The sequence below is a fragment of the Triticum urartu genome, chromosome 2 (assembly GCF_003073215.2).
Source record: "Triticum urartu cultivar G1812 chromosome 2, Tu2.1, whole genome shotgun sequence".
NCBI lineage: Eukaryota > Viridiplantae > Streptophyta > Magnoliopsida > Poales > Poaceae > Triticum > Triticum urartu.
In genome coordinates, this window is record NC_053023.1 from 550,424,284 (window position 1) to 550,496,372 (window position 72,089).

Below are 72,089 nucleotides of genomic sequence, written 5' to 3' on the forward strand. Positions count from 1 at the left end.
GGACGCCTTGGAGGAGGAGCGCGATGTGGCAAAAGCCCGTTCTGCATTTTATCTGTTGGAAATATGCCCTAGAGGCAATAATAAATTGGTTATTATTATATTTCCTTGTTCATGATAATCGTTTATTATCCATGCTATAATTGTATTGATAGGAAACTCAGATACATGTGTGGATACATAGACAACACCATGTCCCTAGTAAGCCTCTAGTTGACTAGCTCGTTGATCAATAGATGGTCACGGTTTCCTGACCATGGACATTGGATGTCGTTGATAACGGGATCACATCATTAGGAGAATGATGTGATGGACAAAGACCCAATCCTAAGCCTAGCACAAGATCATGTAGTTCGTATGCTAAAGCTTTTCTAATGTCAAGTATCATTTCCTTAGACCATGAGATTGTGCAACTCCCAGATACCGTAGGAGTGCTTTGGGTGTGCCAAACGTCACAACGTAACTGGGTGGCTATAAAGGTACACTACGGGTATCTTCGAAAGTGTCTGTTGTTTTGGCACGAATCGAGACTGGGATTTGTCACTCCGTGTGACGGAGAGGTATCTCTGGGCCCACTCGGTAGGACATCATCATAATGTGCACAATGTGATCAAGGAGTTGATCACGGGATGATGTGTTACAGAACGAGTAAAGAGACTTGCCGGTAACGAGATTGAACAAGGTATCGGGATACCGATGATCGAATCTCGGGCAAGTGTCATACCGATAGACAAAGGGAATTGTATACGGGATTGATTAAGTCCTTGACATCGTGGTTCATCCGATGAGATCACCGTGGAACATGTGGGAGCCAACATGGGTATCCAGATCCCGCTGTTGGTTATTGACCAGAGAGTCATCTCGGTCATGTCTGCATGTCTCCCGAACCCGTAGGGTCTACACACTTAAGGTTCGGTGACGCTAGGGTTATAGAGATATTAGTATGCAGTAACCCGAAAGTCGTTCGGAGTCCCGGATGAGATCCCGGATGTCACGAGGAGTTCCGGAATGGTCCGGAGGTAAAGATTTATATATAGGAAGTGCTATTTCGGCCATCGGGACAAGTTTCGGGGTCACCTGTATTGTACCGGGACCACCGAAAGGGTCCCGGGGGTCCACCGGGTGGGGCCACCTGCCCCGGGGGTCCACCGGGTGGGGCCACCTTCCCCGGGGGGCCACATGGGCTGTAGGGGGTGCGCCTTGGACTATTTGGGCCAAGGGCACCAGCCCCTAGAGGCCCATGTGCCAAAGGGACAAGAGGAGGGGAGAGTCCTAAAGGGGGGAGGCACCTCCGAGGTGCCTTGGGGAGGATGGACTCCTCCCCCCCTTGGCCGCACCCTTACTTGGAGGAAGGGGAAAGGCTGCGCCCTCCCCCTCTCCCTTGGCCCTATATATAGTGGGGGGAAGGGAGGGCAACCATACCTAAGCCCTGGCGCCTCCCTCTCCCTCCCATGACACATCTCCCTCCTCCCGCAGCGCTTGGCGAAGCCCTGTTGGAATCCCGCTACTTCCACCACCATGCCGTCGTGCTGCTGGATCTCCATCAACCTCTCCTTCCCCCTTCCTGGATCAAGAAGGAGGAGACGTCGCTGCTCCGTACGTGTGTTGAACGCGGAGGTGCCGTCCGTTCGGTGCTAGGATCATCGGTGATTTGGATCACGACGAGTACGACTCCATCAACCCCGTTCTCTTGAACGCTTCCGTGCGCGATCTACAAGGGTATGTAGATCCACTCCTTCCTCGTTGCTAGATGACTCCATAGATAGATCTTGGTGACACGTAGGAAAATTTTGAATTTATGCTACGTTCCCCTACAGTGGCATCATGAGCTGGGTCTATGCGTAGTTTCTATGCACGAGTAGAACACAAAGTAGTTGTGGGCGTTGATTTTGTTCAATATGCTTGCCGTTACTAGTCTTATCTTGATTCAGCGGCATCGTGGGATGAAGCGGCCTGGACCAACCTTACACGTACGCTTACGTGAGACCGGTTCCACCGACTGACATGCACTAGTTGCATTAGGTGGCTGGCGGGTGTCTGTCTCTCCCACTTTAGTCGGATCAGATTCGATGAAAAGGGTCCTTATGAAGGGTAAATAGCAATTGGCATATCATGTTGTGGTTTTTGCGTAGGTAAGAAACGTTCTTGCTAGAAACCCATAGCAGCCACGTAAAACATGCAAACAACAATTAGAGGACGTCTAACTTGTTTTTGCAGGGTATGCTATGTGATGTGATATGGCCAAAGGATGTGATGAATGATATATGTGATGTATGAGATTGATCATGTTCTTGTAATAGGAATCACGACTTGCATGTCGATGAGTATGACAACCGGCAGGAGCCATAGGAGTTGTCTTAATTTATTTATGACCTGCGTGTCAACATAAACGTCATGTAATTACTTTACTTTGCTAACCGTTAGCTGTAGTAGTAGAAGTAATAGATGATGAGACAACTTCAAGAAGACACGATGATGGAGATCATGATGATGGAGATCATGGTGTCATGCCGGTGACGTTGATGATCATGGAGCCCCGAAGATGGAGATCAAAAGGAGCAATATGATATTGGCCATATCATGTCAATATTTGATTGCATGTGATGTTTATCATGTTTTTGCATCTTGTTTACTTAGAACGACGGTAGTAAATAAGATGATCCCTCATAAAATTTCAAGAAAGTGTTCCCCCTAACTGTGCACCGTTGCGACAGTTCATTGTTTCGAAGCACCACGTGATGATCGGGTGTGATAGATTATAACGTTCACATACAACGGGTGTAAGACAGATTTACACACGCGAAACACTTAGGTTGACTTGACGAGCCTAGCATGTGTACAGACATGGCCTTGGAACACAGAAGACCAAAAGGTCGAGCATGAGTCGTATGGTAGATACGATCAGCATGAAGATGTTCACCGATGTTGACTAGTCCGTCTCACGTGATGATCGGACACGGCCTAGTTGACTCAGATCATGTAATCACTTAGATGACTAGAGGGATGTCTATCTGAGTGGGAGTTCATAAGATGAACTTAATTATCCTGAACATAGTCAAAAGGTCTTCGCAAATTATGTCGTAGCTCGCGCTTCAGTTCTACTGTTTAGTTATGTTCCTAGAGAAAATTTAGTTGAAAGTTGATATTAGCAATTATGCGGACTAGGTCCGTAAACTGAGGATTGTCCTCATTGCTTCATAGAAGGCTTATGTCCTTAATGCACCGCTCAGTGTGCTGAACCTCGAACGTTGTCTGTGGATGTTGCGAACATCTGACATACACATTTTGATAACTACGTGATAGTTCAGTTAAACGGTTTAGAGTTGAGGCACCGAAGACGTTTTGAAACATCGCGAAACATATGAGATGTTTCGAGGGCTGAAATTGGGATTTCAGGCTCGTGCCCACATCAAGAGGTATAAGACCTCCGACGATTTTATTAGCCTACAAACTAAGGAGAAAAGCTCAATTGTTGTGCTTGTGCTCAGATTGTCTGAGTACAACAATCGCTTGAATCGAGCGGGAGTTGATCTTCCAGATGAAATAGTGATGGTTCTCCGAAGTCATTACCACCAAGCTGCTAGAGCTTCGTGATGAACTATAATGTATCGGGGACATATATGATGATCCTTGAGATATTCGCGATGTTTGACACCACAAAAGTAGAAATCAAGAAGGAGCATCAATTGTTGATGGTTTGTGAAACCACTAGTTTCAAGAAGGGCAAGGGCAAGAAGGGATACTTCATGAAACGGCAAATCAGCTGCTGCTCTCGTGAAGAAACCCAAGGTTGAACCCAAACCCGAGACTAAGTGCTTCTGTAATAAGGGGAACAGCCACTGGAGCAGAATTACCCTAGATACTTGGTAGATGAGAAGGCTGGCAAGGTCGATAGAAGTATATTGGATATACATTGTGTTTATGTGTACTTTACTAGTACTCCTAGTAGCACCAGGGTATTAGATACCGGTTCGGTTGCTAAGTGTTAGTAACTCGAAACAAAAGGCTACGGAATAAACGGAGACTAGCTAAAGGTGAGCTGACGATATGTGTTGGAAGTATTTCCAATGTTGATATGATCAAGCATCGCACGCTCCCTCTACCATCGAGATTGGTGTTTGCGTTGAGCATAGACATGATTGGATTATGTCTATCGCAATACGGTTATTCATTTAAGGAGAATAACGGTTACACTGTTTATTTGAATAATACCTTCAATGGTCTTGCACCTAAAATGAATAGTTCATTGAATCTCGATCGTAGTGATACACATGTTCATGCCAAAAGATATAAGATAGTAATGATAGTACCATCTACTTGTGGCACTTCCACGTAAGTCATATCGGTATAAAACGCATGAAGAAGCTCCATGTTGATGGATCTTTGGGCTCACTCGTTTTTTGAAAAGTTTGAGGCATGCGAACCATGTCTATTGGTGTATATGCATGAAGAAACTCCATGAAAATGGACCATTTGGACTCACTTGATTTTGAATCACTTGAGACATGCAAATCATACCACATGGGCAAGATGACTGAAAGCCTCGTTTTCAGTAAAATGGAACTAGAAAGCAACTTGTTGGAAGTAATACATTTTGATGTGTGCAGTCCAATGAGTGCTGAGGCATGTAGTGGATATCGTTATGTTCTTACTTCACAGATGATTTGAGTAGATGTTGAGTATATTTACTTGATGAATCACAAGTCTGAATTATTGAAAGGTTCAAGTAAATTCAGGGTGAAGTTGAAAGATCGTCGTGACAAGAGGATAAAATATCTATGATATGATCATAGAGATGAATATCTGAATTACGAGTTTGGCATAGAATTAAGACATTGTGGAAATTATTTTGTAACTAATACAGCCTGGAACACCATAGTGTGATGGTGTGTCCGAACATCATAACTGCACCCTATTGGATATGATGCATACCATGATGTCTCTTATCGAATTACCACAATAGTTTATGGGTTAGGCATTAAAGACAACCACATTCACTTTAAATAGGGTACCACGTAATTCTGATGAGATGACAGCATATGAACTATGGTTTAGAGAAACCTAAGCTGTCATTTCTTAAAAGTTTGGGGCTGCGATGCTTATGTGAAAAAGTTTCAGGCTGATAAGCTCGAACCCAAAGCGGATAAATGCATCTTCATAGGACACCCAAAACAGTTGGGTATACCTCCTGTCTCAGATTCGAAAGCAATAAGGGATTGTTTCTAGAATCGGGTCCTTTCTCGAGGAAAAGTTTCTCTCGAAAGAATTGAGTGGGAGGATGGTGGAGACTTGATGAGGTTATTGAACCGTCTCTTCAACTAGTGTGTGTCAGGGCACAGGAAGTTGTTCCTGTGGCACCTACACCAATTGAAGTGGAAGCTTATGATAGTGATCATGAAACTTCAGATCAAGTCACTATCAAACCTCGTAGGATGACAAGGATGCGTACTACTTCAAAGTGGTACGTAATCCTGTCTTGGAAGTCATGTTGCTAGACAACAATGAACCTACGAGCTATGGAGAAGCGATGGTGGGCCCGGATTCCGATAAATGGCTCGAGGCCATAAAATCCGAGAGAGGATCCATGTATGAAAACAAAGTGTAGACTTTGGGAGCACTACTTGATGGTCGTAAGGCTGTTAGGTACATATGGATTTTAAAAGGAAGACGGACAATGATGGTAAATGTCACCATTAAGAAAGCTTGACTTGTCGTTAAGAAGTTTCCGACAAGTTCAAGGAGTTGACTACGGTGAGACTTTCTCACTCGTAGCGATGCTAAAGAGTCTGTTGGAATTATATTAGCGATTACTGCATTATTTATGAAATCTTGTAGATAGGATGTCAAAACATTGTTTCCTCGACGATTTTCTTGAGAAAAGGTTGTATGTGATACAACCGGAAGGTTTTGTCAATCCTGAAAGATGCTAATAAGTATGCAAAGCTCCAGCAATCCTTCTGAGGACTGGAGTAAGCATCTCGGAGTTGGAATGTATGCTTTGATGAGATGATCAAAGATTTTGGGTGTATAAAAAGTTTATGAGAAACTTGTATTTCCAAAGAAGTGAGTGGGAGCACTATAGAATTTCTGATGAGTATATGTTGTTGACATATTAAGGATCAGAAATGATGTAGAATTTCTGGAAAGCATATAGGGTTATTTGGAAAGTGTTTTTCAATGGAAAGCCTGGATTAAGCTACTTGAACATTGAGCATCAAGATCTATAAGGATAGATCAAAACGCTTAATGGTACTTTCAAATGAGCACATACCTTGACATGATCTTGAAGGTGTTCAAGATGGATCAGTCAAAGAAGGAGTTCTTGCCTGAGTTGTAAGGTATGAAGTTAAGACTTAACGCTCGACCACGGTAGAATAGAGAGAAAGGACGAAGGTCGTCCCCTATGCTTAGACATAGGCTCTACAGTATGCTATGCTGTGTACCGCACCTGAAGTGTGCCTTGCCATGAGTTAGTCAAGGGGTACAAGAGTGATCCAAGAATGGATCACAGGACATCCTTAGTAACTAGTGGACTAAGGAATTTTCTCGATTATGGAGGTGGTAAAAGAGTTCGTCGTAAAGGGTTACGCCGATGCAAACTTTGACACTAATCCAGATTATTCTAAGTAGTAGACTGGATTCGTATAGTAGAACAGTTATTTGGAATAGCTCCAAATATAGCGTAGTAGCTTCATCTACAAGATGACATAGAGATTTGCAAAGTACATACGGATCTGATTGTTGCAGACCCGTTGACTAAAACCTCTCTCACAAGCAAAACATGATCAAACCCAGAACTCATTGAGTCTTAATCACATGATGATGTGAACTAGTTTAGTGACACTAGTAAACTCTTTGGATGTTGGTCACATGGCGATGTGACCTGTGAGTGTTAATCACATGACGATGTGAACTAGATTATTGACTCTAGTGCAAGTGGGAGACTGTTGGAAATATGCCCTAGAGGCAATAATAAATTGGTTATTATTATATTTCCTTTTTCATGATAATCGTTTATTATCCATGCTATAATTGTATTGATAGGAAACTCAGATACATGTGTGGATACATAGACAACACCATGTCCCTAGTAAGACACTAGTTGACTAGCTCGTTGATCAATAGATGGTCACGGTTTCCTGACCATGGACATTGGATGTCGTTGATAACGGGATCACATCATTAGGAGAATGATGTGATGGACAAAGACCCAATCCTAAGCCTAGCACAAGATCATGTAGTTCGTATGCCAAAGCTTTTCTAATGTCAAGTATCATTTCCTTAGACCATGAGATCGTGCAACTCCCGGATACCGTAGGAGTGCTTTGGGTGTGCCAAACGTCACAACGTAACTGGGTGGCTATAAAGGTACACTACGGGTATCTCCGAAAGTGTCTGTTGTTTTGGCACGAATCGAGACTGGGATTTGTCACTCCGTGTGACGGAGAGGTATCTCTGGGCCCACTCGGTAGGACATCATCATAATGTGCACAATGTGATCAAGGAGTTGATCACGGCATGATGTGTTACAGAACGAGTAAAGAGACTTGCCGGTAACGAGATTGAACAAGGTATCGGGATACCGATGATCAAATCTCGGGCAAGTGTCGTACCGATAGACAAAGGGAATTGTATACGGGATTGATTAAGTCCTTGACATCGTGGTTCATCCGATGAGATGATCGTGGAACATGTGGGAGCCAACATGGGTATCCAGATCCCGCTGTTGGTTATTGACCGGAGAGTCATCTCGGTCATGTCTGCATGTCTCCCGAACCCGTAGGGTCTACACACTTAAGGTTCGGTGACGCTAGGGTTATAGAGATATTAGTATGCGGTAACCTGAAAGTTGTTCGGAGTCCTGGATGAGATCCCGGACGTCACGAGGAGTTCCGGAATGGTCCGGAGGTAAAGATTTATATATAGGAAGTGCTATTTCCGCCATCGGGACAAGTTTCGGGGTCACCGGTATTGTACCGGGACCACCGGAAGGGTCCCGGGGGTCCACCGGGTGGGGCCACCTGCCCCGGGGGGCCACATGGGCTGTAGGGGGTGCGCCTTGGCCTATATGGGCCAAGGGCACCAGCCCCTAGAGGCCCATGCGCCAAAGGGACAAGAGGAGGGGAGAGTCCTAAAGGGGGAAGGCACCTCCGAGGTGCCTTGGGGAGGATGGACTCCTCCCCCCTTGGCCGCACCCTTCCTTGGAGGAAGGGGCAAGGCTGTGCCCTCCCCCTCTCCCTTGGCCTTATATATAGTGGGGGGAAGGGAGGGCAACCATACCTAAGCCCTGGCGCCTCCCTCTCCCTCCCATGACACATCTCCCTCCTCCCGCAGCGCTTGGCGAAGCCCGGTTGGAATCCCGCTACTTCCACCACCATGCCGTCGTGCTGCTGGATCTCCATCAACCTCTCCTTCCCCCTTGCTGGATCAAGAAGGAGGAGATGTCGCTGCTCCATACGTGTGTTGAACGCGGAGGTGCCGTCCGTTCGGCGCTAGGATCATCGGTGATTTGGATCACGACGAGTACGACTCCATCAACCCCGTTCTCTTGAACGCTTCCGCGCGTGATCTACAAGGGTATGTAGATCCACTCCTCCCTCGTTGCTAGACGACTCCATAGATAGATCTTTGTGACACGTAGGAAAATTTTGAATTTATGCTACGTTCCCCTACATTATCAACAGCAGGCCCGAAGATATCAAAGCAGAGAAGTACGGGCCAAAAATTACAATGTTGGCAAACTAGTTCTACGCCTGCCGGATAAGAAAAAGGACAAACTCAAGCCCAAGTGGGAAGGTCCATTCATAATCGACCAAGTCCTGACTGGTGGGGCGTACCGCCTGCGAGATGCGTCGAACAACCGACTCGAGCCGAACCCGTGGAACGCCACCCGTCTCCGAAGATTCTATGCCTAGCGCCGGACTCTGTGTTCGTCTCCTTCCTCTGTCCATCCCTTTTTGTATTTTTCTGTCTTACATTTCTCTCCTTCCCATTTTTTTCTTTCATAGCCCTTAAAGGTTCATCTAGTGACGCGCCACTCGCGCTCATTAAACATGGGGGCTTCTTTAACAGAAGCTTATTTATACGGGCTTCACGCCCAACACATGCGTCAAACTTCCGCATGTACCTTTTTTCTTCACCATTATATGCATCGATATGACTTAAGTTTTGGCCAAGCTGGGTTGCCTAGCTCCTGTGCTTACCCCTACGTTCCCAATTGTTCGGCTAGGCGGTAAAGGGAGCACCTCTGCGATTGTTACTGCCGGGTCAGCCGGATGTGTACCTCAGACTGGGTGAAGCCGAAAGCTAGCATTCTTAAGGGAATATTCGGTCGGTGAAATAAAAGATGATCTTTTTACTCATTTTATGTGCCCCCAGATGCTTTTTTTTTCTACGTCTCTTCACGCAGTCCGGACATGCACCTTAGGGCATGCCTCTCAGCGAAAGGAACCCTTAACGGAACTATTCTCTCTGGAAGATGTTTCTTACTAACCATGTAATATAACATAACTAGTTGGGCACTTGTCTGATAAAGCACTGATGACCCCTACGCCTGGTCTCCACGCATAACCCGGTTCTTATATAACCGCTAGGGTATTCGGACACACTCCGGACCGTCAGGTCCCGAGGTTGAAGCGAAAAGGTCGGCAACGACAAACGATCTACAATCCGGCTAGAAGGCATTACACATGTCAATTCAAAATTACACAGTCATTCTGACTGATTTTATTCCTCTTCTATATCATCTAACAGGCTGTCTAATTTATAGTCCTGCTGGGAATACTTCGCGGCCAACTCTACTTGGCTGTATACTAAGCTTACAGGGATCTCCTTCCCGTCAGGCCCCACTGGTCCGACCTCGGCCATGTGGTTTGGGTCAGACTTCGTAAAACGGGTCTTCACCATGGCCCAGGCCTCCCTAGCGCCTTGTCGGCAGGCCAATATCTTCCACAACCGGAAGCGCCGCCGAGCTCCCTTCAGCTTCTCCGCAAGCTCTCCAAGGCCCTCGGGCACGGAGTGGGCAGGCCATAAGGCTTGGGCAATACCCCGCATCGCCTGCCGAATTCGCTCGCGCAGTTGCAAGAGTTCGGGAAGAAGGTCACCCGTAGAACCGGGCATCTCCTCTGCAGGACAACCTGTGAGCATACCTACAGACATTACTCTGTTAGTCGACTTCCTCACCGAACTCTTTTTTCAAAGTTCGTTCAAGCACTTACTAAAAATGCCGCGTCGAAGCCGCTGATTCTCCTTCGTGGAGTCCGACAGCTGGCCACGAACATCTTTAAGTTCGACGTCCAGCTTGGTGTCGGCATCCTGAAGATCATTCTTCTCTCGCCTCACCTTTGTCAACGTACTCTCACCGGCCTTTAGCTGGCGTAAGAGTTGTTGCTTGTCCGGATCGAGTCCGACGCCATCTGCAATATGATTTGTCAAATTTGCACCCACACCACACAATACTAATCTTTCGAAGTGTATCTTACCTGAGGGGGTCTCTTTGGGCTCCCCTGCTGCGGCTAGTGCGGCCTCTAGTTGGGCCTTGCACTTTTCCAGCTCCTGGGATAGTATGGTATTCTTCTCTGTAAGAAGCTGCATATTAAATGATCCTTAAATCAGTTGCTCTAACTGCTTCAAGTCTCGGGGGCTACTGGCATATATATATATATATATATATTTAACCAAAATTTTCTTACCCGTATGTCTTTTACATACTGCTCCGTGGCTCTGTCTAAACCATTTTGAGCGGCACGGAGGTACGCATCTCCCAAATTAAAGGCATCTAAAGCCTCTTGGGAGAAACAAGCGTCGCGTAGAATTGTCCGGCGACGCCTGTGGTTCATGGCACTCTCCACTTCAGAATTTGTGGCAGACAGCCTGTCCGCATCCTCTGTCGGAGGAGCGTCCGGTGCGCGCCTTGTGCTCGCCTCCGCTTCCTGACCAGACGTTGGAGCCTGGCTGGTGGAGGCGCGATTGGCAACCTCTCCGGATGTAGTCCGGCGAGGTCTCTTCGTTCTGAAGATAGCACGAACGTTAATATGCCCTGACAGAATAACTCCAGGGAAATAGAGGGTGCACTATACCTTTGCGCCGGCATCTCAGTCCGAACTACATTCCTTTTTGCCCCACGGGGCCCTGCGGCCCCTCGTTGGCTAGCCGCCGCAGGTTCGGCCTCCTGCCTCGGAAATCTCCCCTGCAAAACACGGCTGTCGTCAGAAACACCGGGCTACGTGAGGGTGGAATCTCTTTCAAGGGAATAAAACCCCGGTTTCTGTCACCTGGGAGGCCGGGATTAACCCTGGGTAATCCGCCGTAATGGCTACCAAGGTATTGTCCTTGCTTAGCTGATGGAACACCCCGTCGATAAGCTCCACCGATATGTCCGGATCCTCTTCGGAGTCCGGATTGAGGGACCGTTCTGGGTCCTCGCGCTGTGGAGGGCGGTTGTTTATATCCTTTACCTCCTGTCGCAGTTCCTGCGTTGAAGTCGTTAGACTACCTATCTAACCATGGGAGTATAAAACAAACGGGCAAGCGCAATTGTTCACTTACCCAACTTGGAGGATCGTACATACTGAATCCGGCCCGCGGGTTGACGCGGAGGAATTCCTCTTTTTCTCCCTTGTACAAAGAGGATAAGATCTTTACTAAGGCGGTGGCTGAGGCCGGCCCCTTACGACCGTAACGTGTGGCGTCATCCTCCCCGTTGAAATCCCACATGGGGTGGCCTCTATATTGAAGCGGCTGCACCCCCCGCATAATGCATGCAGCCATGACTCCAATCATGGTTAGTCCGGAATGAGCCAACAGTCTTATCCGGCCCATCAGGTAAAGGACGTCTCTGTCGCTTTCTCTCTGAGAGCTCCGCGGACGCTAGCTCAAGCGTTTCTTCAATGGAGCACTGTTGAACTCAGGGAGACCGACACAGATAGGGTCCGGTAGCGGGACGTCATCTATGTAAAACCATTCCGAAGGCAAGTCCTCGGACGCCTTCTTTGGGGTTCCGGATAGGTATCCGGTCCCGGCGATGCGCCATACTTCGGCTCCGCCCACTTGGTATATAGACCCCTCTTGAGAATGGGCACCAGGCAGAATAACCACTTCCACAGCGCGAAATGAGCCTCAACGCCTAAAAATAGCTCACAAAGGGCGACGAAACCTACAATATGCAATACGGAGGCGGGCGTGAGATTGTGCAGCTGGAGGTCGTAGAACTCCAGAAGCCCGCGGAGAAATGGATGAATTGGAAATCCCAGTCCCCTTATTAGATAGGGGACGAGGCACACCCGCTCTCCTTTAGAAGGATTGGGGGTGCTCTCCGCTTGTTTTCCGCCATTGTAGGTGGCGAGACCGGCTCGGACCGGGACCATGTATGCCTGAGGGAGAAATCCCTTGGCCTGAAGCGACACTAACTCGCTATGCGGGATGGTGCAACTCTCCCAGTCCCCGGGTTTGGGACCGGAGGGGCGAGGGGAGGAGCTGCGACGGCTGGTCATGTTGGAATGGACCTTTGCTGGAAGCGCTCTGATGATAACTCGCGGAAAGGAGAAGATGTGGTTTGGACCTAAATCCCCATCCCGTTAAATAGGCGGCTCGTTTATATGGCTAGGGGTGTGGATGTAAAAACGCCCCGGCTTTTCGCATTCGTTTGACATGTGGAAGACGGCCATTATTGGGCGTGGAAGCCGAGGAGCACTACATTACAAAAATCGGACATTATTCCTACAGGTACACAAGATTTGGAGAAGAACCCGCCTTGCAATGCCGAACAATCTACGCGCCGGACTCGTCGTCATTGAAGCCTGGTTCGGGGGCTACTGAGGGAGTCCTGGATTAGGGGGTGTTCGGGTAGCCGGACTATATCTTCAGCCGGACTCCAGGACTATGAAGATACAAGATCGAAGACTTCGTCCCGTGTCCGGATGGGACTTTCCTTGGCGTGGAAGGCAAGGTTGGCGATGCGGATATTCAAGATCTCCTACCATTGTAACCAACTTTATGTAACCCTAACCCTATCCGGTGTCTATATAAACCGGAGGGTTGTAGTCCATAGGCAATCAACTCCATATACAACAATCATACCGTAGGCTAGCTTCTAGGGTTTAGCCTCCTTGATCTCGTGGTAGATCTACTCTTGTACTACCCATATCATCAATATTAATCAAGCAGGACGTAGGGTTTTACCTCCATCAAGAGGGCCCGAACCTGGGTAAAACATCGTGTTCCCTGCCTCCTGTTACCATCCGGCCTAGACGCACAGTTCGGGACCCCCTACCCGAGATCCGCCGGTTTTGACACCGACAAGGATTCAAACGCAATTGGAGACACGGATGTTTTTGTCGTGGTTCCGATAGGTGGTGCTATCGTACATCCACGTTGATGGAGACTTCAACCCACGGAGGGTAACGGTTGCGCGAGTCCACGGAGGGCTCCACCCATGAAGGGTCCATGAAGAAGCAACCTTGTCTATTCCATCATGGCCGTCGCCCACGAAGGACTTGCGTCACCAGCGGTAGATCTTCATGAAGTAGGCGATCTCCTTGCCCTTACAAACTCCTTGGTTCAACTCCACAATCTTGTCGGAGGCTCCCAAGTGACACCTAGCCAATCTAGGAGACACCACTCTCCAAGAAGTAACAAATGGTGTGTTGATGATGAACTCCTTGCTCTTGTGCTTCAAATGATAGTCTCCCCAACACTCAACTCTCTCTCACAGGATTTGGATTTGGTGGAAAGAAGATTTGAGTGGAAAGCAACTTGGGGAAGGCTAGAGATCAAGATTCATATGGTTGGAATGGAATATCTTGACCTCAACACAAGTGTAGGTGGTTCTCTCTCATAAAATGTGTATTGGAAGTGTAGGTATGTTCTGATGGCTCTCTCCATGAATGAAGAGTGGGTGGAGGGGGTATATATAGCCTCCACACAAAATCTAACCGTTACACACAATTTGCCAAACTCGGTGGGACCGAATGGTTAAACTCTGTCGGACCGATTCAGCAAACCTAGTGACCGTTAGGATTTTCGGTGGGACTGAGATGCAACTCGGTAGGACCGATATGGTTAGGGTTAGGGCATAACGTAATCTCAGTGTGACCGATTACACAAACTCAGGGGGACCGATTTTGGTAATAAGCTAACCAGAGAGTTGGTCAGGTAAACTCAGTGGGACCGATTCGCTCATCTCGGTGAGACCGAAATATTACAAAAGGGAAACAGAGAGTTTACATTGCAATCTCGGTGGGACCGATCGCTCATCTCGGTAAGACCGAAACATTATGAAGGGAAACAGAGAGATTACAATCCCATCTCGGTGAGACCGAGATCCCTATCAGTGAGACCGATTTGCCTAGGGTTTGTGGCAGTGGCTATGACATTTGAAACTCGGTGGCGTCGGATAGAAAGAATCGGTGGGGCCGAGTTTGACTTTGGTTTAGGTCATATGTGGATGTGGGAAGGTAGTTGAGGATTTTGGAGCATATCACTAAGAACTTTGAGCAAGCAAGCCATTAAGCAACACCTCATCCCTCCTTGATAGTATTGGCTTTTCCTATAGACTCAATGTGATCTTGGATCACTAAATATAAAATGTAGAGTCTTGATCTTGAAGCTTGAGCCAAACTTTTTATCCTTAGAATTTTGAGGGATCCACTTTCCTCATCCATGCCATGCCATTCATTGAGCTTTTCCTGAAATATTAATCTTGGAATAATGTTAGCTCAATGAGCTATATGTTGTTAGGAATTACCAAAACCACCCAGGGATAGTTGCACTTTCAGTGGGCTATGATGCGGTAGATACACCGTGGCACGGTGTACCGAGTCACCCGTTTGGTGTCTCGGGAACCCTGTTCACATCGTTCGGGGTCGTATGTGGAAACCTCGGCCGGACTCCCTGCGGATGGAACCTGGATAGGCGATAAACCTGGACTAGAGACTTGAGTGTTTAGGTAGGCCGTGGCTGACACCCTCGTTGGGCTTCCGCTTGAAGGTTGCCGAGTACATGTCGTGTAAACGACGGTAAGTGGTGAAAGCGTGTATGAAGAAGTACACCCCTGCAGGGTTAACATCATCTATTTGAATAGCCGCGTCCGCGGTAAAGGACTACTTGGTTGCCTATACAGTTCATAGACAAGTTAAGGGATACTACTAAAAGACTCAAGATAAGTGTGAGTACCGAGGATGGCCCTCTCGTAGGATGACGAGGGAGGATCCCCGGTGGAGTATTGTGTTGGTGATTAGAGGACTCGTGTGTGAAAACTATTTTACTAGTGGTGTCTCGTAGGATAGCTTAGCGAAGAGTCAAAGCTGGCTTGCTGCAATAACTCCACCACCTTCTTGAGAATGAGCATGTATAGTAGGTTCTGATGTAAGACTTGCTGAGTACCTTTGTACTCATGTTTGCTTAATTACTGTTTTCATACGACAACACCGCCCCCTCCGATGGGTTTTATGTAGACCTCGACGTCGGTGAGTGACTTGCCACCCAGGTGGTGATCCTGGCCATGGAGGGCCCTATGTAGATAGACAGGCTTCGAGAAGCCTTCTTTCTTTCTAGTGTCTGTACTCAGACTATTTGCTTCCGCATGTGCTTGTATGCTTGTATGACTTGAGTGTCGGGTCATGTGACCCCTACCTGTATGAACATGTTATGTATGGCTCTCTGGAGCCTTTAAATAAAGTACTTGAGTTGTAGAGTTTTGTTGTGATGCCATGTTGTATTTGCACATATCGAGCATATTGTGTGTATGATTAAAATGCTTGGTATGTGTGGGATCCGACAATCTAGTTGTTTATCCTTGGCAGCCTTTCTTATGGGGAAATGTAGTCTAGTGCTCCTCGAGCCATAGTAGTCCGCGACAACCCAGTTCACCGGAGTCCTGCTAGCCCAGCACTACTGCTCAGGACACTTGACTGGCCGGCATGTGTTTCACTTCGTTCCTATGTCTGTCCCTTCGGGGAAATGTCATGCGGTGATTTCCGGAGTCCTGCCTAGCCTGCTACAGCCCGGGTTCCCCGGAGTGCTATTAGCCCAGTGCTATAGCCCGGATTCACACGCTGATGACCGACATGCTCGATGTGATTCATGTATGCCTGTCTCCATAGGTCTGTGCCGCTTTGGGTTCACGACTAGCCATGTCGGCCCGGGTTCTCTGTCATATGGATGCTAGCGACACTATCATATACGTGAGCCAAAAGACGCAAACGGTCCCGGGCCATGGTAAGGCGACACCCGTGGGGATGCCGTGCATGAGGCCGCAATGTGATATGAGGTGTTACCGGCTACATAAATGTGACTTGGAATCGGGGTCCTGACAAAGTAGCACCATGATCTTCATGATAGAGAGTCTCCTATATTGTCACTAGTGGGAATTTTTCGTTATAAGAACCTGGCTTGTATATTCCAATGATGGGCTTCCTCAAATTGCCCTAGGTCTTCGTGAGCAAGCAAGTTGGATGCACACCCACTTAGTTTCTTTTTGAGCTTTCATAAACTTATAGCTCTAGTGCATCCGTTGCATGGCAATTCCTACTCACTCACATTGATATCTATTAATGGGCATCTCCATAGCCCGTTGATACACCTAGTTGATGTGAGACTATCTCCTTCTTCTTGTCTTCTCCACAACCACCGTCTATTCAACCTATAGTGTTATGTCCATGGCTCATGCTCATGTATTGCGTGAAAGTTGAAAAGGTTTGAGAACATCAAAAGTATGAAACAATTGCTTGGCTTGTCATCGGGGTTGTGCATGATTTAAATATTTTGTGTGATGAAGATGGAGAATAGCCAGACTGTATGATTTTGTAGGGATAAGCTTTCTTTGGCTGTGTTATTTTGCGAAGATATAATTACCTTGTTACTATGCTTGAAGTATTATTGTTTTTATGTCAATATTAAAATTTTGTTTTGAATCATACGGACCTGAACATTCATGCCACAATAAAGAAAATTACATGGATAAATATGTTAGGTAGCATTCCACATCAAAAATTCTGTTTTTATAATTTACCTACTCGAGGACGAGCAGGAATTAATCTTGGGGAAGCGTGATACGTCTCCCACATATCTATAATTTTTTTATTGTTCCATGCTATTATATTATCTGTTTTGGATGTTTTATATGCATTATTATGCTATTTTATATTATTTTTGGGACTAACTTATTAACCTAGAGCCCAGAGCCAGTTTCTGTTTTTTTCCTAGTTTTAGAGTTTCGCAAAAAAGGATACCAAACGGAGTCCAAACGGAATGAAACTTTCATGATGATTTTTTTACCAGAAGACATCCATAGGACTTGGAGTGCACGGCAGGGAAGCCACGAGGCAAGGACGGAGGGCGCGCCCAGGGCGGTAGGGCGCTCCGCCACCCATGTGGGCCCCTTGTGACTCCACCGACCTATTTCTTCTGCCTATATATTCTCAAATATTCCAAAACTTACCAGGGGAGCCACGAAAACACTTTTCCACCGCCGCAACCTTCTATACCTGTGAGATCCCATCTAGGGGCCTTTTCCGGCGTCCTGTCGAAGGGGGATTCAATCATGGAGGGCTTCTACATCAAGACCATTGCCTCTCCAATGAAGCGTGAGTAGTTTACCTCAGACCTACGGGTCCATAGCTAGTAGCTAGATGGCTTCTTCTCTCTCTTTGATTCTCAATACCATGTTCTCCTCGATGTTCTTGGAGATCTATTCAATGTAATACTCTTTTGCGATGTGTTTGCCGAGATCCGATGAATTGTGGATTTATGATCAACTTATCTATGAATATTATTTGAATCTCCTCTGAATTTTTATATGCATGATTTGATATCTTTGCAACTCTTTTCGAACTATCGATTTGGTTTGGCCAACTAGATTGGTGTTTCTTGCAATGGGAGAAGTGCTTAGCTTTGGGTTCAATCTTGCGGTGCTCGATCCTAGTGACAGAAGGGGAACCGACACATATTGTATTGTTGCCATCGAGGATAACAAGATGGGGTTTTCATCATATTGCTTGAGTATATCCCGCTACATCATGTCATCTTACTTAAAAGCCTTACTCTCTTCTCATGAACTTAATACTCTAGATGCATGCTAGATAGCGGTCGATGTGTGTTGTAATAGTAGTAGATGTAGGCAGGAGTCGGTCTACTTGACACGGACGTGATGTCTATATTCATAATCATTGCCTTAGATATCGTCATAATTATGCTCTTTTCTATCAATTGCTCGGCAGTAATTTGTTCACCCACCGTAATATTTTCTATCTTGAGAGAAGCCTCTAGTGAAACCTATGCCCCCGGGTCTATTTTCCATTATATAAGTTTCCGATCTACAATTCTAGTTTCCTATTTACTTCTTTTGCAATCTTTTTCTTTACATCCCATAAACCAAAAATACCAAAAATATTACTTTACCGTTTATCCATCTATATCAGATCTCACTTTGCAAATAACCGTGAAGGGATTGACAACCCCTTATTGCGTTGGGTGCAAGTTGGTACTTGTTTGTGCAGGTATTCGGTGACTTGAGCGTTGTCTCCTACTGGATTGATACCTTGGTTCTCAAAAGCTGAGGGAAATACTTACTCTACTTTGCTGCATCACCCTTTCCTCTTCAAGGGAAAAAACAACGCAAGCTCAAGAAGTAGCACACGTCAACTAGCATGCGCGAGCAGGGAACAAGGCGGCAGAGGCTATGGACTCTGGAGAGGCATAGCCGCTGCAGGACCGGGCAGCCAACAATGATCTGTTGCAACGACGTCTTCGAGATCTTCATGTCGTCTAGTGTCAAGCTATCCAGGTGATTCAGGGTCAAAGGCGCTCGAGGACGAGGGTCGACGAGGCGACACCTATGGAGAAACAGACACCGGAGACTCCACGTGGCCATTAGGTCGAGGGGAAGTAGCTGGCGCGCGCAATCGAAGGCGAAGCCCAAGAGGAGGCTACCGTCGATGTGCTTGTGCGCTAGTGTTTGTAGCCAGACGGTGGTCGGCTCGTTAACCCGGGAGCATGCGCTGAAGCTACGAATATGCACCCAGGACGGTGGGAGGAAAGGATGCGTGAGATGGACTAGCCAGTGGAGGGGATGTCTGACTTGTCGGTGTTGAGGTCAAGGTTGAGAGGCAGGGATGGCCAGATGGACTGCCGGCGACGGCAGAGTTGCATGGTGCGGCTGCTTCCTTGATTGGGAGAAGGGAGACGATGGTGCCCAACAATCAATCGAGGAGAAGGCTGATACGGTCCTGAGCGGCCACCTCCATTGATCCAACTCATTTTCGATGAACTCTTGTGATTTCTCATTATCTCTCAAGCTTACAAAAATAGCAAATATGTGATTCTATATTGAAAACACACATCACCCCTTCCCAACGCACATCATTTTGGGACGCATGCAAGAGGTGTTGGTTTTGTGGTCCCTCTCGTGCGATTTTTACGATGGTTCAATCTACCTAAGGATTGAGTAAGATCCTTCAAGTAAGTTGTCATCGATGCAATAAGGCAATAAAAATTGCTTGTAAAAGTGTTAGATCATTTAGTGTAAGAGAAAATTGAGCGTTTTACGAACTTCTGATGGCAAAGAATAAAAGGGACAAACTACATAATAAAGGTTGCTATCATAAGGGGCAATATAACGTGACATTCTTTTGCACTAAGGGATTGGGCATTCAAACAAAAAGCGCATGGCAACCTCTGCTTCCCTCTGCGAAGGGCCTACCTTTTACTTTTATGTATGTACTTTCATGCGAGAGTCAAAGTTCTTATCTCTATTCCTTTTTGTTTTTCTTTTTTGGCAAGCATCATGTGGTGAGGAAAGATCTAGGCACATATATCCAGTTGGATATGGGTAGCATGAGTTATTATTGTTGACATCACCCTTGAGGTGAATATGTTGGGAGGCGAAATTATAAGCCCCTATCTTTCTATGCGTCCGATTGAAACGTTTTGCTCATGTGTATGCGGTGAGTGTTAGCAATCATAGAAGACTATATGATCGTTGAGTATGTGGAGCTCTTACTTAAACTCCGTTGAATAAGTTGAATTGCAATTTCTTGGTGACTGAGAACATAGGTTGTTGAGTTTCAAGATAATTCATTGTTTGAACCTTAACATGTGAATTGGTTGCTACTTTAACATGAGAAGTTTTATAAGAAAGAGTTTCCGTTATGATGCTAGGAAAAGTGATTGAAATTATCATTGATCAAACTTATGAACTTTGCTAGCATTCACACTTCATAAATTATTTCTTTTATCATTTACCTACTCGAGGACGAGTAGGAATTAAGCTTGGGGATGTTGATACGTCTCCAATGTATCTATAATTTATGAAGTAATCATGCCATGTTTACAACAATTTTATATGGTTTTGGTATGATTTGCATGGAACTAACCTGCACTGGTGTTGTTTTCAGCAGAATTACCGTGGTGTTGTTTTTTGTGCAGAAATAAAAGTTCTCCAAATGAGCTGAAACTTTTTGACGATTTTTTTGGAACAAAAGAGACCCCCGAAGCTTCGTGGAAGGGCCAGAAGAGCCACGAGGAGGGCACAACGCACCAGGGCGCGTCTGGTGGGCCAGGCCCAGCCCGGTGGGTTATGCTCACCTCGAGGCCCATCTTCATGTGAAACCGACGCCAAAAAATCCTATAAATAGAGAAACCATCAGAAATAACCCTAGATCATATGTTTCGCTGCCACAGGCCTCTATAGCCACCTAAACCCAACCTAGACCCCTTTTCGGCACCCTGTCGGAGGGGGGAATCATCTCCGGTGGCCATCTTCATCATCCCGGCGGCCACCACGATGAGGAGGGAGTAGAACACCCTCGGGGATGAGGGTTTGTACCAGTAGCTATGTGTTTAATCTCTCTCTCATGTTCTTGAAATGTCAAGATCTTGATGTATCACGGGCTTTGTTAATATAGTCGGATCATATGATGTTTTCCCCTCTCTATCTTGTTGTGAATTGAGTTTCCCTTTGAGATTTTGTTTTATCGGATTGAATACTTTTATGGATTTGAGAGCACTTGATATATGTATTGCAAATGAATACTTGTGGTGACAATGGGGTAACATATTGATTCACTTGATGTATGTTTTGGCACTCAACTCGCGGATTCCTGAGGTGAAATTGGGGTAATCTATGCATAGGGGTTGATGCACGTTATCGTCTTTGTTTCTCTGGTAGAAATCTTGGGGCACTCTTTGAGGTTCTTTGTGTTGGATTGAGTATTATGAATCTGAATTTTCTATGGTGTTATTTTTAGTACGAACTCTTGATAGATTGATCAGAAAGAATAACTTAGTGTTATTTTAGTACGAACTCTTGATAGATCGATCGGAAGGAATCACTTGGTGTTATTTTAGTACGAAGTCTTGGATAGATCGATCGGAAAGAATAGCTACAAACAATTTTTTCTTATGTTCTCCGCTAGAAAAGAACTTTGGAGTGATTCTTCATTGCACTTTGAGGGATGGTGATATGATCCAATTATATTAGCATTGTTGAGAGATTGCACTAGCAAAAGTACGGACCCTAGGCCTCATTTTCAAGCATTGCAATACCGTTTGTGCTCCACTTTATCAATTGCTACCTTGATGTTTTTATTGTTCCTATTACAAAAATCAATATCTACTATCATTACTACGCTTTTATTACCATCTCTTCGCCGAACTAGTGCACCTATACAAATTACCATTGTATTTGGTGTGTTGGGGACACAAGAGACTTTTTATTATTTGGTTGCAGGGTTGTTTGAGAGAGACCATCTTCATCATACGCCTCCCATGGATTGATAAACGGTCATCCAGTTGAGGGAAATTTGCTACTGTCCTATAAAACTCTGCGCTTGGATGGCCAACACGAGTCTACAAGAACAAGTTGTGTAGTAGACACCACCCGCTGACACGAAGTGGGAGGTGGTGGGCCAAGCTTCCTAGCTAGCTACGGCATTATGTCATTATAGATATATCCAAGGGTGCTTTCGGGTTTGTGAGGCAGGTGCCACCAAAGTTGTGCATTGTGTATTTAAAGTTTTAAATATCACACCCAATATTCCAACATATATTTGGCCACTTCCAGGTGGTTCTTGACTTCTGGCCCCTCTCATCGATCTTCGACGACGCGCCCAACCATGGTCCCGCGCGGTCAAAGTTGTGCATTGGAATTTTGAGCATCACAGACCACCCTTTTCACTCATATATATTTGGGCCATATGCTGGTGTGGCTGTCTTCTGACCCTCTCCAACGTTTTTTTTGTTGCAAAGACTCTGATGACGCTCAACGGGCATGGGTATAATGTCTTAACCGTGTGCGATGCAAGTGCACTGTGAATCCGGACGACTGCGCAAGCGCGAGCAAAGGTGGAGGTACTGGCTCAACCATGTGCGATGCAAGTGCGCTGTAAAATCACCACGACTGCGCAAGCACGAGAAAAGGGTGGAGGTACTAGCTTAACCGGGTGCGATGCAAGTTCGCTATAAAATCACCAACTGTGCAAGCTAAAGGCGGGTAAGTTTACTTAGAAATTAGGACGGACCATGTGCAATAGACCAGCTAGCTAGAAATATAAAAACAAACTACCCGCCTTGAGCGTTGCAAAAATCGGCGGTTCCGCCACTTTTCCTTATTATCATACAAGCATATTCTTATTGGACCGTGCATGATCTTGGGCACTCCCGCCCCGCATCAATTCCTTTACCCAAATTTTAGTAGTTGTCGTACTTCAACCGTCGCCCACACTCCTCCAGCACCGACCTTATAGTAAAATTGCAGTAGCCAAGGCATTTGAACCGTCGCTCTCCCTACCCTACCTCCATCTCCACCCACCATTACTAAAATTTTCAGTAGCCACGGTGTATCCTCAAACACCACCACCCCCTCCACAGTCCCCCACCCAGCCCCTCCCCCCTCCCACCCCAGCTCCCGGCCGCCCCCGCCCACCCCTGCCGTTCTGCCCGTTCCTCCTGAAGGAAATATGCCCTAGAGGCAATAATAAAGTTGTTATTTTATATTTCCTTATATCATGATAAATGTTTATTATTCATGCTAGAATTGTATTAACTGGAAACTTGATACATGTGTGAATACATAGACAAAACACAGTGTCCCTAGTAAGCCTCTACTAGACTAGCTCATTAATTAAAGATGGTTAAGTTTCCTAACCATAGACATGTGTTGTCATTTGATGAATGAGATCACATCATTAGGAGAATGATGTGATGGACAAGACCCATCCGTTAGCTTAGCATGTTGATCATTTAGTTTTATTGATTTTGCTTTCTTCAAGTCAAATACATATTCCTTCGACTATGAGATTATGCAACTCCCGGATACCGGAGGAATACCTTGTGTGCTATCAAACGTCACAACATAACTGGGTGATTATAAAGATGCTCTACAGGTATCTCCAAAGGTGTTTTTTGGGTTGTGGCATAGATCGAGATTAGGATTTGTCACTCCAAGTATCGGAGAGGTATCTCTAGGCCCTCTCGGTAATGCACATCATAATAAGCCTTGCAAGCAATGTGACTAATGAGTTAGTTATGGGATGATGTATTACAGAATGAGTAAAGAGACTTGCTAGTAACGGGATTGAACTAGGTATGAATATATCGACGATCGAATCTCGGGCAAGTAACATACCGATGACAAAGGGAATAACGTATGTTGTCATTACGGTACGACCGATAAAGATGTTCGTAGAATATGTGGGAACCAATATGAGGATCCAGGTACCACTGTTGGTTATTGACCGGAGAGGTGTCTCCGTCATGTCTACATAGTTCTTGAACCCGTAGGGTCCGCATGCTTAACGTTTGATGACGATTTTGTATTATATGAGTTATGGGATTTGGTGACCGAATGTTGTTTGGAGTCCTGGATGAGATCACGGACATGACAGGGAGTCTCGAAATGGTTGAGAGGTAAATATTCATATACTGGACGATGGTATTCGGACACCGGAAGTGCTCCGGGGGTACCGTATACATATCGGGTCACCGGAAGGGGTTCCGGGCATCCCCCCGACAACTACATGGGCCTAATGGGCAAGAAGGGGACAGACCAGCCCCTAAGGGGCTGGTGCGCCCCGTGTAGGCTGAAATAAGGGGGGAAGGAAAGAGGAGAAGAGAGAAAGGAAGGGGAGGGATTCGGCCTCCCCCTTCCTTCCCTCCTCCCTCCTCCTTCCTTCCCCCTCTGGGAATTATGGTAAGGGCGGAATAGGATTAGGGCCCCAAGTAGGATTCCTCCTACTTGGGAGCCCCCTTGGATGCCCTCTTCCCTCTCACCTATATATATGAGGGGGAGGCGCCTAGAACACCCAACAACATCTGTTAGCCGTGTGTGGCGCCTCCCTCCATAGTTTACTCCTCCGGTCATATTGTTGTAGTGCTTAGGCGAACCCTGCGCGGATCACTTCCCCATCACCGTCACCACGCCGTCGTGCTAACGAAACTCTCCCTCGACACTTTGCTGGATCAAGAGTTCGAGGGACGTCATCAAGCTGAACGTGTGCAGAACTCGGAGGTGCCGTACGTTCAGTGCTTGATCGGTTGGAACGAGAAGAAGTTCGACTACATCAACCGCGTTGTCACACGCTTCCGCTTTCGGTCTACGAGGGTGCGTGGAAACACACTTGATACGTCCATTTTGCATCATGTTTTCCTACTGTTATTTATGATGTTTTTATGCATAATAATGCTTTTGGAGTAATTCTAATGCCTTTTCTCTTATAATTTGCAAGGTACACACAAAGAGGGAGAATTCCGGCAGCTGGAAATCTGCACTTGGAAAAGCTACATCAGGCTACCTATTCTGCACAACTCCAAACAAGCTGAAACATCACGAAGAATTTTTATGGAATATATGATGAATATTGTAGCAAATAAGTACCAGAGGAGGCCCACCAGGTGGGCACAACCCACCTGGGCGTGCCAGGGAACCCAAGCGCGCCCTGATGGGTTGTGCTCACCCAGGCCCACCTCCGATGCCCGTCTTCTGGTATATAAGTCATTTTGACCTAAAAAAATAAGGAGAGGACTTTCAGGATGGAGCGACACCGTCTTGAGGTGGAACCTGGGCAGGAGCACTTTTGCCCTCCGCTCGGGCGATTCCACCGGGGGAACTTCCCTCCCGAAGGGGGAAATCATCGTCATCATCATCACCAACAACTCTCCCATCTTGGGGAGGGCTATCTCCATCAACATCTTCAACCGCACCATCTCATCTCAAACCCTAGTTCATCTCTTGTGTTCAATCTTGTTACCGGAACTATAGATTGGTGCTTGTGGGTGACTAGTAGTGTTGATTACATCTTGTAGTTGATTACTATATGGTTTATTTGGTGGAATATTATATGTTCAGATCCAATATGCTATTTAATACCCCTCTGATCTTGAGCATGTTTATCACTTGTGAGTAGGTACTTTTGTTCTTGAGGTCACGGGAGAAATCATGTTGCAAGTAATCATGTGAACTTTATATGTGTTTGATATTTTGATAGCATGTATGTTGTGATTCCCTTAGTGGTGTCATGTGAACGTCGACTACATGACACTTCAACATATTCGGGCCTAAGGGAATGCATTGTGGAGTAGCAATTATATGATGGGTTGCGAGAGTGACAGAAGCTTAGACCCCGGTTTATGCGCTATTCCGTAAGGGACCGATTGGATCCAAAAGTTTAATGCTATGGGTAGAATTTATTCTTAATACTTTTCTCATAGTTGCAGATGCTTGCTGGAGGGTTAATCAAAGTAGGAGGTTTGTTCAAGTAAGAACAACACATAAGCACTGGTCCACCCACATATCAAATTATCAAAGTAGCGAACACAAATCAAACCAACATGATGAAAGTGACTAGATGAAATTCCTGCGTACCCTCAAGAACGCTTTGCTTATTATAAGGGACCATTTTGGCCTGTCCTTTGCCTCAAAAGGATTGGGCTACTGTTGGGGAACGCAATATTTCAAATAAAATTATGTACGATCATGCAAGATCTATCTAGGAGATGCATAGCAACGAGCGGGGAGAGTGTGTCCACGTACCCTCGTAGACCGAAAGTGGAAGCGTTTAGTAACGCGGTTGATGTAGTCGAACGTCTTCGCGATCCAACTGATCCAAGTACTGGACATACGGCACCTCCGCGATCAGCACACGTTTAGCTCGGCGACGTCCCTCGAACTCTTGATCCAGTTGAGGCTGAGGGAGAGTTTCATCAGCACAACGGCGTGGTGACGATGATCATGAAGTTTACCGGCGCAGGTCTTTGCCTAAGCACTACGACGATATGACCGAGGTGTGTAACTATGGAGGGGGGCACCGCACACGGCTAAGATAAACTTTGGTGTGCCTTTGGGCTGCCCCTCTCCCATGTATATAAAGGAGGGGGAGGAGGAGGCCGGCCAAGGTGTGGCGCGCCAGGGGGGAGTCCTACTTGGACTCCTGGTCCAAGTAGGATTCTCCCCCCTTTCCTATCCCAAGAAGGAGAAGGGGGAAAGAGAGGGAGGAGAAGAAGGAAACGGGGGCTGCCACCCCCCAACCCTAGTCCAATTCGGATTGGGCTTGGGGGGCGCCCGCGTCCACCTGGCCGCCGCCTCCTCTCTTCCACTTGGGGGGGGGCTCCTCCACATAATTTTCCAATATATCAATCTTTATGTCTCGACCATCTCGAGATTCCTCGTCATGTCCGTGATCTCATCTGAGACTCCGAACAAACTTTGGTTCATCAAAACACATAACTCATAATACAAATCGTCATCGAACGTTAAGCGTGCGGACCCTACGGGTTCGAGAACTATGTAGACATGACCGAGACACATCTCCGGTCAATAACCAATAGCGGAACCTAGATGCTCATATTGGCTCCTACATATTCTACGAAGATCTTTATCGGTCAAACCGCATAACGACATATGTTGTTCCCTTTGTCATCAGTATGTACTTGTCCGAGATTCTATCATCGGTATCATCATACCTAGTTCAATCTCGTTACCGGCAAGTCTCTTTACTCGTTCCTTAATGCATCATCCCGTAACTAACTCATTAGTCACATTGCTTGCAAGTCTTATAGTGATGTGCATTACCGAGATGGCCCAGAGATACTCTCCAAAACACGAAGTGACAAATCCTAATCTCGATCTATGCCAACGCAACAATCACCAACGGAGACACCTGTAGAGCATCTTTATAATCACCCAGTTATGTTGTGACGTTTGATAGCACACTAAGTGTTCCTCCGATATTCGGGAGTTGCATAATCTCATAGTCATAGGAACATGTATAAGTCATGAAGAAAGCAATAGCAATAAACTAAACGATCATAGTGCTAAGCAAACGGATGGGTCTTGTCCATCACATCATTCTCTAATGATGTGATCCCGTTCATCCAATGACAACACATGTCCATGGCTAGGAAACTTAACCATCTTTGATTAACGAGCTAGTCTAGTAGAGGCATGATGTCTACTACGCAACTTTATTCTTGTAGACACGTGTTGGGACTCCAAGCGCAGAGTTTTGTAGGACAGTAGCAATTTCCCCTCAAGTGGATGACCTAAGGTTTATCAATCCATGAGAGGTGTAGGATGAAGGTGGTCTCTCTCAAACGATCGTACAACCAAATACAAGAAATCTCTTGTGTCCCCAACACATCCAATGCAATGGCAAATTGTATAGGTGCACTAGTTCGGCGAAGAGATGGTGATAAAAGTGTAATACGGATGATGGAAATATATTTTTATAATCTGAATAAATAAAAACATCAAGGTAGAAAATAGTAAACGGGCACAAAAATGGTGTTGCAATGTTTAAAAACAAGGCCTAGGGTCCGTACTTTCGCTAGTGCAATCTCTCAACAGTGCTAACATAGTTGAATCATGCGATTATCCCTCAAAGTACAGCAAAGAATCACTCCCGAGTTCCTATTAGCGGAGAACAAAAGGTAGGAATTGTTTATAGGGTGTGAAGCCACCTCAAAGCTATTCTTTCCGATCGATCTATTCAAGAGTTCATACTAAAATAACACAAAGCTATTATATCCGTTCAATCTATCCTAGAGTTCGTACTAGAATAACACCAAAGCATATTCATATTCATAATACTCAATCCACACAAAGAACTATAAAGAGACCCCGAAGTTTCCGCCGAAGAAAAACGTGCATCAACCCCTATGTATAGTTTACCCCAATATCACCGCGGGAATCCGCGAGTTGAATGCCATAACATATATCAAGTGAATCAATAAGATACCCCAATTGTCACCTCAAGTATTCATACCGCAAGATATATATCATGTGTTCTCATCTCTGAATATTCAATCCGACATGACAAAACTTCAAAGGGTAAAGATTCAATTCATCACAACAATAGTATAGAGGGGAGAAACATCATATGATCCGACTACATTAACAAAGCCCATGATATAGATCACGAGAGAGAGAGAGATCAAACACATAGCTACTGGTACAAACCCTCAGCCCCGAGGGTGGACTACTCCCTCCTCATCGGGGTGGCCGCCGGGATGATGAAGATGGCCACCGGAGCTGATTCCCCCCCTCCGGCAGGGTGCCGGAACAGGTCTAGATTGGTTTTCAGTGGCTACAGAGCCCTGCGGCGGCGGAACTTCTGATCTAGTTTAACCCCGAAGGGTTTCGGAATATTTGGGAATTTATAGTTAAAAGAAGGGGTACGGGAGGCCACCGAGGTGGGCACAACCCACCTGGGCGTGCTAGGGGGCCTGGCGCGCCCTGGTGGGTTGTTCCCCCCTCGGGGCACCCCCAGGTGCAGCTCTGGCCCATTGGGTTCCTTCTGGTCCAAAAAAAATCTACAAAAAGTTTCGCAGTGTTTGGACTCCGTTTGATATTTATTTTCTGCAATGTAAAAAACAAGCAAAAAATATCAACTGATACTGGACACTAAGTCAATAGGTTAGTCCCAAAAAATGATATAAAGTTGCTATAAAATGATTGTAAAACATCCAAGAATGATAATATAACGTCATGAATACTTCATAAATTATAGATACGTAGGAGACGTATCAAGGCATACTAGGGACACTCTGTTTGTCCATGTATTCACACATGTACTAAGTTTCCGGTTAATACAATTCTAGCATGAAAAATAAACATTTATCATGGTATAAGGAAATATAAATAACAACTTTATTATTGCCTCTAGGGCATATTTCCTTCAGTCTCCCACTTGCACTAGAGTCAATAATCTAGATTACATAGTAATGATTCTAACACCCATGGAGTCTTGGTGCTGATCATGTTTTTTGCTCGTGAGAGAGGCTTAGTCGACGGGTCTGCAACATTTAGATCTGTATGTATCTTGAAAATCTCTATGTCTCCCTCCTTGACTTGATCACAGATGGAATTGAAGCGTCTCTTGATGTTCTTGGTTCTCTTGTGAAATCCGGATTCCTTTGCCAAGGCAATTGCACCAGTATTGTCACAAAAGATTTTCATTGGACCTGATGCACAAGGTATTACACCTAGATTGGATATGAACTCCTTTATCTAGACTCCTTCATTTGCTGCTTCCGAAGCAGCTATGTACTCCACTTCACATGTAGAACCCGCCACGACGCTCTGCTTGGAACTGCACCAACTGACAGCTCCACCATTCAATATAAAGACGTATCTGGTTTGTGACTTAGAGTCATCCGGATTGGTGTCAAAGCTTGCATCAACGTAACCGTTTATGACGAGCTCTTTGTCACCTCCATAAACGAGAAATATATCCTTAGTCCTTTTCAAGTATTTTAGGATGTTCTTGACTGCTATCCAGTGATCCACTCTTGGATTACTTTGGTACCTCCCTGCTAAACTAATAGCAAGGCACACCTGAGGTCTGGTACACAACATTGCATACATGATAAAACCTATGGCTGAGGCATAGGGTATGACTTTCATTTTCTCTCTATCTTCTACAGTGGTCGGGCATTGAGTCTGACTCAACTTCACACCTTGTAACACAGGCAAGAACCCTTTCTTTGACTGATCCATTTTGAACTTCTTCAAAACTTTTCAAGGTCTGTGCTTTGTGAAAGTCCAATTAAGTGTCTTGATCTATCTCTATAGATCTTGACGGCCAATACATAAGCAGCTTCACCGAGGTCTTTCATTGAAAAATTCTTATTCAAGTATCCTTTTATGCTATTCTTAAATTCAGTATCATTTCTGATCAACAATATTCCATCCACATATAATATCAGAAATGCTACAGTGCTCCCACTCACTTTCTTGTAAATACAGGCTTCTCCAAAAGTCTGTATAAAACCATATGCTTTGATCACACTATCAAAGCGTATATTCCATCTCCGAGAGGCTTGCACCAGTCCATAAATGGATCGCTGGAGCTTGCACACTTTGTTAGCACCCATTGGATCGACAAAACCTTCTGGTTGCATCATATACAACTCTTTTTAAGATATGCATTAAAAATGCAGTTTTGACATCCATTTGCCAAATTTCATAATCATAAAATGCGGCAATTGGTAACATCATTCGGACAGACTTAAGCATCGCTACGGGTGAGAAAGTCTCATCGTAATCAACTCCTTGAACTTGTCGAAAACCTTTTGCAACAAGTCGAGCTTTGTAGACAGTAACATTACCGTCAGCGTCAGTCTTCTTCTTGAAGATCCATTTATTCTCTATGGCTTGCCGATCATCGGGCAAGTCAACCAAAGTCCACACTTTGTTCTCATACATGGATCCCATCTCAGATTTCATGGCCTCACGCCATTTTGCAGAATTTGGGCTCATCATCGCTTCCTCATAGTTCGTAGGTTCGTCATGGTCAAGTAACATGACTTCCAGAATAGGATTACCATACCACTCTGGTGCGGATCTTACTCTGGTTGACCTACGAGGTTCCGTAGTAACTTGATCCAAAGTTTCATGATCATCATCAGTAGCTTCCTCACTAATTTATGTAGGAATCACAGGAACTAATTTCTGTGATGGACTACTTTCCAATTCGGGAGAAGGTACAATTACCTTATCAAGTTCTACTTTCCTCCCACTCACTTCTTTCGAGAGAAACTCCTTCACTAGAAAGGATCCATTCTTAGCAACGAATATCTTGCCTTCGGATCTGTGATAGAAGGTGTACCCAACAGTTTCCTTTGGGTATCCTATGAAGACACATTTCTCCAATTTGGGTTCGAGCTTATCAGGTTAAAGCTTTTTCACATAAGTATCGCAGCCCCAAACTTTAAGAAACGACAACTTGGGTTTCTTGCCAAACCACGGTTCATATGGTGTCGTCTCAACGGATTTAGATGGTGCCCTATTTAACGTGAATGAAGCCGTCTCTAAAGCATAACCCCAAAATGATAGCGGTAAATCAGTAAGAGACATCATAGATCGCACCATATCTAACAAAGTGCAGTTACGACGTTAGGACACGCCATTACGCTGTGGTGTTCTAGGTGGCGTGCGTTGCGAAACTATTCCTCATTGTTTTAAATGAAGACCAAACTCATAACTCAAATATTCACCTCCATGATCAGATCGTAGAAACTTTATTTTATTGTTACGATGATTTTCCACTTCACTATGAAATTCTTTGAACTTTTCAAATGTTTCAGACTTATGTTTCATCAAGTAGATATACCCATATTTGCTCAAATCATTTGCGAAGGTCAGAAAATAATGATACCCACCGCGAGCATCAACACTCATTGGACCATTGTTGCTCACCCCATTGTTCCGGAGAACAGAGTCTTAGTCATCTTGCCCATGAGGCATGGTTCGCAAGCATCAAGTGATTTTATAGTCAAAAAAAGCATCAAGTGATTCCAAAACCCATCAGCATGGAGTTTCTTCATGCGCTTTACACCAATATGACCTAAACGGAAGTGCCACAAATAAGTTGCACTTTAATTATTAAACTTGTATCTTTTGCTTCAATACTATGAATATGTGTATCACTACTATCGAGATTCAATAAAAATAGGCCACTCATCAAGGGTGCATGACCATAAAAGATATTACTCATATAAATAGAACAACCATTATACTCTGATTTAAATGAATAATCATCTCGCATCAAACAAGATCCAGATATAATGTTCATGCTTAACGCTGGCACAAAATAACAATTATTTGGGTCTAAAACTAATCCTGAAGGTAGATGTAGAGGTAGCGTGCCGACCGTGATCACATCGACTTTGGAACCATTTCCCACGCGCATCATCACCTCATCCTTAGACAATCTTCGCTTAATCTGTAGCCCCTGTTTCGAGTTGCAAATATGAGAAACAGAACCGGTATCAAATACCCAGGTGCTACTACGAGCATTAGTAAGGTACACATCAATAACATGTATAACAAATATACCTTTGACTTTGTCATCCTTCTTATCTGCCAAATACTTGGGGCAGTTCCGCTTCCAGTGACCAGTCCCTTTGTAGTAGAAGCACTCAGCCTCAGGCTTAGGTCCAGACTTGGGATTCTTCACTTGAGCAGCAACTTGCTTGCCATTCTTCTTGAAGTTCCCCTTCTTCCCTTTGCCATTCTTCTTGAAACTAGTGGTCTTGTTAACCATCAACACTTGATGCTCCTTCTTCATTTCTACCTCTGCAGCCTTTAGCATGGCGAAGAGCTCGGGAATTATCTTATCCATTCCTTGCATATTATAGTTCATCATGAAGCTTTTGTAGCTTGGTGGCAGTGATTGAAGAACTCTGTCAATGACACTATCATCAGGAAGATTAACTCCCAGTTGCGTCAAGTGGTTGTGGTACCCAGACATTCTGAGTATATGTTCACTGACAGAACTATATCTCTCAATCCGGGCATTTGCTTGAAATATTAAATTCAACTCCTGGAACATCTCATATGCTCCATGACGTTCAAAATGTCATTGAAGTCCCGATTCTAAGCCAAAATGCGTTCATAACATCTAGTGTTGCTCCTGCAGCGGGCTTTGCACTTAGCGGTGCTTCCAGGACGTAATTCTTCTGTGCAACATGAGGATAATCCTCAAGTTATGGACCCAGTCTATGTAGTTGCTACCATCATCTTTCAACTTAGCTTTCTCTAGGAACGCATTAAAATTCAAAGGAACAGTAGCACGGGCCATTTATCTACAACAACATAGACATGCAAAATACTATCAGGTACTAAGTTTATGATAAATTAACGTTCAAATAATCATATTACTTAAGAACTCCCACTTAGATAGACATCCCTCGAGTCATCTAAATGATCATGTGATCCAACTCAACTAAACCATGTCCGATCATCACGTGAGATGGAGTAGCTTTCAATGGTGAACATCACTATGTTGATCATATCTACTATATGATTCATGCTCGACCTTTCGGTCTCAGTGTTCCGAGGCCATATCTACATATGCTAGGCTCGTCAAGTTTAACCCGAGTATTCTACGTGTGCAAAACTGGCTTGCACCCATTGTATTTGAACTTAGAGCTTATCACACCCGATCATCACGTGGTGTCTCGGCACAACGAACTATAGCAACGGTGCATACTCAAGGAGAACACTTATACCTTGAAATTTAGTGAGAGATCATCTTATAATGCTACCGTCGTACTAAGCAAAAAAAGATGCATAAAGGATAAACATCACATGCAATTAATATAAGTGATATGATATGGTCATCATCATCTTGTGCCTTTGATCTCCATCTTCAAAGCACCGTCATGATCACCATCGTCACCGGCTTCACACCTTGATCTCCATCGTAGCATCATTGTCGTCTCACCAACTATTGCTTGTACGACTATCGCTACCGCTTAGTGATAAAGTAAAGCAATTACATGGTGATTGCATTTCATACAATAAAGATACAACCATAAGGCTCCTGCCAGTTGCCGATAAATTTTACAAAACATGATCATCTCATACAACAATTTATATATCATCACGTCTTGACCATATCACATCACAACAAGCCCTGCAAAAACAAGTTAGACGTCCTCTACTTTGTTGCTGCAAGTTTTACGTGGCTACTACGGGCTTCTATCAAGAACCGTTCTTACCTACGAATCAAAACCACAATGATTTTTCATCAAGTGTGATGTTTTAACCTTCAACAAGGACCGGGCGTAGTCAAACCCGATTCAACTAAAGTTGGAGAAACTGACACCTGCTAGCCACCAATGTGCGAAGCATGTCGGTAGAACCAGTCTCATGAACGCGGTCATGTAATGTTGGTCCGGGCCGCTTCATCCAAAAATACCGCCGAATCAAAGTAAGACGTTGCTGGTAAGTAGTATGACTATTATCACCCACAACTCTTTGTGTTCTACTCGTGCATATAATATCTACGCATAGACCTAGCTTGGATGCCATTGTTGGGGAACAAAGTATTTCTAAAAAAATTACCTACTATCACCTAAGATCTATCTACGAGATGCATAGCAACGAGCGGGGAGACTGTGTCTACGTACCCTTGTACACCAAAAGCGGAAGCGTTTAGTAACGCGGTTGATGTAGTCGAACGTCTTCGCGATCCAACCAATCCATGTACCGAACGTACGGCACCTCCGCGATCAGCACACGTTCAGCTCGGTGACGTCCCTCGAACTCTTGATCCAGTTGAGGCCGAGGGAGAGTTTCGTCAGCACGATGGCATGGCGACGGTGATGATGAAGTTTACCAGCACAGGGCTTCGCCTAAGCACTACGATGATATGATCGAGGTGTGTAACTGTGGAGGGGGGCACCGCACACGCCTAAGAGAAACTTTGGTGTGCCTTTGGGGTGCCCCTCTCCCACGTATATAAAGGAGGGGGAGGAGGAGGTCGGCCAAGGTGTAGCGTGCCAAGGGGGGAGTCCTACTTGGACTCCTAGTCCAAGTAGGATTCACCCCCCCCCTTTCCTATTCCAAGGAGAAGGGGGAAAGAGAGGAAGGAGAAGAAGGAAAGGGGGCCGCCGCCCCCGCCCCCCAACCCTAGTGCAATTTGGATTGGGCTTGGGGGGCACGCGCCTCCACCTGGCCGCTCCCTCCTCTCTTCCATTAGGGTCCATGAAGGCCCATTAACCCCCCGGGGGGTTCCGGTAACCCCCCCCCCCCCCGGTACTCTGGAAAATGCCTGAACCTATCCAAAACCATTCCGGTGTCCAAACATAAATTTCCAATATAGCAATCTTTATGTCTCGACCATTTTGAGACTCCTCGTCATGTCCGTGATCTCATCTGGGACTCCGAACAAACTTCAGTTCATCAAAACACATAACTTGTAATACAAATCGTCATCGAACATTAAGCGTGCGGACCCTACGGGTTCAAGACCTATGTAGACATGACCGAGACACATCTTCGATCAATAACCAATAGCGGAACCTGGATGCTCATATTGGCTCCTACATATTCTACGAAGATCTTTATCGGTCAAACCGCATAACAACATACGTTGTTCCCTTTGTCATCGGTATGTTACTTTCCCGAGATTCGATCGCCGGTATCATCATACCTAGTTCAATCTCATTACCGGCAAGTCGCTTTACTCGTTATGTAATGCATCATCCTGTAACTAACTCATTATTCACATTATTGCAAGGCTTATAGTGATGTGCATTACCGAGAGCCTTATGGTTGTCTCTTTATTGTATGAAATGCAATCACCATGTAATGCTTTACTTTATCACTAAGCGGTAGCGATAGTCGTACAAGCAATAGTTGGCGAGACGACAACGATGCTACGATGGAGATCAAGGTGTCAAGCCGGTGACGATAGAGATCATGATGGTGCTTTGGAGATGGAGATCAAAGGCACAAGATGATGATGGCCATATCATGTCACATATTTTGATTACATGTGATGTTTATCTTTTCTACATCTTATTTTGCTTAGTACGGTGGTACATTATAAGATGACCCCTTAACTAAAATTTCAAGGTATAAGTGTTCTCCCTGAGTATGCACCATTGCGACAGTTCGTCGTGCTGAGACACCACGTGATGATCATGTGTGATAGGCTCTACGTTCACATACAACGGGTGCAAGACAGTTTTGCACATGCGGAATACTCAAGTTAAACTTGACGAGCCTAGCATGTACAGACATGGCCTCGAAACACTGGAGACCGAAAGGTCAAACGTGAATCATATAGTAGATATGATCAACATAGAGATGTTCACCATTGATGACTACTCCATCTCACGTGATGATCGGACATGGTTTAGTTGATTTGGATCACATAATCATTTAAATGACTCGAGGGATGTCTATCTAAGTGGGAGTTCTTAAGTAATATGATTAATTGAACTTAATTTATCATGAACTTAGTCCTGATAGTATTTGCATATCTATGTTGTAGATCAATAGCTCACGATATAGCTCCTATATTTTTTTGATATGTTCCTATAGAAAAGTTGAAAGATGATAGTAGCAATGATGCGGACAGGGTCTGTGATCTGAGGATTATCCTCGTTGCTCAATAGAAGAATTATGTCCTTGATGCACCGCTAGGTGACAAACCTGTTGCAGGAGCAGATACAGGCGCTATGAACGTTTTGCAAGCTCGATATGATGACTACTTAATATTTTAGTGCGCCATGCTTTACGGCTTAGAACCGGGATTTCAAAAACATTTTGAATGCCATGGAGCATATGAGATGTTCCAAGAGTTGAAATTAGTATTCCAGACCCATGCCCGTGTCGAGAGGTATGAGACCTTTGACAAGTACTTTGCCTGAGCATATGAGATGTTCCAAGAGTTGAAATTTGCATATGAGATGGAGGAGAATAGCTCAACCAGTGACCATGTGCTCAGAATGTCTGGGTACTACAATCACTTGAATCAAGTGGGAGTTAATCTTCTAGATAAGATAGTGATTGACAGAGTTCTCTAGTCACTATCACCAAGCTACTAGAACTTCATGATGAACTATAATGTGCAAGGGATAACGAAAAAGATTCCCGAGCTCTTCGCGATGCTGAAATCGACGAAGGTAGAAATCAAGAAAGAGCATCAAGTGTTGATGGTTAACAAGACCACTAATTTCAAGAAAAAGGGCAAAGGAAAAGAAAGGGAACTTCAAGAAGAATGACAAGCAAGTTTCCACTCCCGTGAAGAAGCCCAAAGCTAGACCTAAGCTTGAAACTAAGTGCTTCTACTGCAAAGGAATTTGTCACTAAAAGCGGAACAACCCCAAATACTTGGCGGATAAGAAGGATGGCAAAGTGAACAAAGGTGTATTTGATATACATGTTATTGATGTGTACTTTACTAGTGTTCATAGTAACCCTAGGGTATTTGATACCGGTTCAGTTGCTAAGATTAGTAACTCAAAAAAGGAGTTGCAAAATGAACAGAGACTAGTTAAGGGCGAGGTGACGATGTGTGTTGGAAGTGTTTCCAAGGTTGATAAGATCACCATCGCACACTCCCTTTACCTTCGGGATTAGTGTTGAACCTAAAATAAATGTTATTTGGTGTTTGTGTTGAGCATGAATATGATTGGATCATGTTTATTGCAATACGGTTATTCATGTGAGTCAAAGAATAATTGTTGTTCTGTCTACATAAATAAAACCTTCTATGGCCATACACTCAATACAAATGGTTTGTTGAATCTCGATCGTAGTGATACACATATTCATAATGTTGATGCCAAAAGATGCAAAGTTGATAATGATAGTGAAACATATTTGTGGCACTGCCGTTAGTTCATATTCGTGTAAAGCGCATGAAGAAAATCCATGCATATGGGCTTTTGGGATCAATTTATTATGAATCATCTGATACTTGTGAACCATGCCTCATGGGCAAGATGACTAAAACTCCATTCTCCGGAAGAATAGAGCGAGCTAATGACTTATTGGAAATAATACATACCGATGTATGCAGTCCGATGAGTGTTGAGGCTCGTGGCGGGTATCGTTATTTTTTGACCTTCACAGATGATTTGAGCAGATATGGGTATCTCTACTTAATGAAACACAAGTCTGAAACATTTGAAAAGTTCAAACAATTTCACAGTGAAGTGGAGAATCATCGTAACAAGAAAATAAAGTTTCTATGATCTAATCGCGGAGGTGAATATATGAGTTACGAGTTTGGCCTTCATTTAAAACAATGTGGAATAGTTTCACAACTCACGCCACCTGGAACACCACAGCGTAATGGTGTGTCTGAACGTCGTAACCGTACTTTATTAGATATGTGATTTGTCTCCAACGTATCTATAATTTTTTATTGTTACATGCTATTATATTGTCTATTTTGGATGCTAATGGGCTTTATTTTACACTTTTATATTATTTTTGGGACTAACCTATTAATCGGAGGCCCATCCCAAATTGTTGTTTTTTTTGCCTATTTTAGTGTTTCGCCGAAAAGGAATATCAAACGGAGTCCAAACGGAATGAAACCTTCGGGAGCGTTATTTTTGGAACAAACGTGATCCAGGAGACTTGGAGTGGACGTCAAGAAACAATCAAGGAGGCCACGAGGCAGGGGGCGCGCCCTCCACCCTCGTGGGCCCCTCGTTGCTCCACCGACCTACTTCTTCCTCCTATATATATCCATATACCCCGCAAACATCCAGGAGCACCACGAAACCCTATTTCCACTGCCGCAACCTTCTGTACCCAAGAGATCCCATCTTGGGGCCTTTTCCGGAGCTCCGCCAGAGGGGGCATTGATCACGGAGGGCCTCTACATCAACTCCATGGCCCCTGCGGTGATGTGTGAGTAGTTTACTTCAGACCTTCGGGTCCAAAGCTAGTAGCTAGATGGCTTCTTCTATCTCTTTGGATCTCAGTACAAAGTTCTCCTCGATTCTCTTGGAGATCTATTCGATGTAATCTTCTTTTGCGGGGTGTTTGTCGAGATCCGATGAATTGTGGGTTTATGATCAAGTTTATCTATGAACAATATTTGAATCTCCTCTGAATTCTTTTATGTATGATTGGTTTATCTTTGCAAGTCTCTTCGAATTATCAATTTGGTTTGGCCTACTAGATTGATCTTTCTTGCAATGGGAGAAGTGCTTAGCTTTGGGTTCAATCTTGCTGTGCTCGATCCCAGTGACAGAAAGAGAAACGGCACGTATTGTATTGTTGCCATCGAGGATAAAAAGATGGGGTTTATATCATATTGCATGAGTTTATCCCTCTACATCATGTCATCTTGCTTAAGGCGTTACTCTGTTCTTATGAATTTAATACTCTAGATGCATGCTGGATAGCAGTCGATGTGTGGAGTAATAGTAGTAGATGCAGGCAGGAGTCGGTCTACTTGTCACGGACATGATGCCTATATACATGATCATACCTAGATATTCTCATAATTATTCGCTTTTCTATCAATTGCTCGACTGTAATTTGTTCACCCACTGTAATACTTATGCTATCTTGAGAGAAGCCACTAGTGAAACCTATGGCCGCCAGGTCTATTCTCCATCATACAAGCTTCCCATCTATTTTATTTTGCAATCTTTACTTTTAATCTATATCATAAAAATACCAAAAATATTTATCTTATTATTATCATCTCTATGAGATCTCACTCTTGCAAGTGGCCATGAAGGGATTGACAACCCCTTTATCGCGTTGGTTGCGAGGTTCTTATTTGTTTGTGTAGGTACGAGGTGACTCGCGTGTGGTCTCCTACTGGATTGATACCTTGGTTCTAAAAAACTGAGGGAAATACTTACGCTGCTTTACTGCATCACCCTTTTCTCTTCAAGGGAAAACCAACGCAGTGCTCAAGAGGTAGCAAGAAGGATTTCTGGCGCCATTGCCGGGGAGATCTACGCCAAGTCAAGACATACCAAGTACCCATCACAACTCTTATCCTTCGCATTACATTATTTGCCATTTGCTTGTCGTTTTCCTCTCCCCCACTTCACCCTTGCCGTTTTATTTGCCCTTTTTCCGTTCGCCTTCTTCCCATATGTATCTTTCTTTGTGTTTCCATGTGCCTTCTTTTTGCTTGCATCTTTGCTTGCTAAAAATCTATTGATATGGATCCACTTAATGTGTTCTACTTGGATCATCTTCGATCCTTATGCGCTCGTGCCGAAACCCCAAATAGCCTAGTTGATGGGAAATCTTTAGATGAGCATGCTCATTTTGTGCGTCACCGTCTGTCTGAAAAAGGGAGACTCCTATGGGATCAAATAAACAGATTGCTATGTTATGCTTGGAATCTTTGTGAAATTTGTGATCTTACTTGTTGCTCTAAGTACCCTAAAAAACACCTCCCCTACCTATGTGAGTTTAATGATAATGAAATCTTATCTTCTTATGCAAAGGGTGTTTATAGTTACTGTGATATCGAACAAATTGAAGAATTTGTTGCTTTTAAGTGTAACATCCCAAAATTCTATATTTTGGAATGTTATATTAAATAAATAAATAGGATTATTTGTCTGATTGTTGTGTGATGGATTGTGTGAAATTATTTTATTTTCACGAGAATTAAAACCTTTTGAGTTCTTGTTTAACACTTTTTCTAATCATGTTATAAAAGTTGGGTAACATTTTGTCCAATAAAGAAAACTATGGTTGGGGAAGATTATTCAAGAAATCAAAGGGCTTTAATTTCCATTTGACTTTTTTTGAAATATTGGAAACCACAATCACAATTTTGGATTGAGAATAAGATGACTTTCTCAAATATGGTGGATGAATATTTCATATGGAGTTTGTCTGGATTTTGGAGTTCCAATTGAAATATGATATTATTTGGAGTTTTACTATCGTTTAAATATTTCCAAATTAATCAAATAAAAATTAATGAGAGGAGATAATGTAACTTCTCCAAAAATATATTTGGAAATATTTAATACGGTACAATTGTCCTTTTGTTAATTTACAATTGTCCTTATGTCCATAAAAATGTATTCTAGCTTCTGCACACAAATAATATTTTGTAGGCACCAAACTATAATTATGTGTATGTGAACATTTATTTTATTTGCTGTTTTAAAATTTTTGCACAAAAAAATATATTATTTTGTAATTATGTCCTAAGCCTATTTGGACCATGCCCACTTCTACTTTTTTTCATTCTCTCTTTCCAATTTCCCCCTGTGCCTGGTTCCCCACTAAGGCCCATCTTATTTTTTTTCCTTAGCCCAAGTCTAGGAACCCCTTCTTCCTCCTGTGTACGTTTCAATCTTGAGGAGAACAGAAATGGCCATGGCTCCCCACCTCTTCCTCTCCTCCTCCCACTCAATTCATTCCCCATTACAACTTGCCACCAATACAAAAATTATTGAGGAATGTCAAGAGAACTCATTCAGGGAATTAAAACTCAATTTCGTTGCTTTAATTGGACGCACGAAGCCGTGAAACGTACATGCACAAACTACCATTATTGGCCATGATGAGCTCTCTTGATCTCCATCTCCCGGCCTCCCCTTTCTCTATAAAAGGAACCCTAAGGAGCGCCTCGAAGCCCTCATCCCTCTCCCTGAAAACCCCTTTTTATATCGCTCTATTCCGAGAGGAATTGCTCACCGGGATTTATCCGTTTTCGCAACTCCGGCGGCTTCTCCACCGCGCCCGAGGACAAGGACAGTCTCACCTCTGCATCTCCCAAGTTCGCCCCGGCCTCCTCTCCGCCGTTCGGACACTCGTTGATGTCGGGACCTTTTCTTCTCCAACTCCAACGAAACTCCGGCGAAACTCCGGTGAGCAATGTGTAAATCCCGTAATTGTTTTTTAAAAAAATACTCAAATTTCGGAAATTCATATCTCCTAGACCGTAAGTCCGAATTCGACAAATTTTATATCCATGGATTCGTTGAAACATGAAGTTTATCATGAGACAAAAATATTTCACTTTTGGTAAATTAATTTTGACACAAATTTAAAATTTGTATTCAAGTATTTTTGCTATATCTATTAATCTGTAATTCTTTTGAAAATGTTTCCTTCGGCAAAAATTGATCTTTGGATTCATATCTCGTTGTTAGATTTTTTTTTCCTAATTGTTCATCTATGTCTAGCCACTGTTTCAACCTTAACACTTCATATAGTTTTTTTATCGTAATTCAGTTTCATCATTAGTTTAATTTGATTCTTGATTCAGCTTTCTTGAGAAGATCATTAGGAACCTCTCCGGTCATATGCTATCATTATACAAATTTAGACTTCACGAGATGTTACATACATTTTGTAACATAAACCTTTATGCCACAAACTCCATCTACCATTTACATTATAGACTTTGTCGTAGAACCTTGCCTCACAACTCTTCAACCCGTGATCTTCACTTTGACCCAACCCTAGAACAAAACCTATATCATATTTTCATTCTTGATCTTATCTCAACCCGTAAACAAGTCCTAGCAACTTATGTAGGAATGTTTTTTTATTTTGTATTGTAATTTGAATATTTTATTTGGATCTTTATTTGTATGTTGTTGTGTGTTAAAGTACTTTCTTATATCGTTAGATATAACGTAACGAGAAGGAGAGACGACTCAATAGAATATTTCATCTTCATCAACAGTACAAGGCAAGTTACATCTTGATCATGATTTTTGATACCCTATGTTTTATATATGCATTTAGTCCTTTGATGTAGGGTTGGCATGAATATGTTAGTTGGCTATATTATAAACCCAGTAGTGCAATGAGGTAGGTCTGAGCCTTTACTTCTTTGTCGCCAACGTTGTAGGGATTTTGCTATGCCATTGTAGATGGGGATTGGTATGTGAGATCATGAAAGTTGCGAGTGCGATAATAATTAAGGGTAACCTTAAGGTGGCAACATTAACACACATCTGGGTGGATTGGTAAGGGGCACCCTGGAGAAACCAGTGGACTTGCCCGGGCACCCTGGAGAAACCAGTGGACTTGCCCAGGGGATCCCGGAGTACCCGTGTGATCACCCTATGGACTGCCACCCAGGCTCAAGGGATTCATCAATTTTTCATGACTAGACGCTTACCTGCACAGCCACAAGCTATTATGGGCTCTGGCTTAGTTGAGTACGTTGTGTGACCTCTTACAGTGGTAGACTAGCAGATGTAGTTATATATGTAGGTGTATCGGTCTACCCAGGGTTAACAGGGAACACTTCATAAAGACTATGTCTCGATCTTTCGGCTCTCAAACACCAGGCAGTGCGAGGACTACAAAGGAGGTAATCGAGTCTTGTGGGGAAAAGTGTGCAAAACTCTGTAGAGTGTAAAACTAATCGATTAGCCGTGTCCCCGGTTATGGACAATTTGAGCATCTGGAAAGTGGGAATTGAGCGATCTCATCACTCTTAATTAAATTAATGGGTCTGAATGAATTTGGGTATAAATGGAGCAACCATCTCAATAATATTATGATGAATTATGTAGTAACAATATGATATTATTTTGATGATAGGGAAAAATCAGCTTTATGCAAATTAAATTTAGAACCAACCACCAGCCATATTGCATGTATAAATAGGACATTTATTCATCTCTTGTGGTGTGACTTGCCAGTGCATTCAACGTACTGACCTACACGGCTGCAACATATTATGTTGCAGGTATTATTCGACGAGTAAGTGATACGATAGGGTTATGGTCCGCACTCAACTTGCCGATGGCGTTGATGGGACTCCACACCCGTTTTCCTATTTCCGCTGAGATTCTTAAGGTATATATCAATTTTTTTGTTACTTATACATGTGATTGCACTTTGATATATACATTGATGTACTGTGTGTGCTAGCATACCGATCCAGTGATAGTACAGATACACAGAGACTTGACCGTCTGAGGTCGGGTCGCTACAAAAATTGTATCAGAGCACATGTTGACTGTAGGACGTGACCCTAGGAAATGGCTTAGTACCAGCAAGACCCCGAGAGAACAATTTTTGCCTTGGAATTTTGCCTCATCTTTTAAACCCTTGACCAAAACTCTTCTTATTTCCAAATTTTAGATGGAGAATTTCACCCTGAACATCAGAGAGCGCTACAAGGACGTTCTTTGTGGTCCAACCCTCATGGTACTGGTCAGACTGCTGAAGTTGCCGATACCGGAGATCAAGGTGAACAAGAGAAGAACCAGAACTTGGGGCATTAAGACTCGAGTTTTTGGACGTCAAGGAGACCCCAAGAAAGGAGACATCACTTATGAGATGATAGCCCGCAACAAGGGTATGGGCATCAACACTGCCATTCATGATGCAATTGCACGCCTGTGCTATCGTCATCGTAATGAGCTAAGCAAGAACAGTTTTGGAAAGCTTGGATGGCAGAAAGCTGGTGGAGCACATATCTTACTGATGAAGGAGCAAAAGCTGAAGTTTTCACGTTTGACGATGTATAACCAAGACTTGGAGCATTACATCAAGAACCTCCAGATGGACCTTCTCGAAGTCTTATTCGATAAGGAAGCACTGCTTGAAGAACTCAAGGCCCAGAAGCTGGAGGTAACCAAGCATGCAGAGGAAGACCGTGAAGTTCGGAAACTTCGTCAGGAACTGGAGAACAGTAGGACCATAGCTCATGCCAAAGATGTTGAGATCCAGAAGCTCAAGAATCAACTCCAAGACATACTGGGACGCCACAGGAAACTCCGTCTCAATAGAGATTATCTGGCTGAAGAACTGGAGAATATCCAACACAAGCAGAAGAAGCCCCATGGAGACCAGAACCAAGATCTGGAGAAGTTAGTTTAGTAGTAGACCACCATGAGAAAATAAGTTTGAACATTTACGATTTGAGTATCTGACCATACCAACTTATGTGGGTGGCAGTACTATATTAATGTTTGATTGAATGAATGTGTGAATCATGGTCTACTTGTGTGATGTGTGTATCTCTCTATTCCTCCAACTCTACCTCATCTCAAAACCCTTGGACCCAATAGATGATGAATGAAGATGGACTCAAATTCTCGGGACCCAAGACTCAGTTGGAGACCGAGCAATGGATTCGTAACATGGAGAATCACCTGAGGATCAACCTTGCCTTGTTGAAAGAAAGGATGAATTACCATACACTCTTTAGTACTTTGAAGGAAGTGCCGCAACATGGTGGAAAATGCATCAAGCCATACAAGGATGGAATGGAGCAAAGACTTGGGAAGAATTCAAGACGACTCTGCTAAGGTCTCGTCTTACCCGGAAGCCCTACGATAGTAAGATGATGAAGAAACCTTGTGCATGTAAGATTTGCGGAGAAATTGGACACACCCATAAAGAACACAAGGACGGATGCCCACATTGTGAAGAAAATCACCCAGCCGGAAAATGCCCAACTTGGCAGGTTACATGTTTCTTATGTGAAGGAACGGATCACTACCCCGCTCAGTGTCACATTTATCCCGTGGTACAACAAACTACCCGGAAGCAAAAGGAAGGAATAAAGGAAGCCCTTCGAGAAGGTATGGAAGAATCTGTGACGAAGGACGATGTTGAAGACCCTTATGGAGAAGACCTAACTAGATTTTATTCCAAAGCCTGCTATTCATGTGGAGAAAAAGGACATCTTTCACAGTATTACACCAAGGAAACAAAAGAGAATCCAGAATACTTCCCGATAGAAGAAGTGGAATTTGATCCACATGAAATAGAAGCCCTGATCTGTACGAAGAAGTCCCCGAAGAGGAAACGAATACCTCCCCAGAGTAACCCAATTTCTGCAGAGAAGGACCTGATTCATATCACATGTTTCAGGTGCAAGAACTCATGGCACTACTACCATGAATGTTCGGACAAGAAGCCAAGAACCCAAGGAGTCCAGAAAATAACAAGGAAGCCTCAAGACAAGTCGGAAGCCATTTGCTTTCGTTGTAAGGAAGTGGGACATTATGCTAGGGAATGTTCGGATCAAAAGAAAGCTAAAACTGAGTAGTCGAGATTATGATATCAGTAATAAGTAGTAGGAAGCAATTTTATTTTCATGAGTAGGTTGAGTTGACCTATGTAATGGAAGTCTTGGAGAATGTAATATTTCATGGATCAATAAAGTTGAATTGTGAGTGCCATGTTGAATTGTAAGAGTTGCCGCTCTCTTAGATTTTTTGACCATTTTCGAGGATATGAGAAATATGGTCTATGGAGGAATAAGTGCTATTCATTTTAAGTGTGGTAGTATTTCATAAAACCACATGGTCAATGAAGAAAAGTGTTGTTCATGTCGATCAATAGAAAGGAGATGGACAAAAAAAGGTTGGCGTTTTGTTTTTGTTATGTTGGTTACCACAAGGAGATGAAGGAAATGAAGTGGTATGTGAATTACGGGAGAATATGGATCAGTTGTAACTCCAAGGATGAGTAAAAGCTATACAAGTGTTGAAGTGGATCATAACCCACAAGCCCAGGATTTACTAAGGAACAAGCACAGTCTTGTTGAAGGAAGAATTATGAAGGATCCATGAAACGTCTACCGATCAATTTATAGCTATTCCATAGGAGGATACGTAAAACCAGAGGGTTTTGGTGAAACGATAGTTGTTTTCGTTTGGCTCGGAGAATCGATGGATTTATCCTAACCCAGTTCGTGGACAAGAGAAATCTGCAATGCCTGTGAGGATGCCCAAGTGTTAGGATGCGAGATTCACTAAACCTTATACATGGTAATGATTTGGGTGTGACATGGCTTGGCCACCATGACGACTTACTCTTATCATTCGCTCTTGTTATTTGGAATGGTAAATCTGAGTGACTTACCCACAGTAAAGTGTCGACGCCCATTGAAGCCTTGCTTAAGCCATAGAATGGTATGATGAGGAACCCATGTACATGGTAGCTGTTGCCAATCGTAGGTTACACGGTGAGAATGAAGCCAAGACCCATTTCTTGCAGGGAACCAGTAGTGGCAGACCTCCATGAGATTTTTCGATAGTTGTTTAGCATTGGCGCTAGACCTGTTAGATGAGAAGATCCAGTCTCGGAAGAATTTCATTTTGATGCAAAGACCCAGGATATTGAAGGAAATGTTATGCCTCTAACAGGAGAGCATCAACGAAGGAGTTATTACAAGAAATTTGAGGAGAAATGTGTTGTCAACACTATAGAGGTGATGCATGAGTTTATTTTAAGTGTGGCAGCACTCGGGACCTTCATGATGATCAATAGAATTGCAAGGAGACCCCAACCCTAACCTTTTCTTTCTAGCCTTTCCGAATCTCGAGGACGAGATTCATTTTAAGTGTGGTAGGTTTGTAACATCCCAAAATTTTATATTTTGGAATGTTATATTAAATAAATAAATAGGATTGTTTGTCTGATTGTTGTGTGATGGATTGTGTGAAATTATTTTATTTTCACGAGAATTAAAACCTTTTGAGTTCTTGTTTAACACTTTTTCTAATCATGTTATAAAAGTTGGGTAACATTTTGTCCAATAAAGAAAACTATGGTTGGGGAAGATTATTCAAGAAATCAAAGGGCTTTAATTTCTGTTTGACTTTTTTTTGAAATATTGGAAACCACAATCACAATTTTGGACTGAGTATAAGATGACTTTCTCAAATATGGTGGATGAATATTTCATATGGAGTTTGTCTGGATTTTGGAGTTCCAATTGAAATATGATATTATTTGGAGTTTTACTATCGTTTAAATATTTCCAAATTAATCAAATAAAAATTAATGAGAGGAGATAATGTAACTTCTCCAAAAATACATTTGGAAATATTTAATACGGTACAATTGTCCTTTTGTTAATTTACAATTGTCCTTATGTCCATAAAAATGTATTCTAGCTTCTGCACACAAATAATATTTTGTAGGCACCAAACTATAATTATGTGTATATGAACATTTATTTTATTTGCTGTTTTAAAATTTTTGCAAAAAAAAATATATTATTTTGTAATTATGTCCTAAGCCTATTTGGACCATGCCCACTTCTACTTTTTTTCATTCTCTCTTTCCATTTTCCCCCTGTGCCTGGTTCCCCACTAAGGCCCATCTTTTTTTTCCTTAGCCCAAGTCCAGGAACCCCTTCTTCCTCCTGTGTACGTTTCAATCTTGAGGAGAACAGAAACGGCCATGGCTCCCCACCTCTTCCTCTCCTCCTCCCACTCAATTCATTCCCCATTACGACTTGCCACCATGTGACGCCCCTGATTTGACCGTACACTAATCATGCACGCAAATGTGTACGATCAAGATCAAGGACTCACGGGAAGATATCACAACACAACTCTACAAATAAAATATGTCATACAAGCATCATATTACAAGCCAGGGGCCTCGAGGGCTCGAATACAAGAGCTCGATCATAGACGAGTCAGCGGAAGCAACAATATCTGAGCACAGACATAAGTTAAACAAGTTGCCATAAGATGGCTAGCACAAACTGGGATACAGATCGAAAGAGGCGCAGGCCTCTTGCCTGGGATCCTCCTAACTACTCCTGGTCCTCGTCAGCGGGCATCACATAGTAGTAGGCACCTCCGGTGTAGTAGGAGTCGTCGTCGACGGTGGCGTCTGGATCCTGGGCTCCAACATCTGGTTGCGACAACCAGGTAGAAGGGATAGAGGGGAAGAAGGAGAAAGCAACCGTGAGTACTCATCCAAAGTACTCGCAAGCAAGGAGCTACACTACATATGCATGGGTAAATGTGTAAAGGGCCATATCAGTGGACTGAACTACAGAAAGCCAGAATAAGAGGGGGGGATAGCTAATCCTTTCGAAGACTACGCTTCTGGCAGCCTCCGTCTTGCAGCATGTAGAAGAGAGTAGACTGAATACCTCCAAGTAGCATCGCATAGCATAACCCTAACCGATGATCCTCCCCTCGTCGCCCTGTGAGAGAGCGACCACCGGTTGTATTTGGCACTTGGAAGGGTGTGTTTTATTAAGTATCCGGTTCTAGTTGTCATAAGGTCAAGATACAACTCCAAGTCGTCCTGTTACCGAAGATCACGGCTATTCGAATAGATTAACTTCCCTGCAGGGGTGCACCACATACCCCAACACGCTCGATCCCATTTGGCCGGACACACTTTCCTGGGTCATGCCCGGCCTCGGAAGATCAACACGTCGCAGCCCCACCTAGGCACAACAGAGAGGTCAGCACGCCGGTCTAAACCTAAGCGCACAGGGGTCTGGGCCCATCGCCCTTAGCACACCTGCACGTTGCGAACGCGGCCGAAAGCAGACCTAGCTTAGTGGCCTTCCAGTCCAATCCGGCGCGTGCCACTCAGTCGCTGACGTCACGAAGGCTTCGGCTGGTACCACGACGCCGGGATACCCATAACTACTCCCACGTAGATGGTTAGCGCGTATAGACCAAATGGCCAGACTTAGATCAAATACCCAGATCTCGTTAAGCGTGTTAAGTATCCGCGAACGCCGACCAGGGCCAGGCCCACCTCTCTCCTAGGTGGTCGGAACCTGCCCTGTCGCTCCGCCTCAAAGTAACAGTCGGGGGCCGTCGGGAACCCAGGCCCACCTCTACCGGGATGGAGCCACCTGCCCCTTCAGCCCCCATCTCCGAACAGTATCACAGGTAAGGTAACTGTGTAAAGTATGTATATGCCCGTGATCACCTCCCGAAGTGATCACGGCCCAGTAGTATAGCATGGCAGACGGACAAGAGTGTAGGGCCACTGATGGAACACTAGCATCCTATACTAAGCAGTAGGATAGCAGGTAATGGTAACAACAGTAGTAGCAAGGATAGGCTATGCATCAGGATAGGAATAACGGAAAGCAGTAACATACTACACTACTCTAATGCAAGCAGTATAGAGAAGAGTAGGCGGTATCTGGTGATCAAGGGGGGGGGCTTGCCTGGTTGCTCTGGCAAGAGAGAGGGATCGTCAACACCGTAGTCGATCGGGGTACCAGCAGTAGCGTCAGTCTCGCAGTCTACCGGAAAGAAGTAACAGAGGGGGAACAAAATAAATAACAGAGCAATCAAATGTAACACAAAGCAAGATGCGGCAATACGTTGCTAGGGGTGACCTAACGCAGGGATAGGTGATATCGGCGAAGGGGGGAAACATCCGGGAAAGTATCCCCGAGATTCCGCATTTTCGGACAGATGAACCGGAGGTGAAATGTTGCAGGTTCACTATGCTAGGGACGCGTGGAGGACGAACGGGCTGCGTATCCGAATTCGTCTCGTCGTTCTGAGCAACTTCCATGTACAAAGTTTTTTCATCCGAGCTACGGTTTATTTTATATTAATTTTCAAAGTTTTAATTCATTTTTAGAATTATCAGAATTAATTTAATTAGGAAATGCCATTATGATGTCAGCATGATGTCATCAGTCAACCGTCGGTTGACTGGGTCAACAGACGTGTGGGTCCCGATCGTCATTGACTCGGTTAACTAAACATAATTATTAAGTTTAATTAAGTGATTAATCTAATTAAATAGATTTAATTAAGTTAATTAATTGATTATTTAATTAATTAATTTTATTTATTTATCCTTTTTTTTAATTCTCTAGGGCGGGGCCCGGTTGTCAATGAGAGGGTAAAGGTGATTAGCGCCCTAATTAAGCCGGTTAGGCCGGCGGTTAGCTGGAGCACAGTGGCGTTGGCCGTCCGGCCAACTCTGGCGTAGGGAGGGCGCGCGGCTAGGCGTGTTAGAACGCCCCCAGAGAGGCGAGTGGGGTGGTGCCCACGGTTCGTGCCAAGGCCGCTGAAGTCGCCGGAGGTGAGCACGACCGCGACGGCTGCAGAGAAGCGACTGCGCGGACGAGCAGCAGTAGCGGAGCTCGCGAGCGAGGGTGGGGGTACGGGCACGGCAGGCGCAGGGGCTCGCGGCGAGCGCGGACGGGGATGGCCGCGGTGACCGTGGGCGTCTGTCCGTGGTACGCGCGAGCGATGGTGGTACAGCGAGTAAAGCAGAGGGGGAAGAAGGGAGCGCGCTCACGAGCGTTGAAGGGGAGGGGTCGGCGTGGCTCAGGTCGGCCGACGAGGAGGAGATGAGGAGGCGAGGCGAAGACGGTGGGGCGGTGCCGGGCGGCGTCGAGGCGGCGGGGATCCGCGATGGGGTAGGGGCGGTGATGAGGCGAGGCCGCGGCGTCAGGCGGGCGCCGCACGAGGGAGAGGAGGGGGCGCAGAGGAGTCCCTGAGGGGCGGCGCCGAGCCCGGCTGGCGGTGGCCTTAGCGGCGCGGCCATGCGGGAGGAGGAGATCGAGCAGGGGCGCCCCTCCCCAGGCACGAGGCGTGTGTGTGTGTGTTGCGTGTGGTGACGGCGGTGTGGGAGACGAGGGGGAGGTGGGGATCGTGAGGGGAGTGGACCGGTTAGGGTTCCGGTCGGGGTGGGGGCTAAGGGGAGGCCGGCTGGGCCGGCCTGGCGACCCATAGGCCAGCTGGGCCATGGTCCAGCGGGGGGGGAAGGGAGTTTCTTCTATTTCTTTTTTTTTGTTCTTTGTTAGTTTTGTTTTCGTTTTATATTTTCTTTTCTTTTTTTTTATTTGTAGTTTCTTTTATTTTTAGTTTTATAGAAATTACCACTAGTGCCTAAATTTATATTTATCAACAAACTACTGTGAGATTAATTCTTAACCCATAATAAAATAGTTTTAGCATTTTATAAATTGAATAGGCATTTGTTTAATTGTTTTCACTACTGTCTTAATTGTTTTAGAGCCTTTAAACATTTTATCAAAGTTTGGATTCTCCACCATAATTACTTACGATTTATTTGACACAACCCGAACATTTTAGTTTTGCTATTTGAAAATTTTACTATTTGCCTATATTTCGAATTTGACTTTGAATCGGTTTCGAACTAACGCGAGATTAGCAATAGTAATCGAGGTGACGTGGCATCACTAGCAGAGGTTTACTGTAGCTTGATTATCCGGGCGTCACAATTCTCCTCCACTACAAGAAATCTCGTCCCGAGATTAAGAGGGGGGTAAGGGGGAAAGTTCTTGTTACGATATTCTAACGGATCTTCTCGGTCTTGGTTGCTCTTCTCTAAAAGGTCGATCCACTACGTTGATGTCTTCATTCCTCTGCTCCGGGTCATCATGATGAAGCCGGCATCCTTTTCTTCAAGATCTCCATCGTAGTTACGAATGGGTAAGGGACAGCTCGGTGACGACAGAATGCTTATGAGGGAAACAATCTGGGGCTAACCCATGAATTAGCATAAGATTATCTCTCGAGTTGAACATATAAAATGCATCGAGAGTAAGGTACGAAGGTACAATAAGAAGTTTCAAACGGATAGGCAATCATTTGTTTCCTGAAACAGAGTGTGAAAAGGGTTCAGAGCAATGGGCATAAGTATTGTTTCGAATACCAGAATTGGTGAGCTCTCGTAAGGTGGCTCGTGAATTACATACAAGGCCGCGCGTGAGGAATAACTTTGGAAACAGGGGGTACAGGAGAGTCAGGTTTCGATCCTTTGGAACTGTGGGTTATGGGCCCACCATGTGGGTTAAAAGTAGAAAGGGCGGTAATGTCTTGCATGATCAAGTAAGCAAGGTATGTCAGAGGATAGCCTGTCAGTTATGTCGGCAACAACATCAGTACCAAGGGCGAGGGACGAAGAGAACCATTTTCCTGCTCGTTGAACGAGGCGGACCAATAGGCAAAGTTCTCATCCATCGGCGGTTACCGGAAAGTCATCAACAGTAGAAACAGGGTCTCACTGACAGAGTTGTACACCGAGGTGTTTACATAAGTAGTGAATTATTACTGCTTAGTTCATATAGATTACATCAAAGGTTAAACCAAACGACGAAAAGGAAAATATGGGTATCAAAATAAACAGAACAATGGAAAGGAAAATGTGTTTAAACACATATTACAGGGGTATATTCTTCCCAAGGTCAAGCGGAGCATGATATCCGTGACAGGATATAATGTAGAAAACCCTTTAGGTAGGGGAAGAGAAATTCCATGCCATTATCCATACAATGGTGTTTGGATAATTGAGAAAGAAACATTTAGCATTGGGCTTCAAATGTTCTTGTTGAAAAATCAGAGCACCACCGACATGCTTCGAGATAGCATTGACATGGTCTACAGGTGAAGATCAGACTTTGGAAACAAAAGGATCCATCAGGAACAACTTATAGAATAAGTCTTACAATTTCCTCATGGAAGAATGGCTAACCTTGCTAAAAAGGAAATTATAACAATAGGTCCTTCGGTCGGGTGTGCTAGGCATGACATCACCTTACCGGGTCATATAATTACCAGCATTATAACTCTTGGAAAATGCGTCCCAACCATAATATCTGACCGGGATTCATATCTGATTAGTGTTAGGATATCTCAGACTCAGGATGCCTGAGAAGAAGAGGTGCAACACAATTCACGAGATGACATTATATGATTCTCGGGATATGAACTATGGAAGCAAGTTCCGAAACAAGAGTTCATCATTTAAGCCAAGGAGAGGATGAGGAGGTGGATGATGGACTCAGTGATAATTCAACGATGGTATCCCAAAAGATGGGTCTCCACAATTATGTGGATAAGGAGATAACATTTGTCGAATCAAATGATATAGTGAAATATGTTCGAGGAGAACATACACAATTAAACATTGGTTGAAAGGTCCACCCGAAATATGGGTTTAGGTAGCATGATCAAAGTTAGAATGGTGATTCGACAACCAATGGTTTAAGAATGAAATATCGACCATTAACTTCAAAGCAAAAGGGTTGCTAGAACTTTTGAACTCGCGGCCAAGGGATGAATGGATATGGCAAGAAGTATCACCTATATGAAGAATTCTTAAGAGGTGGTGAAATTATCACAACATTCTTGACATAAAAGATGGTAATACTCCAAGGTAAAGGAGAACAAATGCTGGATAGCAAGGATCTCAAGGTATAACACAAAACATGACAAGTTTGTGTCGAACGGAAGGCAATCGTGGGGTCGATGATAACGCAAATCATCGAGGGCAAGGATGGTATTTCTCATCAGGAATTCAATTGATATCCTTGAGGAGCTCGAAATGTTGATGATGATCATGACAATTTCTGCCGAGATGTTTCATGGAGATGTAATCGGTCGGCGATGACATCAAGTCAAACGAATGATGAAGCGAAAGGTTATTGGAACCATGGGTACGACACAAACTTGAAATCAAGTTTGTTGTTTGAGGTGAAACAATAAGACAAGGAAGATCGACGTATGCTTAGCCCATCGTCGAAATTGTGCTCCGGAAAGAAGGGCCAGGTAGCACAGTTAAAATTTGGCACGATAATGATATAGCCGAGTAGGCTCGGAATGACGAGATCGAGTTCAGACTCGTAAGTAATGAAGGTTACCAAGAGTTGTTGAATCATAGTGCGGACTCAATTCAGTTGTCGGTGTCCTTGAGGGGTTCTAACAACTGAGAACCCGTTGGAAAAATGGAATTGGCAAGAATATTAGTTGATGCAGAACTCATAAGAAGTTCTGTATTCCGTGGTATCCTCGAGATACCAGGGGGTAATACTCGACGACAGATCAAAGTAGAGGTTGGACTGGGGTATTGCTCTGCAGAAGACAAGTGCTTAAACTTGCACGAGAAACGGTACCTAAAAGAGAACATGGTCGAAACCATGATTGCAAAAAGGCCAGATCCCAGATATAATATGAACTTATACCAAGGGAGTAATTAATTTAAGAGAAGCTTTAATGATAAGATCTACATCGTGTCCATGGGCATGAACACAAAGTTCAAGGTCGACTCCCCACTTCTTCAATGCATAACCTTACATTTACCTCCCCCTTTTCGAAGTTGTAGTGTTGAGAAGTTATCTGACGAAGCGTCAACAGGGTTTAACCCGCATAACTTTCGAGGGCACACAAATTAAGGAAGGCATAGGTTCAACCCGTCAGGGTATCGTGGAAACATATACCACATGCTTTGAGAGTAAATATTACCAGCTTGAAAGCAGAGCATGGTTGGCAAAAGGAAAGAATACAATTTACCAAAGGCATTATGTATCGGAGAAAGAACTCACAAGGTGATTAATTATGAAGGACATTGTCGGATAATAATCCAATAGTGGATATGGTGATCCACAATGGAGCTGATGTGAGTATCAATACCCAATCAGAGGAAGAAAGAATGCAAATGCATCGTTTTATAGAACATCTGAATAATTCAACATTTAAATAACAAAGGAATTATGATTTTCGAATCAAGGGATCAGGAGCAAATGCTCTGATCAAGTACGGACAAGTTGAATAGACTTAGGGGTACAATCGATGGCAATCTGATTGCCGAGGACCAGCTCGCGTTTTAAATGACAACTGAGCTGGAAGGATGAATTCTATGATCTGAGTGAGGATTGCGAGCATTCGCATCATATTGAGTCAATGGACTCAAAATGATATTGACAAAGGTTGCCAATAAGATTACTATACTTAATTATGGGATTAACCATAATGCAAGCAAGCAAGAATTTCAGGAGCAATAGGTTGCTCAGGATTTTCGGAAGACCGAATGGTATTTCGAAGAATTTTGTGAACTGCATGAATATCTGGGGATGAGCGGATACTCGATGAGTGCGAGAATTATCCGTAGGGGTATTCAGGTGACAAAGAACAGCAAGGCAGTAAGCTCAAAGGATTCTCGAAAATACGACGAGTATTTCGGGGTATCTTGTAATAACAAGACCAACTAGGGATGTATGCAAGCATAACAACTGCAAGTATTTATCCATAAGGGTTGACGGTGGAAGGGGAATTGTAAACGCGATGAACACAAGTTCTCGGGTTAATAGCGGTGAGTATCTTCAGGGTCTTCACGTGCAGCAGACGATCATCAGTAATAAGGGGCTCTCCAGGTGAAAGTGATAACGAGATCCTAATGTTAGATTTAGCAAAATTCACTTAACCCGAATAGAAGAGAGTTCAGAGTCCCGGAGTAAGGATCGAGGAGTAAAAGATCCTAATACCACCCAGATGGCGACATGGGCCCGTAAGCCGCACAGCCATGTTAGTAAAAGTTTTTCAATGACTAGACTCGACTTCGGCCAAGGAGTTGGAAAGGGGGATTCCTACAGGCAGTCGGCTCTGATACCAACTTGTGATGCCCCCGATTTGACCGTACACTAATCATGCACGCAAATGTGTACGATCAAGATCAAGGACTCACGGGAAGATATCACAACACAACTCTACAAATAAAATAAGTCATAAAGCATCATATTACAAGCCAGGGGCCTCGAGGGCTCGAATACAAGAGCTCGATCATAGACGAGTCAGCGGAAGCAACAATATCTGAGCACAGACATAAGTTAAACAAGTTTGCCTTAAGAAGGCTAGCACAAACTGGGATACAGATCGAAAGAGGCGCAGGCCTCCTGCCTGGGATCCTCCTAACTACTCCTGGTCGTCGTCAGCGGGCATCACGTAGTAGTAGGCACCTCCGGTGTAGTAGGAGTCGTCGTCGACGGTGGCGTCTGGATCCTGGGCTCCAACATCTGGTTGCGACAACCAGGTAGAAGGGATAGAGGGGAAGAAGGAGAAAGCAACCGTGAGTACTCATCCAAAGTACTCGCAAGCAAGGAGCTACACTACATATGCATGGGTAAATGTGTAAAGGCCATATCGGTGGACTGAACTGCAGAAAGCCAGAATAAGAGGGGGGGATAGCTAATCCTTTCGAAGACTACGCTTCTGGCAACCTCCGTCTTGCAGCATGTAGAAGAGAGTAGACTGAATACCTCCAAGTAGCATCGCATAGCATAACCCTAACCGATGATCCTCCCCTCGTCGCCCTGTGAAAGAGCGACCACCGGTTGTATCTGGCACTTGGAAGGGTGTTTTTTATTAAGTATCCGGTTCTAGTTGTCATAAGGTCAAGATACAACTCCAAGTCTTCCTGTTACCGAAGATCACGGCTATTCGAATAGATTAACTTCCCTGCAGGGGTGCACCACATACCCCAACACGCTCGATCCCATTTGGCCGGACACACTTTCCTGGGTCATGCCCGGCCTCGGAAGATCAACACGTCGCAGCCCCACCTAGGCACAACAGAGAGGTCAGCACGCCGGTCTAAACCTAAGCGCACAGGGGTCTGGGCCCATCGCCCTTAGCACACCTGCACGTTGCGAACGCGGCCGAAAGCAGACCTAGCTTAGTGGCCTTCCAGTCCAATCCGGCGCGTGCCACTCAGTCGCTGACGTCACGAAGGCTTCGGCTGATACCACGACGCCGGGATACCCATAACTACTCCCACGTAGATGGTTAGTGCGTATAGACCAAATTGCCAGACTTAGATCAAATACCCAGATCTCGTTAAGCGTGTTAAGTATCCGTGAACGCCGACCAGGGCCAGGCCCACCTCTCTCCTAGGTGGTCGGAACCTGCCCTGTCGCTCCGCCTCAAAGTAACAGTCGGGGGCCGTCGGGAACCCAGGCCCACCTCTACCGGGATGGAGCCACCTGCCCCTTCAGCCCCCATCTCCGAACAGTATCACAGGTAAGGTAACTGTGTAAAGTATTGTATATGCCCGTGATCACCTCCCGAAGTGATCACGGCCCAGAAGTATAGCATGGCAGACGGACAAGAGTGTAGGGCCACTGATGGAACACTAGCATCCTATACTAAGCAAGTAGGATTGCAGGTAAAGGTATCAACAGTAGTAGCAAGGATAGGCTATGCATCAGGATAGGATTAACGGGAAGCAGTAACATGCTACACTACTCTAATGCAAGCAGTATAGAGAAGAGTAGGCGATATCTGGTGATCAAAGGGGGGGCTTGCCTGGTTGCTCTGGCAAGAGAGAGGTATCGTCAACACCGTAGTCGATCGGGGTACCAGCAGCAGCGTCAGTCTCGCAGTCTACCGGAAAGAAGTAACGGAGGGGGAACAAAATAAATAACAGAGCAATCAAATGTAACACAAAGCAAGATGTGGCAATACGTTGCTAGGGGTGACCTAACGCAGGGATAGGTGATATCGGCGAAGGGGGGAAACATCCGGGAAAGTATCCCCGGGGTTCCGCGTTTTCGGACAGATGAACCGGAGGTGAAATGTTGCAGGTTCACTATGCTAGGGACGCGTGGCGGACGAACGGGCTGCGTATCCGAATTCGTCTCGTCGTTCTGAGCAACTTCCATGTACAAAGTTTTTTCATCCGAGCTACGGTTTATTTTATATTAATTTTCAAAGTTTTAATTCATTTTTAGAATTATCAGAATTAATTTAATTAGGAAATGCCATTATGATGTCAGCATGATGTCATCAGTCAACCGTCGGTTGACTGGGTCAACAGACGTGTGGGTCCCGATCGTCATTGACTCGGTTAACTAAACATAATTATTAAGTTTAATTAAGTGATTAATCTAATTAAATAGATTTAATTAAGTTAATTAATTGATTATTTAATTAATTAATTTTATTTATTTATCCTTTTTTTTAATTCTCTAGGGCGGGGCCCGGTTGTCAATGAGAGGGTAAAGGTGATTAGTGCCCTAATTAAGCCGGTTAGGCCGGCGGTTAGCTGGAGCACAGTGGCATTGGCCGTCCGGCCAACTCAGGCGTAGGGAGGGCGCGCGGCTAGGCATGTTAGAACGCCCCCAGAGAGGCGAGTGGGGTGGTGCCCACGGTTCGTGCCAAGGCCGCTGAAGTCGCCGGAGGTGAGCACGACCGCGACGGCTGCAGAGAAGCGACTGCGCGGACGAGCAGCAGTGGCGGAGCTCGCGAGCGAGGGTGGGGGTACGGGCACGGCTGGCGCAGGGGCTCGCGGCGAGCGCGGACGGGGATGGCCGCGGTGACCGTGGGCGTCTGTCCGTGGTACGCGCGAGCGATGGTGGTACAGCGAGTAAAGCAGAGGGGGAAGAAGGGAGCGCGCTCACGAGCGTTGAAGGGGAGGGGTCGGCATGGCTCAGGTCGGCCGATGAGGAGGAGATGAGGAGGCGAGGCGAAGACGGTGGGGCGGTGCCGGGCGGCGTCGAGGCGGCGGGGATCCGCGATGGGGTAGGGGCGGTGATGAGGCGAGGCCGCGGCGTCAGGCGGGCGCCGCACGAGGGAGAGGAGGGGGCGCAGAGGAGTCCCTGAGGGGCGGCGCCGAGCCCGGCTGGCGGTGGCCTTAGCGGCGCGGCCATGCGGGAGGAGGAGATCGAGCAGGGGCGCCCCTCCCCAGGCACGAGGCGTGTGTGTGTGTGTGTTGCGTGTGGTGACGGCGGTGTGGGAGACGAGGGGGAGGTGGGGATCGTGAGGGGAGTGGACCGGTTAGGGTTCCGGTCGGGGTGGGGGCTAAGGGGAGGCCGGCTGGGCCGGCCTGGCGGCCCATAGGCCAGCTGGGCCATGGTCCAGCGGGGGGGGGAAGGGAGTTTCTTCTATTTCTTTTTTTTTGTTCTTTGTTAGTTTTGTTTTCTGGTTTTATATTTTCTTTTCTTTTTTTTATTTTTAGTTTCTTTTATTTTTAGTTTTATAGAAATTACCACTAGTGCCTAAATTTATATTTATCAACAAACTACTGTGAGATTAATTCTTAACCCATAATAAAATAGTTTTAGCATTTTATAAATTGAATAGGCATTTGTTTAATTGTTTTCACTACTGTCTTAATTGTTTTAGAGCCTTTAAACATTTTATCAAAGTTTGGATTCTCCACCATAATTACTTACGATTTATTTGACACAACCCGAACATTATATATTTGCTATTTGAAAATTTTACTATTTGCCTATATTTCGAATTTGACTTTGAATCGGTTTCGAACTAACGCGAGATTAGCAATAGTAATCGAGGTGACGTGGCATCACTAGCAGAGGTTTACTGTAGCTTGATTATCCGGGCGTCACACACCAATACAAAAATTATTGAGGAATGTCAAGAGAACTCATTCAGGGAATTAAAACTCAATTTCGTTGCTTTAATTGGACGCACGAAGCCGTGAAACGTACACGCACAAACTGCCATTATTGGCCATGATGAGCTCTCTTGATCTCCATCTCCCGGCCTCCCCTTTCTCTATAAAAGGAACCCTGAGGAGCGCCTCGAAGCCCTCATCCCTCTCCCTAAAAACCCCTTTTTATATCGCTCTATTCCGAGAGGAATTGCTCACCGGGATTTATCCGTTTTTGCAACTCCAGCGGCTTCTCCACCGCGCCCGAGGACGAGGACGGTCTCATCTCTGCATCTCCCAAGTTCGCCCCGGCCTCCTCTCCGCCGTTCGGACACTCGTTGATGTCGGGACCTTTTCTTCTCCAATTCCGACGAAACTCCGGCGAAACTCCGGTGAGCAATGTGTAAATCCCGTAATTGTTTTTCAGAAAAATATCCAAATTTCGGAAATTCATATCTCCTAGACCGTAAGTCCGAATTCGACAAATTTTATATCCACAGATTCGTTGAAACACGAAGTTTATCATGAGATAAAAATATTTCACTTTTGGTAGATTAATTTTGACACAAATTTAAAATTTGTATTCAAGTATTTTTGCTATATCTATTAATCTGTAATTCTTTTGAAAATGTTTCCTTCGGCAAAAATTGATCTTTGGATTCATATCTCGTTGTTAGATTTTTTTCCTAATTGTTCATCTATGTCTAGCCACTGTTTCAACCTTAACACTTCATATAGTTTTTTTATCGTAATTCAGTTTCATCATTAGTTTAATTTGATTCTTGATTCAGCTTTCTTGAGAAGATCATTAGGAACCTCTCCGGTCATATGCTATCATTATACAAATTTAGACTTCACGAGATGTTACATACATTTTGTAACATAAACCTTTATGCCACAAACTCCATCTACCATTTACATTATAGACTTTGTCGTAGAACCTTGCCTCACAACTCTTCAACCCGTGATCTTCACTTTGACCCAACCCTAGAACAAAACCTATATCATATTTTCATTCTTGATCTTATCTCAACCCGTAAACAAGTCCTAGCAACTTATGTAGGAATGTTTTTTTATTTTGTATTGTAATTTGAATATTTTATTTGGATCTTTATTTGTATGTTGTTGTGTGTTAAAGTACTTTATTATATCGTTAGATATAACGTAACGAGAAGGAGAGACGACTCAATAGAATATTTCATCTTCATCAACAGTACAAGGCAAGTTACATCTTGATCATGATTTTTGATACCCTATGTTTTATATATACATTTAGTCCTTTGATGTAGGGGTGGCATGAAGATGTTAGTTGGCTATATTATAAACCCAGTAGTGCAATGAGGTAGGTCTGATCCTTTACTTCTTTGTCGCCAACGTTGTAGGGATTTTGCTATGCCATTGTAGACGGGGATTGGTATGTGAGATCATGAAAGTTGCGAGTGCGATAATAATTAAGGGTAACCTTAAGGTGGCAACATTAACACACATCTGGGTGGATTGGTAAGGGGCACCCTGGAGAAACCAGTGGACTTGCCCGGGCACCCTGGAGAAACCAGTGGACTTGCCCAGGGGATCCCGGAGTACCCATGTGATCACCCTATGGACTGCCACCCAGGCTCAAAGGGATTCATCAATTTTTCATGACTAGACACTTACCTGCACAGCCACAAGATATTATGGGCTCTGGCTTAGTTGAGTACGTTGTGTGACCTCTTATAGTGGTAGACTAGCAGATGTAGTTATATATGTAGGTGTATCGGTCTACCCAGGGTTAAGAGGGAACACTTCAGAAAGACTATGTCTCGATCTGTCGGCTCTCAAACACCAGGCAGTGCGAGGACTACAAAGGAGGTAATCGAGTCTTGTGGGGAAAAGTGTGCAAAACTCTGCAGAGTGTAAAACTAATCGATTAGCCGTGTCCCTGGTTATGGACAATTTGAGCATCTGGAAAGTGGGAATTGAGCGATCTCATCGCTCTTAATTAAATTAATGGGTCTTAATGAATTTGGGTATAGATTGAATGGAGCAACCATCTCAATCATATTATGATGAATTATGTAGTAACAATATGATATTCTTTTGATGATAGGGAAAAATCAGCTTTATGCAAATTAAATTTAGAACCAACCACCAGCCATATTGCATGTATAAATAGGACATTTATTCATCTCTTGTGGTGTGACTTGCCAGTGCATTCAACGTACTGACCTACACGGCTGCAACATATTATGTTGCAGGTATTATTCGACGAGTAAGTGATACGATAGGGTTATGGTCCGCACTCAACTTGCCGATGGCGTTGATGGGACTCCACACCCGTTTTCCTATTTCCGCTGAGATTCTTAAGGTATATATCAATCTTTTTGTTACTTATACATGTGATTGCACTTTGATATATACATTGATGTACTGTGTGTGCTAGCATACCGATCCAGTGATAGTACAGATACACAGAGACTTGACCGTTTGAGGTCGGGTCGCTACATTAAGGGTGCTTATGAAGTTGCTTCTTTGATTGAAAAGTATGATACTACTCTCTATGAATCTGAAAATTTTGACATACTTAAATATTGCTATGAAAACTATGCTCATAATGTCTATGTCAAAGAACTTATTGAAAGAATGACCGTTGCTTCGGAAGAAAATAATGATATGCATGAACCTATAGATAATTATGATTCCGATGATTTGATTGAAATATCCCTTGATGAACATGATGCTTGCTATTCTTGTGTCCATGGTGCCAATATTTATGAAGATGAGTTTGCTATAGTTCCTTATGTTAAACATGAGATCGTTGCTATTGCACCCATACTTGATGGTTCCTTCGATGAAAAGCATGATTGCAATCATGTTATCATAAATTCTCTTAATGTCAATTGTGTTAATGATATGCGAAACCTCAAGCTTGGGGATGCTAGTTTTGCTATGACTACTATTTGTTGCAATGATCATGATTGGGGTGATTCTTCTTATGATCTTAAAAATTTATTTAAGCCCCATGATGAATATGCGATTGATAATAGTGTTTGCAATATTATTGAAAGTGGGTTTGGAGAGGTCATGACTTTAGTTAATTTTGATCCCACTATTTTGGAAGAGTGTCAACTTTGCATACATGTGGATCGTGTTAATAATATGTTTTGTGATAGCTATATTGTTGAATTTTATTATGATCCTACATGTAATTATTATGAGAGAGGAAAATATGGTTATAGAAATTTTCATGTTACTAAATTACCTCTCGTTATGTTGAGATTGCTATTGTTTCTTTCCGCTTCCTTGCATATGCTAGTTTTTGCTTGCTATGATAATTTGTTTGCCTATAAGATGCCTATGTATAGGAAGTATGTTAGAATTAGATGTGTTTGTCATGTGTTTCATGATGCTCTCTTTGTGCTTCAATTATTGTCTTTCATATGAGCATCATTGAAATTATCAATGCCTAGCTAGGGGCGTTAAACGATAGCGCTTGTTGGGAGGCAACCCAATTTTATTTTTTTGTTTCTTGCTTTTTGATTCTGTTTAGTGATAAATAATTCATATAGCCTCTGTTTAGATGTGGTTTTATGCTTTTAATTAGTGTTTGTGCCAAGTAGAACCTTTGGGAAGACTTGGGGAAAGTCTTTGCGATCTTGCTGTAAAAAATAGAAACTTTAGTGCTCACGAGAATTGCTGCCATTTTTTATTGGAGAGTGATATTTAGTTAATTCTTTTTGCAGATGATTAATATATAAATTCCTCACTTCCAGCAATTTATTTTAGAATTTTTGGGGTTCCAGAAGTTTGTGTTAGTTACAGATTACTACAGACTGTTCTGTTTTTGACAGATTCTGTTTTTCGTGTATTGTTTGCTTATTTTGATGAATCTAGGGCTAGTAAAAGAGTTTATAAACCTTAGAGAAGTTGGAATACAGTAGGTTTAAAACCAATATAAATAAAGAATGAGTTCATTACAGTACCTTGAAGTGGTGTTTTGTTTTCTTTCGCTAACGGAGCTCACAAGATTTTTTGTTAAGTTTTGTGTTGTGAAGTTTTCAAGTTTTGGGTAAAGATTTGATGGATTATGGAACAAGGAGTGGAAAGAGCCTAAGATTGGGGATGCCCATGTCACCCCAAGGTAAATCCAAGGAAACCAAAAATCCTAATCTTGGGGATGCCCCGGAAGGCATCCCCTGTTTTGTCTTCGTTCATCGGTAGCTTTACTTGGAGCTATATTTTTATTCGCCACATGATATGTGTTTTGCTTGGAGCGTCTTGTATAATTTGAGTCTTCGCTTTTTAGTTTGCCACAATCATCCTTTTTGTACACACCTTTTGAGAGAGACACACATGAATTGGAATTTATTAGAATAGTCTATGTGCTTCACTTATATCTTTTGAGCTATATAGTTTTTGCTCTAGTGCTTCACTTATATCTTCTAGAGCACGGTGGTGGTTCTATTTTATAGAAATAATTGATCTCTAATGCTTCACTTATATTATTTTGAGAGTCCTTTAGAACAACATGGCAATTTGCTTTTAGGCATAATAAAAACTTTCACATAAGTGCATTAAATACTATGAGAAGTTTGATACTTGATAATTGTTTTGAGATATGGAGATGGTGATATTAGAGTCATGCTAGTTGAGTAGTTGTGAATTTGAGAAATACTTGTGTTGAAGTTTGTGATTCCCGTAGCATGCACGTATGTTGAACCGTTATGTGATGAAGTCGGAGCATGATTTATTTATTGATTGCCTTCCTTATGAGTGGCGGTCGGGGACAAGCGATGGTCTTTTCCTACCAATATATCCCCCTAGGAGCATGCGTGTAGTACTTTGTTTCGTTAACTAATAGACTTTTGCAATAAGTATGTGAGTTCTTTATGACTAATGTTGAGTCCATGGATTATACGCACCCTCACCCTTCCACCATTGCTAGCCTCTCTAGTACCGCACAACTTTCGCCGGTACCACAAACCCACCATATACCTTCCTCAAAACAGCCACCATATCTACCTATTATGGCATTTCCATAGCCATTCTGAGATATATTTCCATGCAACTTTCCACCGTTCCGTTGTTATGACACGCTTCATCATTGTCATATTGCCATGCATGATCATGTAGTTGACATCGTATTTGTGGCAAAGCCACCGTTCATAATTTTTTTCATACATGTCACTCTTGATTCATATCCCGGTACACCGCCGGAGGCATTCACATAGAGTCATATTTTGTTCTAAGTATTGAGTTGTAATTCTTGAGTTGGAAGTAAAAAGAAGTGTGATGATCATCATTATTAGAGCATTGTCCCAGTGAGGAAAGGATGAAGGAGACTATGATTCCCCCACAAGTCGGGATGAGACTCCGGGCGAAAAAAAAGAAAAAAAAAGGAAAAGAGGCCAAAAGAAAGGCCCAAATAAAAAATGAGAGAAAAAGAGAGATGGGACAATGTTACTATCCTTTTTCCACACTTGTGCTTCAAAGTAGCACCATGATCTTCATGATAGAGAGTCTCCTATGTTGTCACTTTCATAAACTAGTGGGAATCTTACATTATAGAACTTCGCTTGTATATTCCTATGATGGGCTTCCTCAAATTGCCCTAGGTCTTCGTGAGCAAGCAAGTTGGATGCGCACCCACTTAGTTTCTTTTGTTGAGCTTTCATACACTTATAGCTCTAGTGCATCCGTTGCATGGCAATCCCTACTCACTCACATTGATATCTATTAATGGGCATCTCCATAGCCCATTGATACGCCTAGTTGATGTGAGACTATCTTCTCCTTTTTTGTCTTCTCCACAACCACCATTCTATTCCACCATAGTGCTATATCCATGGCTCACGCTCATATATTGCGTGAAGATTGAAAAGGTTTGAGAACATAAAAAGTATGAAACAATTGCTTGGCTTGTCATCGTGGTTGTGCATGATTCAATATTTTGTATGATGAAGATAGAGCATAGCCATACTATATGATTTTGTAGGGATAACTTTCTTTGGCCATGTTATTTGGAGAAGACATGATTGCATAGTTAGTATGCTTGAAGTATTATTATTTCTATGCCAATATTAAACTTTTATCTTGAATCTTTCGGATCTGAACATTCATGCCACAATAAAGAAAAATTACATTGAGAAATATGTTAGGAAGCATTCAACATCAAAAATTCTGTTTTTATCATTTACCTACTCGAGGACGAGCAGGAATTAAGCTTGGGGATGCTTGATACGTCTCCAACGTATCTATAATTTTTTTATTGTTCCATGCTATTATATTATCTATTTTGGATGTTAATGGGCTTTATTTTACACTTTTATATTATTTTTGGGACTAACCTATTAACTGGAGGCCCGGCCCAAATTGTTGTTTTTTGCCTATTTTAGTGTTTCGCCAAAAAGGAATATCAAACGGAGTCCAAACAGAATGAAACCTTCGGGAGCGTTATTTTTGGAACAAACGTGATCCAGGAGACTTGGAGTGGACGTCAAGAAGCAATCGAGGAGGCCACGAGGCAGGGGGCGCGCCCTCCATCCTTGTGGGCCCCTCGTTGCTCCACCGACCTACTTCTTCCTCCTATATATATCCACATACCCCGCAAACATCCAAGAGCACCACGAAACCCTATTTCCACTGCCGCAACCTTCTGTACCCAAGAGATCCCATCTTGGTGCCTTTTTCGGAGCTCCGCCGGAGGGGGCATTGATCACGGAGGGCCTCTACATCAACTCCATGTCCCCTCTGATGATGTGTGAGTAATTTACTTCAGACCTTCGGGTCCATAGCTAGTAGCTAGATGGCTTCTTCTCTCTCTTTGGATCTCAATACAAAGTTCTCCTTGATTCTCTTGGAGATCTATTCGATGTAATCTTCTTTTGCGGTGTGTTTGTCGAGATCCGATGAATTGTCGGTTTATGATCAAGTTTATCTATGAACAATATTTGAATCTCCTCTGAATTCTTTTATGTATGATTGGTTTATCTTTGCAAGTCTCTTCGAATTATTAGTTTGTTTGGCCTACTAGATTGATCTTTCTTGCAATGGGAGAAGTGCTTAGCTTTGTGTTCAATCTTGCGGTGCTCGATCCCAATGACAGAAAGGGAAACGACATGTATTGTATTGTTGCCATCGAGGATAAAAAGATGGGGTTTGTATCATGTTGCATGAGTGTATCCCTCTACATCATGTCATCTTGCTTAAGGCGTTACTCTGTTCTTATGAACTTAATACTCTAGATGCATGTTGGATAGCGGTCGATGTGTGGAGTAATAGTAGTAGATACAGGCAGGAGTCGGTCTACTTGTCACGGACGTGATGCCTATATACATGATCATACCTAGATATTCTCATAATTATTCGCTTTTCTATCAATTTCTCGACATTAATTTGTTCACCCACCGTAATACTTATGCTATCTTGAGAGAAGCCACTAGTGAAACCTATGGCCCCTGGGTATATTCTCCATCATACAAGTTTCCCATCTATTTTATTTTGCAATCTTTACTTTCAATATATATCATAAAAATACCAAAAATATTTATCTTATTATTATCATCTCTATCAGATCTCACTCTTGCAAGTGGCCGTGAATGGATTGACAACCCCTTTATCGCGTTGATTGCGAGGTTCTTATTTGTTTGTGTAGGTATGAGGTGACTCGCACGTGGTCTCCTACTAGATTGATACCTTGGTTCTCAAAAACTGAGGGAAATACTTACGCTGCTTTACTGCATCACCCTTTCCTCTTCAAGGGAAAACCAACACAGTGCTCAAGAGGTAGCAATATGGTGCGACCTATGATGTCTTTTACCGATTTACCACTATCATTTTGGGGTTATGCATTAGAGACAATTGCATTCACTTTAAATAGGGCATCGTCTAAATCCGTTGAGACGACACCGTATGAACTATGGTTTGGCAAGAAACCTAAGATGACGTTTCTTAAAGTTTGGGGTTACGATGCTTATGTGAAAAAGCTTCAGCCTGATAAGCTTGAACACAAATCGGAGAAGTGCGTCTTCATAGGATACCCAAAAGAAACTATTGGGTACACCTTCTACCATAGATCCGAAGGAAAGATCTTTGTTGCTAAGAATGGATCCTTTCTAGAGAAGAAGTTTCTCTCAAAATAAGTGAGTGGGAGGAAAGTAGAACTTGATGAGGTTATTGTACCTTCTCTCGAATTGGAAAGTAGCTCATCACAGAAAACCGTTCCCATGATGCCTACACCAACTAGAGAGGAAGCTAATGACAATAATCATGAAACTTTAGATCAAGTTACTACCAAACCTCGTAGGTCAACCAGAGCATGATATGCACCAGAGTGGTACGATAATCCTGTTGTGGAAGTCATGTTACTAGACCATGACAAACCTACGAACTATGAGGAAGCGATGATGAGCCCAGATTCTGATAAATGGCTTGAGGCCATGAAATCTGAGATAGGATCCATGTATGAGAACAAATGTGGACTTTGGTTGACTTGCCGGATGATCAGCAAGCCATAGAGAATAAATGGATCTTCAAGAAGAAGACTAACGTTGATGGTAATGTTACTGTCTACAAAGCTCGACTTGTTGCGAAAGGTTTTCGACAAGTTTAAGGAGTTGACTACGATGAGACTTTCTCACCCGTAGCGATGCTTAAGTCTGTCTGAATCATGTTAGCAATTGTTGCATTTTATGATTATGAAATCTGGCAAATGGATGTCAAAACTGCAGTCCTTAATGGACTTCTTAAAGAAGAGTTATATATGATGCAACCAGAAGGTTTTTTTCGATCCTAAAGGTGCTAACAAAGTGTGCAAGCTTCAGTGATCCATTTATGGACTGGTGCAATCATCTCGGAGTTAGAATATACGCTTTGATGAGGTGATCAAAGCATATGGTTCTATACAGACTTTTGGAGAAGCCTGTATTTACAAGAAAGTGAGTGGGAGCTCTGTAGCATTTCTAATATTATATGTGGATGACATATTGTTGATTGGAAATGATATAGCATTTCTGGATAGCATAAAAGGATACTTGAACAAGAGTTTTTCAATGAAAGACCTCGGTGAAGCTGCTTATATATTGGGCATCAAGGTCTATAGAGATAGATCAAGACGCTTAATTGGACTTTCACAAAGCACATACCTTGATAAAGTTTTGAAGAAGTTCAAAATGGATCAATCAAATAAGGAGTTCTTGCCTGTATTGTAAGGTGTGAAATTGAGTAAAGACTCAAAACTCGACCACGAGAGAATGAAAGGCATTCCCTATGCCCCTCGGCCATAGGTTCTATAAAGTATGCCATGCTATGTACCAAACCTGTTGTGTACCTTGCCATGAGTTTGGCAAGGGGGTGCAATAGTGATCTAGGAATAGATCACTGGACAGCGGTCAGAATTATCCTTAGTTACCTTAAAGAGGACTAAGGAAATGTTTCTCGGTTATGGAGGTGTTAAAGAGTTCGTCATAAAGAGTTACGTCGATGCAAGCTTTGACACTGAGCTAGATGACTCTAAGTCTCAATCTAGATATGTATTGAACGTGGGAGCAATTACCTAGAGTCTCTCCATGCAAAGCATTGTAGACATAGAAATTTGCAAAATACATACGGATCTGAATGTGGTAGACCCGTTGACTAAACTTCTCTCGCAAGAAAAACATGATCACACCTTAGTACTCTTTGGATGTTAATCACATAGCGATGTGAACTAAATTATTGACTCTAGTAAACCCTTCGGGTGTTGGTCACATGGCGATGTGAACTATGGGTGTTAATCGCATAAAGATGTGAACTATTGGTGTTAAATCACATGGCGATGTGAGCTAGATTATTGACTCTAGTGCAAGTGGGAGACTAAAGGAAATATGCCCTAGAGGCAATAATAAAATTGTTATTTTATATTTCCTTATATCATAATAAATGTTTATTATTCATGCTAGAATTGTATTAATTGGAAGCTTGATACATGTGTGAATACATAGACAAACAGCGTGTCCCTAATAAGCCTCTACTAGACTAGCTTGTTAACCAAAGATGGTTAAGTTTCCTAACCATAGACATGTGTTGTCATTTAATGAATGGGATCACATCATTAGGAGAATGATGTGATGGACAAGACCCATCCATTAGCTTAGCATGTTGATCGTTCAGTTCTATTGCTTTTGATTTCTTCATATCATTCCTTCGACTATGAGATTATGCAACTCCCGAATACCGGAGAATACCTTGTGTGCTATCAAACGTCACAACGTAACTGGATGATTATAAAGATGCTCTACAGGTGTCTCCGAAGGTGTTTGTTGAGTTGGCATAGATCAAGATTAGGATTTGTTACTCCATGTACCAGAGAGGTATCTCTGGGCCCTCTCGGTAATGCATATCACTATAAGCCTTACAAGCAATGTGACTAATGAGTTAGTTATGGGATGATGCATTATAGAACGAGTAAAGAGACTTGCTGGTAACGAGATTGAACTAGGTATGATGATACCGACGATAGAATATCAGGCAAGTAACATACCGATGACAAAGGGAATAACGTATATAGTTATGCGGTTTGACCGATAAATATCTTCGTAGAATATGTAGGAGCCAATATGAGCATCCAGGTTCCGCTATTGGTTATTGACCAGAGATGTGTCTCGGTCATGTCTACATAGTTCTCGAACCCGTAGGGTCCGCACGCTTAACGTTCGATGACGATTTGTATTATGAGTTATGTGTTTTGGTGACCGAAGTTTGTTAGGAGTCCCGGATGAGATCACGGACATGACGAGGAGTTTCGAAATGGTCGAGAGGTAAATATTCATATATTGGACGATGATATTCGGACACTAGAAGTGTTCCGAGGGTACCGGGTACATATTGGGTCATCGGAAGGGGTTCCAGGCATCCCCCCGGCAACTACATGGGCCTAATGGGCCAAGAAGGGGACAGACCAGCTCCTAAGGGGCTGGTGCACCCCATGTAGGCTGAAATAAGGGGGGAAGGAAAGTGGAGAAGAGAGAAAGGAAGGGGAGGGATTCGGCCTCCCTCTTCCTTCCCTCCTCCCTCCTCCTTCCTTCCCCCTCCGAGAATTATGGTAAGGGGGCGAATAGGATTAGGCCCCAAGTAGGATTCCTCCTACCTACCCTTGGCTGCCCCCTCTCCCTCCCACCTATATATATGAGGGGGGAAGCGCCTAGAACACACAACAACATCTGTTATCCATGTGCGATGCCTCCCTCCATAGTTTACTCCTCCGTTCATATTGTCTTCGTGCTTAGGCGAAGCCCTGTGCGGATCACTTCACCATCACTGTCACCACGCCGTCATGCTGACGAAACTTGATGGTAGCTGGAACTACATCAGTATTTCCCTGGAGAGGGAGGGATGATGTAGCACAGCGACGGTAGGTATTTCCTTCAGTTATGAAACCAAGGTATCGAACCAGTAGGAGAACCAAGCAACACAACGTAAGCAACACATGCACACAAACAACAACACCTCACAACCCGACGTGTTAAAGGGGTTGTCAATCCCTTCCGGGGTACGGCGCCAGAAACTACGTGTTGACGGGAGAAAGTTGTAATAGATTTAAATAATAGATCGCAAATAAAATAAAGTGCAACAAAGTATTTTTGGATTTTTGGTTTAATAGATCTGAATAAAAATGTAAAGGAAAAGTAGATCGCAAGGCAAATATATGAGAAAGAAGACCCAGGGGCCGTAGGTTTCACTAGTGGCTTCTCTCGAGAAAAATAGCAAACGGTGGGTAAACAAATTACTGTTGGGCAATTGATAGAACTTCAAATAATTATGATGATATCCAAGCAATGATCATTACATAGGCATCACGTCCAAGATTAGTAGACCGACTCCTGCCTGCATCTACTACTATTACTCCACACATCGACCGCTATCCAGCATGCATCTAGTGTACTAAGTTCATGGAAAAACGAAGTAATGCAATAAGAACGATGACATGATGTAGACAAGATCCGTTTATCTATATGGCGGTAGATATAGATCTCGTGTTTTCATCCTTAGTAGCAACGATACATACGTGTCGGTTCCCTTTCTGTCACTGAGATCAAGCACCGTAAGATTGAACCCACTACCGGGCACCTCTTCCCATTGCAAGATAAATAGACCAAGTTGGCGAAACAAAACCCAAATATCGGAGAAGAAATACGAGGCTATAAGAGATCATCCATATAAGAGATCAAAGAAACCCAAATAACTTTCATGGATAAAAAGATATGACTAATCATAAACTCGAAGTTCATCAGATCCCAACAAACACACCGCAAAAGAGTTACATCATATGGATCTCCAAGAGACCATTGTATTGAGAATTCAGTGAGAGAGAGAAAGCCATCTAGCTACTAACTACGGACCCAAAGGTCTACAAAGACCTACTCACGCATCATCAGAGAGGCACCAATGGAAGTGGTGAACCCCTCCGTGATGGTGTCTAGATTGGATCTGGTGG